Consider the following 60185-nt stretch of genomic DNA (forward strand, 5'->3'; position numbering starts at 1 on the left):
CCCCCCCCCCCCGTCTCTTGACTGCCCTATCCAAAACGTCCCTGCCCCTTCTCCAACCCGCTGGCCCCCTTGTTGTTGGCCTTCGACTAATGTCTCTGTGAACTTGCTCAGGAATGGCCTGAGCCATTCGTCCCCACACGCTGGGCAGCAGTGGAGGAGGAGTGGGGGAGGAACTCCAGACTGCCGGAGGCGATCTGCAAATGCAGGGAGGGAGGGAGTGAGCTCTGCTGCAGGGGGGAGGAGGGGCTCTCTCTGGCTGTCGGAGCCCCATGTAAGTGGCACCATCTGGCCAGCTGCCCTGTTAGCCGCGCGCGCTCTACATGGTGGGGGGAGGGGAAGTCCGGACATTTACAAATTCCCCCCGGATGCTATTTTTAGCTCAAAAAGCCGGACATGTCCGGGGGAATCCGGACGAATGGTAACCCTACTCAAGCTAACACATTAAAAATAGCTGTGTGGCAACGGCCACCTGGGTCTGAGCTTGGGTGCCTAACCCGAGCCACAACCTGTGCCGCGACAGCCCTGCTGCTATTTTTAGTGTGCTAGTATGAGTCTGTCTGCCCCCCCGATACCAGCTGCAGTGTAGACATACCCCATATGTAGCCCAGGTGCTTGAAGATCAGTGCTGGGTGCAGTATAAGCATCTTAATAGATTGTTTTTGTCTGTGTGTGGGTCTTCTCATCCAAAACTGGAAACTCTCTGAAATCACCAGGGGGAATCAGGCAGGTGTAATGCCTCACACTACTTTAAACTGATTAGATTTCAAGTTTCCTTGTAAAATGTCCACTAGCTACAATTCTTGTCCTACACACACCCTTTTGTTATGTTATTCCTCCTCACGCTATTGATTTGCATTTGGAATTTTAACTCCAGCTTAAATGATAACTTCTGTCTGGGAATTCCCTTTGTTGCTAATGTAATGACTTTGGCAATTATATCCACAAGAGGAAATGCATTAACTTGGGTTTTTGGGAGAAGGGTATATTTCTCTCGCTGCTGCAGCACTAGTGATTCTAGAGCAGTATAATTGTCCACCAGAACTCCTGAGAAACTTCCAAAATCCATAACATTGTTTGGACCATTCAAGTTCATTGGCAAGTGTGTTGCCTGATCTATTGATTGTAGGTGAACTACATTACCGATTTAGTTTCCACAATTAGCACTCTGGAATTTGGTAGGTTCTTGTCCCAAGGTTAGGCCAAGTAATTATCAGAATTACTGTTCAGCTGGGAGCTCCAATGTGCACAGACAGCAATGACAACACTCACACTTAGGAAAAACCTTCTGTATTTGTAATAATTTTATTAATACAATCAGCAAAATCACAAATGCTCCAACTAAGCAAGGTAGGTAGATATAATACAGAATGAGTGGAGCATCCCTATACTTATACCATCCCTTGCAGAACAACCTGAAGTGTTAGGTATCGTCTTTCCCCCTCACTGTCATCACCATCATCAATGGTCATCACCCTGGCATCTCCCCAGGCACACAGGCCAGGGTACAGCCAGGTTACATGGCATTCTTGTGGTCAGACATCTGTTGATGTCTCTAGCTTAAAATATCTCAAGCTGATATAAACTAGCATCTTGTGGTTACCTGTCAGCAGTTTAGTCTTTACCACATTCTGTCTTGTGATATCTTATGATCTATGATTGGTCTTTGTTAGCTACTTATGCTTAAAGTTTTTTGGGTCTTATGCCCTAATTAGTTTAGCTAAGCTATTGACCTACAAGCATCAAGACCTGTAAGACCACTGCATTACTGCCTTAACTTTATACCTTTGCCTCACTTAGCAAATACCTATAAGATGTAAGTGTTACAAAGGTACAAGATTTGCCAGATATCATCAACTGTGCTGGGGACCTCCAAACCATTCTGATTGTAATTCAGTCATGGAGACCTTCCAAAATGTGCAGCTCCACTTCTTAAACATGATAAAAGACACTAGATCTGTCCCTGAACTTTTCCATAAATGTCATCTGAAGTTTTTAAGCCAAATTATTTTTGACAAATGGTGTTACAAACAAAAGTATTTTCCAGAGATAGTTTTCACCCCTGACTTTTAAACTGTCATATCTCAGAAATGACTTCCATTTTTTTTCAAAATATGGCCAAAAAGATTCTCCCTTAGCCACACATAAAACACACTCTGTTGGAAGCCGAAAAGATCACTTTTTGAACATTGCAGGGGTGGTTATCATTAAATATACCATAGAGAGCTGGTTAGAAGTTTTAACTGGGAAGATGCTACACTCTCTCTGTGATACATAGATAAAAAAATACTGTATCTCCTAACTTACAGAGCCTCAAGGTACTTTACAGTAGGGGTTCTCAAACTGGGGTTGGGACCTCTCACGGGGTCACAAGGTTCTTACATGGGGGGTTGCGAGCTGTCCGCCTCGACCCCAAACCCCACTTTGCCTCCAGCATTTATAATGGTGTTAAATATATTTAAAAAGTGGTTTTAATTTATAAGGAGGGGTTGCACGCAGGGGCTTGCTATGTGAAAGGGGTCACCAGTACAAAAGTTTGAGAACCACTGATTTACAGGATAGTCATGTGCTACTGAAGTAGACTCTGATGTAGAATGCAAAGCACTATTTACTGACATTATCCTACACACATGCAGTGTTGCCAAGTAAATACAGTGCTTCATTCAACTGTAGTTACATGAGAAATTTTAGGCCCCTAAAATGTAACTATTGTAATGGAAAGACAAACTGTATTATGCTGTTCTGTTAGGTGTGCTATGCGTAAAATATCTTATTTAAACGAACCAAAGCCATAGCTGGCAGAGCATTAAAGGATCCTATGATGAACACATTTGGTGTATAGTTTGCTCAGAAGTAAACTCTGTAGCCAGTCCATATCTGGTACAAGACCATGACAGCTACTTGATTTGAAGTTGATCAAGGAGACCAGGGCTATCACCCTCCTTCTGACAACTAAAAAACAAAAAACAACCCTGCTGTCACTAATGACTCTGGTCTACATCTCATCTGAAAGATGGACCTCTAACAGCACACAGTTCCTGAAACCTTGTGTCACGGAGTATTGGGGAACTCAGGGCCCTGCACCCCCGGCTTCCTGCGATTCACCATGACTCTCAGCCAGCCAGTAAAGCAGAAGGTTTATTTGGATGACAGGAATACAGTCCAAGACAGGTCTTGCAGGCACAGACAACAGGGCCCCCCTCAGTTAGGTCCATCTTGGGGTCCCCGGCCATGCCAGCCCACCCCCCTTGGGGGGTCAGAGCCATCTCTGCCTCCCAGCCATCTCTCCAGCCTCCTTCCAGCCTGCTTCCAGCACTCTGCCTTTAGCCACCCCTCCCACAGCCTTTTCAGTTTCCCGGGCTCAGGAGTCACCTGGCCTTCAAACCCTTCCTGGGTTCTCATGTTACACACTCAGGAATGCGCCCCGGGCAGATCCCATCCTCCAATGCAGACTATCCCAGCACACTCCCCTGTCAGCATTCACAGACCACAGTGAGGACAGGCCCAGTTCGTCACATCTCTCCCCCCTTCGAGACCGAACTGAGCAGGGTCACTTTAGCCAGTGACCCGGGGAAGTTCGAACCTACCCCCGTTCCCATGGATGCCCCCGCATCCCTCCCATTCCTTGGTGAGAATTACACCAGGCCCCTCCAGTTTCACACCCCCCCTTAGGTTGGGGGTGCTTGATGGCACTCGCAGTTCGCATGTGGGAAGGTTTATGCGGCCTGTGCCCTTTTCCCACCCCCATACCTCTGGGGTTCCAACTGGGCTGTGGTCTTCTCCCAGCGCTCCAGTCTGGAGGTCTGTGCTTTGGGCTCTCTTGGTTTAGAGCCGCCCTTTTTACCTTGGCCACCCTCCGAAAAGGCTCCTCTATGCTGGGCAAGGGTCCTAAAGCTGTTTTCCCCTTGCCCCAGGCCTTCCTCCCCCTCTGACAGGGGTCACAGGATCCGCAGTACTGTCGGACAGTAACAAAGACCCCAGGCCAGTAAAAGCTCCGTAGCAGCCTCTGCTGGGTACGCCAGGTTCCCTGGTGCCCTGCGAGGGGAATGTCATGGGCCCGGCACAGTAGCTGGCGGCGATACTTCTGGGGTACCACCAGCTGCCTCCTGATCCCCCCTGACTCCATTTTCCCTGGGGGAGCCCATTCTCGGTACAGGAACCCCTTCTCCCACAGGAACCTTTTCCGGCCACCTCGTCCCATGGTCTGTACCGCATTGAGGTCGGCCAGGTCCCTTATCTTCCGCAAGGAGGGATCTCTCTGTAACTCGGCCTGGAACTCAGCAGCTGGGACGGGGATGGCCACCTGCTCTTTCTCGCCCGCTGGGTCCGAAGCTGCAGCCTCCCTGAGCCGCGTCCCTGGGCGTTCCCTCCCCACCAGGTTAGGGTCCTGCGCCTCAGGCAAGGCACCCCCCCCAAGGCCAGGGCGCAGTGCCCTTCGCCGGCTCTGACCGCGGGTCACCACTAAGGCGGTCTGGGGGCTGCTTGGCCAGTCCTCTAGGTCCCCCCCCATCAACACCTCAGTGGGCAAATGGTGGTGCACTCCCATGTCCTTGGGGCCCTCCTTGGCCCCCCATTTCAGGTGTACCCTCGCTACGGGAACCTTGAATGGGGTCCCGCCCACCCCGGTCAGGGTCAGGAAGGTGTTGGGCACCACCCGATCTGGGGCCACCACCTCGGGCCGGGCCAGTGTCACCTCTGCGCCCGTGTCCCAGTAACCATAAACTTTCTTCCCATCCACCTCCAGGGGAACAAGGCACTCGCTCCGCAGGGACAGCCCCGCGCCAACCCTGTAAACGGAGAACTTTGAATCCGGAGCATCTGGCCCCCCAGAGAAGCTAGCCTGGGGCTCTCCTCCCTCCTTAGCAGGTGGTACTCTGCCAGCCCCCCTTCCCTGGGAATGCTGCCTCTCGCCGGGCTGGGTCTCTACCCAGTCAACCCTCTGTGGGTTCGGCCTGCTCAGTCTGTCCCTGAGCCTGGGGCACTGGGCCCGTATGTGGCCCTTTTGGCCACAGTGGTAGCAGCCCATGTCCCATGGGTCCCCTTGAGTGGGTCGGATGGTCCTGATGCCGGATGTTCCCCTCTGATGGGGTTTTTCTGTATTTTCCCACGGGGAGGTCCCATGGTGACTCTCTCTCTGCGTTGTGGTGGGATTGCTCCTTTGGGACTCCTCCCTTTTATCTCCTGACCGGCTCTTTACGAACTCATCGGCCAGCTGCCCGGCGTGTCGCGGGTTCTCTGGCTTTCTGTCCACCAACCACAGCCTCAGGTCGGATGGGCACCGCTCATACAGTTGCTCCAGTACCAGCAGTTTAATCAGGTCCTCCTTCGTCTGGGCCCCACCAGCCCACTTGCTGGCGTATCTTTCCATGCGGACGGCTAGTTGCAGATATGAGATCTCAGGGGTTTTATCCTGACTCCGGAACCTTTCCCGGTACATCTCAGGAGTCAGCCCAAACTCACGTAGCAGGGCCTTTTTGAATAGTTCGTAGTCCCCTTTCTCTGCCTCTCCCAGTTGGCGGTACAATGCCACGGCTTTGGGGTCCAGTAAGGGGGTAAGGACCCGGAGTCTGTCCGCGGGATCAACCCGGTGCAGCTCGCAGGCCGTCTCAAAGGCCTCCAGGAAGTCATCCATGTCCTCCCCCTCCTTGTATGGGGCCATGATGCACTTATCAAAGCTCCGTGCCGTCCCGGGTCCCCCCTCACTCACCGCAGCCGGGGGTTCGCTGCCCTTCAATCTCGCCAGTTCCAGGTCATGCTGACGCTGTCTCTGTCTCTCTTCATGCTGTCTCTGTCTCTCATTCTCCTCCCGTTCATGCTGACGCTGTCTCTCTTCACGCTGATGCTGTCTCTCTTTCTCCTCCCGTTCATGCTGTCTCTGTCGTTCACGATCCTCCAGCTCTCTCAGTTTTAGCTCTTTCTCCCATTCCAGCCAATTCCGCTCCACGGATGCCGAACGTCGCCGGGAGGAGGATCCTCTGCTGGCCGGCGGGCTTCGCTGGGGGGATCCCCTGCTGGCCGGGGGGGTCACGGCGCCTTCGGTATTTGCTGGGCTCCTCCCCACCCTTCCCCTAGGCATAGGAAGGAGGGGTCTCGGGAAGCCCTCAGCAGCCGGCTGACCACTCCCAGCTGGGACAGACACTGGTGCCTGCGCTGCATTTGCCAGGCTGCTTCCCTGAGACACAGGGATCAGTTCATTCGCGCGATCTTCCGCCTCCAGCTGGGCAATGAGCTGTTCTTTGGTGAGCCTCCCAATGCGCAGCCGCCTCTGCTTGCACAGCTCCACCAGGTCGCTCTTAAGCCGCTTGGCATACATCTTCCTGCTGGCCACTCACCGGCCTGTGTGCTCACAGCTCCCCACAGTTCCCAGGGGGCCCCCTAGTGTGCCAGCCCTTCTCGAGGTCACCACCTCTCTGCCAGGGTCGAGCTGCAGACTCCTCCGCCCCTGGGACCACTCGCTGAGATCCCCCCGGGGGACCCTGTTACTGCAAAAGTCCTTCTCGCTGGTCACACACTCCCAGGGGTAATAACCGTCTCTCTCTCACTCTTCAGCACGCCTGGTCCCCGTCAATCCCCCTTCGTTTTACTGCTCCCCAGTCACTTACTGCAGGAAGCGCCGTCCACGGGGTGCAGTAGATCCCACCGCTGCCACCAGTTGTCACGGAGTATTGGGGAACTCAGGGCCCTGCACCCCCGGCTTCCTGCGATTCACCATGATTCTCAGCCAGCCAGTAAAGCAGAAGGTTTATTTGGATGACAGGAATACAGTCCAAGACAGGTCTTGCAGGCACAGACAACAGGGCCCCCCTCAGTTAGGTCCATCTTGGGGTCCCCGGCCATGCCAGCCCACCCCCCTTGGGGGGTCAGAGCCATCTCTGCCTCCCAGCCATCTCTCCAGCCTCCTTCCAGCCTGCTTCCAGCACTCTGCCTTTAGCCACCCCTCCCACAGCCTTTTCAGTTTCCCGGGCTCAGGAGTCACCTGGCCTTCAAACCCTTCCTGGGTTCTCATGTTACACACTCAGGAATGCGCCCCGGGCAGATCCCATCCTCCAATGCAGATTATCCCAGCACACTCCCCTGTCAGCATTCACAGACCACAGTGAGGACGGCCCAGTTCGTCACACCTTGCTAGGGCTTTTATAGGGAAGAGTACAGTACGAATCCTTGGAGAATGCTATTGTCATACGGGATGGCCTCATTAAGCAGCTTGGAGGGAACAAAGTTTATGCTACCAAATGTCAATTGTGGCTGTTAATGACTATGAATAGACTTATGGGGGGGACACCAGGAGTGCCATTTAACCAAGCAATGAGTCTCATCAACTGCTTATAGCCATTGAAATGCATGGCACTAAATCTGCTCTTGCTAACCATTCTAGCTAAGTAAGTGGCTGGCGAAATGGATTCTGCTTTGCCCCTCTATTCAGTTTGGGTAAACCTGCAAACTTATTTTGTCTTTCAGCCACGTGGCGACCTCCCTCCCTTTACCTGCTGAGAGAGATCATATCCGGCCCCGGATTGATCTGATTGCCTTTATGATTAACATGCAAAGCAAACACAGGTAAATGCAGAAGGGATTGGAACAGCGGAGGGAGAGCTTGAGGAAGGAGTTAGTTGTCAGTTTAACCTGGGGTAAACTGATCCAGCAGCTGCATCATTGTGATGGTTAGAAGCGCATGGAGCCATTGGCTTTCAAACACTGCTGTGGAACAGATCAATAATTCCTCCAGTAGTTATCCTGCCTATGGCAATGAATGAATAATGTGAGACCTACTTTCCTTTAACACACCTAATTGTGCAGTGCTGTGCCATACCAAGGAGGGTGGAATTTCTTTCTGATCACGCTAGTAATCTGCTTATGTAGAGTCAGGTGCATGAAATCTGAAAATTTACCATCTGTAAAATGGAAACAACATACAAGTTGGTGGTGGGTGTTACGGTGTTCTGATAGCTGGCCTACCCTAGGCAGTCTTAATTAACAGTCAGATCTGAGTCAATGGTGTGTGCAGGTACTCTTTATGATGGAATTGCTAAACCAGGTCCCTCTGGGATTTGGAGCTCCATCAGTCAGCAGGACTAATATGATCTTTGATCTTTGTCTATCTTATCCCTTACCTCTCTCAGCTGTACCATTGCACCTCAGTGTTGATACAAAGAGAAATCCAATCCTGTTTGTATTTTTATAATGAGGATAAAACCTCATTGCTGGGAAAGGTAAGAGTGTTGCCAAAGCCGCTTCATTTGTGACCTTTGATTCTGGACTCGAACAGATCTTCAAAAGTAACAGGTCACACTGGACAGCCATCCAGATGAAAGTCATTATAAAATACAAGGACTGGGATTTTCAAAGAAGACTAAAGGAGTTAGATGCCCAGTGGGATTTGGATGCCTAACTTCCTTGGGCTCCTTAAAGATCTCCACCAAGATATTCATTCATTTGAACAGTATCCTCTTACTCTTGAGTTTTGTTCTCCTTTCTGTCTATTTCATGGCTTCTCTAGCACTCATCATTAGTATCTAAGCACAAAGAGGAGAGACTTTGAAAGGCATAAATGGCAACTACACCCAAGTCCTTCTGACTTTCAGTAGGAGGTGGATGTCCATCTGCTATTCGTGCCTTTTGAAAGTCTCTCCTTTCGTGCTGCCCTGGCTTTCTGGTGTGCTGGTGACGGTACTAGCACTAGCCTAACCTCTGGTTTAACTGGATTATATGATGTGTTTTTTTCTTTTCTTTTCCATCAGTCTTAGGAATGTTGAAGCTTCACTATCACACATGGATGCCAACTTCTTCCTTGGGAAAGTGTGCTTCCTCATCACAGGTGGTATGTATGCTGAGTATCCACCTTTTTCTTTCTCCTCCTCCTTCCAGTGTTTCATCACTTCTTCTACTCCTTAAAATACCTGGAATGGCTTCTTCACCTTAAACAAAACAAGCCAACAGCTTGTCACAGAAGCTTTTCTTTAAATGTTGCTGAATCTCCTCTCTTCTCCCCAGCTCAGAACATGTTTCTGACCTACTTGGTCCTTTCCTTCATTTCCTCCAATCAGGTGTCTCTTCTGCCCTTGCCCCCATGGATACGAATTGCAAGATTGATTTGTATAGAACTGCAGTGTGTCTTCCCATGGACTTTTCTCAATGCCATTCTGTTTGACCTGCTCATTACTGCCTGAATGAGCTTTGCTATTATGAGGACTATGCTGTATGCTAGATTTGGATCATTTGTGGAGCTAAACATTCCTCAGTTCTCTTCTCCACTGAGGATGGGCTGTGAAATATTGCAAAATTCTCCCTAATGCCTTCCTGTTTTCTCTCTGAAGTTGGTAGGATGAATCACTGCAGCGTAGAGATGAATGCTGTCCGGAAACTGGGAAACCTCTACTGCAGCCCTGTCCTATTCTGTGAGCTGGATGTAAGGATGCTTAATTTTTGGGAGGGGTTAATCAACTGTTGCTGATTGAAAGGCTGGGGGAAGAGAGCTTGCATAATGGAAATGGCTTGCTGCTCCCTTGCACATAGTTGGTCATCCTGAATCTAGTGAATACCTCCCCTACCTTCCCTCATCAACCCTGTGGCTCTGCTGCCCCCTTTCACTCCTCCTTCCCCGTCCCCAATCTCATACCAGTGGGTGTGGGTCCACAGTACTTCTTCAAAGGGGCTTTCAATCTTTGTGACTCTGCCCCCTCCTTCCCACTGGTCCTAGACAAGTAGGTGAGCAGGTTTGGGAACCTCCATGTCTAGTTGATCTGGGTCCCACTTAACTTTGGTTCCTGCCTGTGCCTCAGCACCAACTAGATTTTCATTTCCGTCCCTTTATTTTTAAATAACTTGTGGGTTGGGTTTTTTTTTTTTTTTCTCCCTCTGCTTCCAGTCTGAAGGAATCAGAGTTGCCACAGCTCAGCGGCTGCTCCGGATGTTGCAGATCTGCGCTGGTCACATGCCAGGGGTTTCTGCCCTCTTCTTCAGTTCTTTGATGAAAAGCTCCATTGATGAGTAACCTTGATGTAAATCCATTGCCATTCTTCCTGTCCACACTCTGATGCTGTTTCAAACTGCAGAAATAGACGGAAATGGGAATTTTATTGAGACGCTTTTTCTGTTGATTTGTAATGAGGCCAGCTCATCCCATGCTGCTCCTTGCTTTTGTTACCTTTATAGGAAAGGCTTAGTTCCTGTTTGGTGGGTAGTGGCTGGAGCCGTACTAGTGAATCTCCTTTCACTCCTAGGTCCCAGTTTGAATTAACCCCATTTGTTAGTGACCAAGAGCTGTGTAGCCTTCTGATTGCTGTATGGGAAGTGGGAGATGGCCATGTCCTTAGGTCAGTGTGTATCATAGCAGGTAGGTGTACTTCAGAGGTACAGCAGTCATGGAGAAGAAGTATCAGAAGTCTGCAAGGCTGCTGCCTGTTCTCTGCCTAGTACCAATGGACTATTTCACCAGGGAGAACATAGGAAAGCATTAGGAAGAGTTTTTTGCAGTATTCAAATTGAAATAGGGCACGTCTCTCAAATGCAAAACATTCACTTACCCATAAAGCCCCTTAAAGGAAGGAAGCCAGTTTAGTAGCTGCCATACATACAGCAGTTGGCAGTAATGAACAAGCAGTTGGGGGATATGCAAAGAAAGATTGACCTAGCCTTTCTAATCCCCAAATATCTAAGCAGAGAGGGAGGAGGGGCTTAAAGGAGACAGCCCAGCAATTTGGCATTTTTTCTTTCTTTGAAAAGAATGGTCATCTTTTGTTATATAGCCCCAGCAAATTGCCTGGCAGGTAACACTCCCCCCCTCCCCCCCCACACACACACCTGACTAATGAGTCTGATGGTCACATTCAATGTTGTGCCATTGCAAGTCAAAAAGTCTCCACAGGACAGAGAATATCAGAGCATCAGAGGAGGTGGGGGACTGTTGCTAGTCCAGGTGTGTGTATGGGGGCATGGATTTGCTCAGTGCAGTGGTGAAAGTGTGTCTATTACACAGAAAAGTGCAGAAGTCACTCTTCAATGAGTTTTATTATTAGTTCTAAAAATAAAGCTCCACAGAATGGTTCCTCTCTAACAAAGTTTGATTTCAAGGGGCCTAACATTCAGAACTTCTGAGTGCCTCTGAAAGTCAGGCCCTTAATCTGCATTCCTCTAGCTTCCCTGCATCTTGTGCCATCTCTGCTCTTTCTTCATGGGTGGAAAGGTGTAATGTGGCTAACCTGGCTATAAACATGCTGCATAACGTGTTTTTACATTTGCCTATAAACATTTTACATGTGCCTATAAACCCCAAAGTCAGACTATACTTGTCAAGACATAAATAGCAGTAGTTGTATTGGGAATATACCATGAATCTGATACTGTGTGCTGGAATATTAAGTTAATAAAATGTATAATATCTAAAAACTAGTCTCTGGTAACGTTCACTTACATAGTGTGGGTGCGCTGGGAAAACAGTAGGTATTTTTCATCAGTGGTGTAGCTACACTGGTGCTATCAACAGTGTAAACTGAGTGCAGGAGTTCTTACCACCGTGTTTAGCTTCTGTTGTATTAACTTAAGATGAATCCGAAGAAGTGAGGTTTTTACTCACGAAAGCTTATGCCCAAATAAATCTGTTAGTCTTTAAGGTGCCGCCAGACTCCTTGTTGTTTTTGTAGATACAGACTAACACGGCTACCCCCTGATACTTAAGATGGGTTGCAATTACCACTTCAATCCACAAGGTGGTGCTAAGACCTCGTCACTGGAATAAACCCCCTAATAGACATCTCAACAGCCTTCCTGAACATGTGGTCTAGACTCTTCCATACTGAATAGGAAATAAATCTTTTTCTAGAATAAAAAAAACCCTTAAAAAAAAGTCCCTTAAGTTAAACCAGGATGAGGGGTGATCCCTCACACTGAACTAATGAATACAGAGCCCCAGTCCCAAGTGCAATGCAGGTTCAATCAGCTCTGGGTGTTGCAGTCATCACAGAAAGGACTTAGGGAGGCGCAGAGCCTGAGCTAACACCCAGAGGGCACACAAATCCCATCTACAATCCTTTTTAACACCGTGACAGTGGGGAGGGAGATGGAGAGGTCTCCAGCAGCCAGCTCGCACAAAAGAGCTATAATGTTAAGCTGTGTTTCTGTGTCCAAAAGCAATAGCTGCAACTCACGGGAGGAAAAAGTGGAGTGGATTTTCATGCCCATATAGCAAGAATTCAAAGCCCACAGCAGCTCAATCAATGTGAATTATTTTCAGCTAGCTTTGTGGATCATGATCTCAGTAGCCAAGGCCTTGTCCCTATTGGCATTATTGTGGTGCCAAAAAGGAAATGAGGTTCTATTTCCTCCTGTATATTTTGAGTATGCTGTCTCAGCCCTGCTTTCCCTTTAGGGCTCGTGAAATAAACCAGCACACAGTTTGGAGGAGCCAGTAGTTTCAATGTGATCTTGAAGCACAGGTGCAAACTCATGTGGGTGGGTAATTGAAATGGAAGAAGTCCAGTTTATGTTCTTTTGTTCCCTTCACTAGCCAATGCAGGATGGTTCCTTATACTATATTCTCCTGACAGTTGTCCAGTCTACTTTTAAGTGACTCAGACAGTAGAAATCAGATGAGTCGTTTAAGAACATAAGACTGGCTGTACTGGGTCAGACCAGTGGTCCATCTACCTCAGCATCCTGTCTCTGACCATGGCCAGTGCCCAATGCTTCAGAAGGAATGAATAGAATAGAGCAATTTCAAGTGATCCAGCCCCTTTGTCCAGTCTCCACTTTTGGCAGTTGGAGGCTTAGGGACACCTGAAGCATGATGTTATGTCCTGACCATCCTGGCGAAGAGCTATTGATGGACCTATCTTCCATGAACTTACCTAATTCTTTTCTGAACCAAGTTATACTTTTGGCCATCACAACATCCCATTACAGCACATTCCACAGGTTGACTGCATTGTGTAAAGTACTTACTTTTATTTGTTTTAAACCTGCTGCCTATTAATTTCATTGGGTGGCCCCTGGTTCTTCTTATTTGAAGGGATAAATAACTTTTTCTACACCATTCATGATTTTTTTAGATTTCTATCATATTCCCCCTTAGTAATTTTTTTTAAAGATGAACAGTCCCAGTCTTTAATCTGTCCTTGTATAGAAGCTGTTCCATATCCCTATTCATTTTTATTGTCCCTTTCTGTACCTTTTCCAATTCTAAAATACCTTTTTTTGTGATGAGGTGATCAGAACTGCTATTCAAAGTGTGGGCGTACCATGAATTTATATAGTGGCATTATATTTTCTGTTTTGCTTATCCCTTTCCTAATGGTTCCCAACATTGTTAGCTTTTTTGACTGCTGCCGCTGCTCATTGAGCAAATGTTTTCAGAGAACTATCCATGATGACTACAAGATCTTTCTTGAGTGCTGGCATCTTATTTAGACCCCATCATTTTATATGTCTAGTTGGGATTATTTTTTCCCAACAAGCATGACTTTGCACATATCACTTATTTAATAGCCATCACTTTCTTGGGAATTAAGGTTAAGATTCCGTCACTGGTATTTTTAGTAAAAGTCAGGGATAGGTCATGGGCAATAAACAAAAATTTCCAGAAGTCCATGACCTGTCCCTGACTTTTACTAAAAATATGTGGCGGGGGGGGGAGGGGGGGAACTAACAGTGGGAGTGTAGCTGGGTGGGGCTGTTGGGGGGGCCCCTGCTCTGGCTGTTGCGGAAGTCATGGAGGTCCCAGAAAGTCACAGAATCCGTGACCTCTGTGAGAGGATCGTACCCTTAATGATAGTCTACAATTTTTACTCTGGGATGAAAGTCCTCACTGTGCTCTTCACGATCACCCACTTGTACAACTGTTACCAATTCTTACCTTTTTACCCTCAGGCTCCAAACTGTGTACCCCAACATGGTTTTAGTACAGTATATCCTCCCTCACCACAGCCCTTGAAGAGAGAAAATGCTGAAACCCATTTGTCCTACTCTCCTCTGAGACTTTTTACAAGTGGTTGAATCTCTACTGCTTCAAGATGAAATCTAGTTCCTTCAAGAGCAGCTGTTCTTTTCCCCCCTTTCCCATGGCAAATATTTCTCTGATGGTTAGAAAGGATGTCCTCCTTTTACCTATAGCCCTGATCAACTGATCTTTCTGTAATATAACTGGCAGGATAACTGAAGCATGCCTGAGAGTGCGACGCTGTCTCTCAGGTCCATTACATTTTACAAATAGAAGTTCTTGGGACTCATCTAAAGTGACAACCACAACTATGTAAAGACCTCTGGGAACTGCTGGCTGTTTATTTAGACAGGAGACAGCAAGGTCTGTCATGGAGCAGGGCTAGACAGCCAAAAATATCTTGATCTAGACTCAAAGCACAGCTTTAATACTTACTAGAGCTGGGTTATGGAGGTGGCATTCACATCTAGGTGAGGTTTATGGAAGAGTTGGAGGCTGAATTAGGACTACATTTAGGCTCCACCATGTTGAACTCTCATGAGAGATTTGGCCAAAATTGTAGAAATCTAGTGAAAATCAATTGTTTGTGCAATGTTCCACTATCCTACCCTTTGTCTCTCTGTGCCTCCTTCCCCTGCTTCCCTCAGATGCTGTGAGGATGAATCTACTAATGTCTAAGGTTTGATCTACACTCAGAAGTTCTGCTAGTATACCTTGGTTGGTTGGAATATGATTTTTTTTAAACCAACTTAGTTATGCCATCAAAACCCTCCTAGTATAGACACAGTTATATCAATATACAAGTGCTTGTACTGGTGGTTATGCCAGTCAAACTAGTATTGGCGCCACTAGTATAAGCAGTTCTAAACCAGACCCAGAAAACAGGCCATTCCTGGGTTTGGAATTGACTTGGAACCAGAATCATAGAGATGGGTTCAGATCTGGGGACTTAAATGTGGACCCTTTGCAATTTGGTGTGGGGTTGGGGAACAGTCTGTGAGTTCAGATTCCTGTTTAAGGATATCTCCAATATTTATCTTTTGAAGCCTACTAAGGGTAGTTAGCAAATAATCTAACTGTCCAAGTAGTGTAGCTAGAGGGTGCTCACTAGGTAAAATCAGTGCAGGGGCTACACTAGATGATGGATGTTGTTGTGACGCTTGTGAGTGAAGCTTTGGTAGCTGCTCTCCTGAGTGTTGCAATCAGTGGTGATGCTAGTGAGATGGTAGGCGGGGCACTTTCTGTGGACTCGTTGCTGACCTGATGGCACTGTATGGTGTTAGAGGCCACTGAATAGCTGCAGGTCTACACTGCCAGAAGAGACACAAACCAAAGGTCCCAATGCTGATTAGAGAAAAGGAAAATACTTGTTTTCCTTTTGTCTGGTTTCATTTTTGATTTTGTACGAACGGGGGGCTTAGTCCCAGCCAAATTCCAGCTGTGCTATTTACGGTCTGTTGGCCTAATTCCCCCTGCAGTTTCCACTGCGTGCCCTATTCACTTCCTAGCCTAAGCTGTTGAACAGCTGCCATTCTACAGCCTGCAACTAGCTGCCCGTTGGGGGGAGGGATGAGTCGTGGGCAAGAGAAAGCAATGGCTGGTGTGGCACAGCACTGGACGGCGGGAGGGCTGGGGTCTTTTTCTGACTCGGCTGTTGACTTCCTGCATGGCCTAGGGCATGTCTCTGAAAGTCTCCGTGCCTCACTCTCCCCATCTGTAAAACAGGGGTCACATCTCTGTGAATTACCGGAGTGTTCAGAGAATGAATGAACATTTGTAAAGGGCTTTGAGCCCCTCAGATGAAGCGTGGGATAGAAGTGCAAAGTAGAGTTGGCTGGAAAAATTCAGAGAAAACGCTTTTTGTCGGGATTTACTGATGCAATGAAATTGAAACCTCTTCCTGCGCGTACGTCTATGCTTATGGCTGCATGCAGAGTACAGACACTGCAGGCCCAGCTAGTATGTGCATGCAGTAGATTTTGCTTATTAGCAACCCCTCTGTTGCAAACCAATAACTTCTATTATCCAGCGGTTGCTAACAAGAAGGCAAGTTTGCAAAGCAGCAGTCATGGTAGGAACCATTGGGATGTGCCTTCCCTGGCTGCAGCCCTGCAAACCTGCCTGCTGGTGGAGCTTGTCTCCCAAAAAATCTTGCTAAGAAGCAGCATACCATTGCCAATCTCTGAATCCCATTCACATTAAAGTCAGTGGGATGGGACTGGGTCCCAGCAACAAGTTGCTATTAACCAACAGTTAATATCTGGGTTGCTATTAAGTAGAATCTGCTGTAAATAGCAGGGTAGAGAGGCATGGCTTCGGTGAGTAGAGCGCCCTACACCAGCGATTCTCAAGCTGGGGCCCACAGAGACTGCACTGCGAAATATTACCAAAATGTATTTTAAAAAAATGTCACTGCACATCTGCATTGAAACCTCTGGACCCCTCGGCCCCCTGGCAGACTCCGAGCCCTGGTAGCTGTGAGCGATGCCCCTGCCTGGGCTGTCAGCTCGGCGCTGGGTCCAGGCTGCGGAGGCTTCAGAGAGGGGGAGAGTCGGTAAGTTCTTGGACTGCACGTCACTTCCCCCTGGGGCACAGGCTCCTGCACCCTCCCCAGCCCCCCACCAGGGAGCTCCCAGCTCCACTCACAGCTCGGGAAAGAAGCATCCCCAGCAGCAAAGGGAGCCTCATCATGGGAGCCAGGCAGGCACAGAAGGTCCCTCTGGTCCAAGCTGGTCCCCATGTTCCTCCGGGTGCTCACATGCTCCTCTCAGGGCTTGGCTACCACAGCACCTCCCTGCCTTGCTGGGCAGCCATGTCCGGGCTCCGCACTGTCGAGTGCTGAGTGGGGACTGGGCAGCCTCCTGCGCCCCGCAGGCTTTGTGCATCCCACTCCTCCCGGACATGTTTATATGATGTACACATACTTTTGTCAATCTGTTTCTCGGGGGGTGGAGGGGGGGTGTCCATGATTAACATTGCATTTGAAAAGGGGTCTGTCAACAACAAAAAGTTTGCAAATCTCTGCCTTACACGACTGAACCCCCAGGGTATACCTCCCACATGGCTCTCTCCATGCCCAAGCAGTGCCTTCCATTTCTACACTGCCGTTTTCAGCAGTGTAGTTTCCCGCTGCCGGAACCTTTCCCTGCTGCACTGAAAGGCTCTGGCAGCTCCCTGCTACTTTTCCCCTGCCGAAGCCTTTCACCCCTGCACATAGCTATGCACCACGGTGACAAGTGTGCCCGCAGCCTGCCTTGCACTGCGGCATGTTGCTGCACGTGTAGTGCCTGTGCTGTACATGCAGACGTAGCCTGAGACAGAGCGATCTCACAGAAGTTCTGACAGACCCTAGGCAGGTGTCTGATCAAAACCTGCCTGGTTTTCTGCCAGCTCGCCTGGCAGACTGATAGAGCCCTTGTGTGACAGCCCCATCATGCAGACAGCCTCGGAGCCAGGGCTTCACTCCCCTGGCAGAGAATTTTGAAATTTCTGGGTTTTATCCTGAAATGGAATGAAACCAACTTTCAGGACTCCTTCTCTGCCCAGCTCTCGGGCAAACCTCTATACGTATTTCTCTTTGTTAAATATTTATATTGCTCTAGTACCTAGATCAGGGGTTCTCAAACTGAGGGTTGGGACCCCTCAGCGGGTCACGAGGTTATTACATGGAGGGTCGCGAGCTGTCAACCTCCACCCCAAACCCTGCTTTGCCTCCAGCATTTATAATGGTGTTAAATAAATAAAAAAGTGTTTTTAATGTATAAAGGGGGGGGGGTCGCACTCAGAGGCTTGCTGTGTGAAAGGGGTCACCAGTAAACAAGTCTGAGAACCCCTGGCCTAGATGCTAACCAGGATTGGTGCAGGTTTTATGTGAGGCTCTGCTCCCAGACCCACATGTAGGGTCACGGGTAAGGGGGCTGGCTTTCAGCACCCCCACTATTAAAAGTGTTCCGGCACCTCTGGGAATAGAATCCAGGCTTCCTGACTCCCAGTGCAGTACCGTCTACTATGACATATTGCTTCCCCTATTACAGGCCCTGAAATTCACTGGAGTCCTTCTGGAGGAAGGAGGAGCTGTAGGTACTATTCTGTTCTCCAGTACTGTCTAACTAGAGGGCTTAAGGCGGGGGCTCCTTCCTGTACAGAACATCACTCATTGTAATGGTATGATAGTAATTGACAGCTGTGAAAGCCACTGCCCTCCCCTTGTGTCCTTCACGCATCCTTTCACGGTTCAACGAAGGCAGCAGTGTGTGAAAGAGAGAGAGACCTTATTTTACATACCCACAGGCTGCTGTTCCCCCTGAGCACAGGTGCAGCTGTGTTCCCCTGCTGAAAGAGCTCTCGGGGGGCTCCAGACAGCACAGGAAGAGGAGCTGAAGGGGAGGTAGTGAGAGGACATACACAGAGACGATGACCAAAGCAAACTCTCCTATTAAAGTCCATCTCCTTTCCTAACATGCAGTGGCAGCAGGGCTGTCTGTGCTCTACATATTTTTATCGCCGGGGCAGTTTTACATAGAGATGGACGTCACCCTCCACACTTCTGAACCCAAACGTCTTGTCTTTGTAGTGAGTGGGGCTGGAATCCGGTTCTAAAGCCAAACTTCCTTCACATTTGGGTTGTTTGGGTTTGGTCCATTTATATAGAAAGAAGTGCAAGTGGCAAATCATAAGCCTGGATCCAGGTACCTGGTGCTCACCCATCTCTGATCTCCTGGATCTATAAAGCACTAGTGTCCCTGCCTGGACCTTTCCTGCAAAAACAGCGATGCAAATGGACAATCATGAACATTTAAAATACATAAACTGGAGGCACTGTCCCTATTTTTTCTGTCAACATTGATAATTTCTTCACTCTGCCCCTCCCTAGAAGCTCTCCTGCTCCGGTGTGTTTCAAGTGAGTTAAAATGTCTGTGTTTATTTTTCTCCTCCAATCTCCTTATTTATAGCTGTCAAAAGTTGGCAGGCAAAGCCCAAACCAGAACGGTGTTCAACTCAGCCTTCATCCTGTATGAACAGCCCATAGCTCTTACAGCAGATAGCACTTCTCATCTTCAAAGCATTGTGCAGACAGCAACTAATTAATTTTCACAACACCCCTGGGAAAGAGGTGACTAATTATCATGAGTTGTTATGCAGCGTGGCATAGAATCAAAAGAATGAGAGATAAAAGACTGGTACACTGCAGTGTGTCCCATCTTGTTCACCATACAGGCACACCTCAGGGTGATGCAGTTGTTCTCTACACTCTGCTCTCCAGGGCTTGGTCCAATCTAGTTTTAAACCACTCTAGTAATTGGCAGAAGCTGGGTTACCTTAGGAGACGATTCCACGGCCCATTCTTTCTCATCATGCAGGGAATTTTTCTGCCATATTTACCCTTTGCTCATTTTCATCCAGTTGTTCCCTAGTTATACCTGGTGCAGCCACCTTAAACAATTCTTCTCTCTATCCAGTCTCTCCACCCACCAGTTCTCAGCAGTGCCAGTGCCCCTTTCTCAGCAGTGCCCCTTCATCAACTTGCTGCTGTGCTGAGGGCAAACAAGACTGCGGTGTATGTGTGGGGCTGGGGTTAGGGGGTAGGATGGAGCAGTGAGGGGGCATAGAGGGAATACTTACATATACGATAGTTTCTGGAATGTGCTGGTTTCTGCCCCTGCCTGCCCTTTTTAGGCTCCACAAAGCAAATTCATCCTCCCACCCATTTTCCTCCCCACAGGCCCACTCTTTGCTCCAGGGAGACTTCAGTGTGGCTGTGAGGTCACCGCAAGCTACATGGGGGGACGTTCCATTGGAGTGGCATGACTTTGAGGGACCTGAAACACACTGAACCATTCTGGGTCTGATCACGAAGCCACTGCACATGAGCTGTTCCGAGGAGAATTAACAGGAGTTGTTTGTGTGCAGCTGCTGCATAATGATCTGGTTCAGCCACAAGTTACAGGGCTTAATAATATTCACCTACATAGCAGGGAAGAATAATTCCCTCCACTGCAGGAATCACTGGGTGAAATCCTCTGGCCTGTGTTATGCTCGAGGTCAGACTCCATCAGAGGTTCTCAAACTTCATTGCACCATGACCCCCTTCTAATAACAAAAAATACTAGATGACGCCAGGGGGAGAGAAGCGAAGCCTGAGCTCACCCAAGTCCCACCACCCTGGGCAGGGGGGCCAAAGTTGAAGCCCAAGGGCTTCAGTCCCAGGTAGAGGGCATGTAACCTGAGCCCCGCTGCCCAGGTCTGAAGCGGTGGGGCTTTGGCTTCATCTCCGGGCCCCAGCAAGTCTAAGCCAGCCCTGGCAACCCCATTAAAATGGGGTCGTGACCCACTTTGAGGTCCCAACCTACAGTTTAAGAACTGCTGGACTAGATGAAGATCAGGTTCCCTCCTGGCCTTGAAATCCATGAATCTGTAATTGAGCCTCCTGTCTGTGTTTTGTATTGAATTATCCTGTAGTCAACCTGCGCATGCTTTCATGCTGTACATGCATTGGGGCAGGGACCTGTTATTTGCCAGGCTTTATTCATCCACCATGAGGGGCTGATACACAGTGATGGCGCTATGATACGACTGGTACATTTACCATCTCTTCCGTGCTGAGTCCCCCTTACTAGTTAGGACATTCAGTGCAGAACTGTTATTCTCTCATCTGAAATCTGCATGGGTTTCTTTTGAGTGGTTGCTGATTCAATCAGGTATGGAGGAAGTCATTTAAGCCAGCTGTAGTGTTCATTGCACCCAATGAGAGAACTGAAATGTGGCCAGTGTTAATTTACCATGAGGATGTGAGTAACAAATAAGGCTGATTTTAATACTAATTAGGCTTAAATTGAGCGAATATTGATTGAAGTGGAATTGCCAAAGAATCAAAATAGGACAAATGCAAAAGAGTGGAGGAAACCCCAGCCTGATTCACAAAGGAAACGATGCAGAGAGAGCAAGGGGGAAGGGGGCTGAATTGCCCTGCTACTAGAGAGCAAAGGGTTCAAATCATCCTAATTAGATGGTGCCTTAAAAGCAGTGTTTTCCCAGAAATTGACATTTGTTTGAATTTACGGGGGGGAGAGGAGTAAAGGCCGAGGGGTGAGATCGTGAGGGCAAATATGGGCTGTACGTTTTCGTCGGCAAAACGATTCGGTGCTAACTCTCTGCCCCACATTTCAAACATCATAAAACACCAATAGACATCAGCATTTCAATTTCTGATGATTTATTGGTGTTTATAAATCATTTGAAATTATTAGGTCAGCCAACATGGCCGAAAAGAATGTATTGACATTGTCATAACAAGCACAGCTGTGTGAGGAAGCTAGTCTTTGTTCTCACTTTTCAAACCTATTTTGCTTTTTCAGGTACAAGTATTTTATCATATATATGCTTTTAAAGTGTATATTAATGTTTCAATTTCAATTCAAATTTCCAACCGACAACTAAATGACAATTTTTTCCAACTAGAAAATTTTCCAGACCACTAGATCTAGTTGGAAAATGACTAAAGGGGGGGGGGGAGTAGGGAAATCTCTGCTTTAAATTATTATTAGACTAAATGAGCAATTAATCAGTCACCGTCAAAAAAGTGCCTAGAATTCTTTCCAGAGGCCTGAGAATCATGGTTATCTGGTCCTGTCCATGTCCTTGAGACTGTCCGTCCCAAACCAGGGGAGGGGGAGGGGCCCCTTACAGAAACCTTGAGAGGAGGTAAGAAGGTGTTAGACAAGCATGCAAACCAGCACAGAGCATGTGCAGTGGGGAACAATCCTCACCCAAACCATCAGGGGAATGAGAGGAATGGTGAAGCGGCCAAACCGAAAGATGTGCTGGAAAGTGGCCAGATGTTTGCACCCTCATCACAGAATCTCTGACCTACCCCACCACCCCTGCGGCTAGGCAATGCATTGGGCTAAATGATGACAACCACAGATTGCTGTATGTTAAAAATGTGAGGCTAAATTCTGCTCTCACACCTGTCAACTTCCTTGACTTTGTTGGGGCTCAGGCTTTACCTGAGAGCAGAATTTGGGCTTTTGTTTTAATAGCCTACATTCCATATGAAAACCAAAATTCTCTTGAGCTGCTGGAAAGAGCCAAGGACTTCCTCTGTTGTAGACTGCAAAGAGGGACTGGCCTCCCTGCTCTGTATCGAACGGAAGGTGGGATTAGGGAGGTAAGACCTTCTTGCCCCTACCTGCCTGACAGAGAGGCACACCCAGGTACAGCATCAAAAGAGTGTACTTTCACTTGGCATCCCTTCTTTTTCCTTGCTTAGTCCTTGTTCTGTCTTGAGCCATTACAATCCCTAAGGCTCAGAAATTGATGGTGCGATGCTGATTGACACCCACTGAGGATCTGGCCCTTGTGTGCTGTAGGAAGGGGGTATCTTTTTGAAAGCATCTCTGGGTAATTGAATGGAGTTCACCCAGTAGGGCAGAACATTTCTTGTGGAAAGGAGGAATTTGTATGGTTCATGGCCACCTGCAGGACCTCCCACACATCATACCCTTTCCATCCCCCTGTCTCTCTTCTCTTTCTCCTCACTGTCTCACACTCCTCCATCTCTCTTCCCCCCCCCTAATTTCTCTACCTTATTGCTTTCCTGACAACTGAATAAGCTCTCCATGCTAACCACTAAGGCCATGTATCATGATGCTGGACAAAAGAGAACTGACAGACATTTGAAATAGTGGCCAAACACAGGGCCAGCTTCAGATCTCAGTTATACCCAGTATAAATCCTAAGTGACTCTAGTGAAGCCAACCGAATTATTCCAGACTCACACCAGTGTGATTGTAATCAGAATCTGCCCCTCACATGTTTCAGAGCATTCGTTTTAGGGGAATGTTACAAAGTCTGCTCCTAGCTCCTACTGTATAACCCCACCAAAGTTAATAACAGTCGAGGGTGCTCAGCACTTTACAAGGGAAGACCCTCGCTAAGCTTGGCCCAAGGCTAAGCTTGACTTGGCCACAGGGGCCAAGATGAGACCATGTGTCGACCCAAGAGTTGTGCTGGATTTCTGTCTGTTCATGATCCAGGCCATCCTATGCCACTAGGAGCCAAATAAGCCTTTGCATGTATCATTAAGCAGAGAGATGATACAACCAACTAAATCAAATTGACCCAATGTTCCCGGTCTCACTGTATCCCATCAAAAGAAGAGAGAAAGGTTAAACTTTCAGCGGAAGTCTTCCAAAATGCAGTGACTAGTTCCTTGCCCACAGAGAGACAGCGGCAGTGCCAATTTCAGCCAATACTAGAGGTGATCACTCATATTTAAGGATGTTCATTTGTTTATTTATCAATCAACAAACATGGGTGCTGAAGTGAGCTGATACACGAACGTGCACTTTGAAATATCACAGTCGCTGCTGAAGCTCCTGGGGTTGACTTGGGCTGTAATCTGATCCCTGGCAGCCTGTAGTCGAATTCAAATGCAAAATATTTTATTGGCACAAGCTTGATGGGTGTTGCCAAGTGGTAGGAAATAAAAAGGTCAGAACCCTCCGGGTCTGTGTCGGTGGGAGATAAAATACTATGAGCGTTTGTCCAGCTAGGTCTATAGGGAGGGGGGTGTCCCTCTGTGTTTGTCATAACTGTCCATTCCTGATTTGCTGTCAGGTTGCAGTGTACCATGATGTGCCGCGCTAACAAAGAGAGTGAATCAGTTAACATAACAACCCCAGCGACTCATTGCTGGCTGATTCTGGAAGACATTTAGTATGTCAGCATTCGCAGGTTCATCTTACCGTTAGTCCTATTTAGTTGCTACTCTAACTTTACAGTGTCACGGAAGCATTGATTTGTCATTCTATCACCAACACAGGCCCCCGTCAGCAAGATGGCTAACTTTAAGCATGTGAGGAGTTCCCAAGTCTCCGATGGGACTGCTCCCATGGTTGAAGAGAAGCGTGTGCTGAAGTGCTTTGCTGAATGGTGGCCATACTGTGCTTGTGCTGCAGATACGCTAATGGAGGGGGATGGGGGGAGATGTAATGCACAGAACTGAGTGAATAACTGCAGCAAATAATTTATTTGGCCAATGTAGCCTCTTTTTCTGTTTGGGAATTGTCCGCAAGCACCTTACTGTTCTCTCCAGTTTACTCATTATTCAAAAATATTCACCAAAGCATTCCTGTGAATAATCCTCGGTCTGCAGATCTTCCGGGAACAGTTTGTTACAAGTGATTAATATGCAAAATTCAAACGGGGTTGGTTAGTTTTGATTTGACTCCTGGGTGACGTAGAGTTGTTTCTGTTCCCTGATTTGGGGCCTTCTCCAAAGTCCACTGAGTCAATGGAAAGACTCCTATTGACTACCACAGCCTTTGAGTCAGACTATTGATGAGCATAACTCTGAGGCCTGGCGCTCATTACAAAAGTTGCACAGATGTAACTAAATTGTTTTAAAAGTGATCTCATTCCACTGGGGCAAATCCTTAATGTGAACGCACCCAAATGGATTTAAGCCTCACTTAAATCTATTCTTTAAACGAGGGGTTGAACCCTACTAGAAGTGCACTTAAGTGAGGTTTAAACTGGTTAAATAATAGTTTTAAATGAAGTTTAATCCAGTTTAAGTGCATCTACATTAGGAACTTGCCCCACTTGACCTCAGTCACTTTTAAATCAATTTAGTTACACCAGTGCAACTTTTCTAATCTGGACAAACCCATAGAATCAGGTTTCCTGTGCAAATAGTCATGTAGACAAGCTCAGCATTAACTTTTAATGGATATTCTCTGACATATAGAGGCCCAAGCCTGGAAACGTGCAGATGAGTCACTTTACTCACCCATTGGTATAACTGGAACTACTTGTGTGAGTCAAGTTACTTGTATGTGTAAGTGTTTGCAGGATCACGTCCTTCATTCACTGTTCCCGTGGTTATTTCCACCGGTAGAGTCCTTCGCTAAGATATTTGTGGGGACCAGACACAATGGGGTGCAAACTCAGCCGATGCAGATTCTATTTTTGATGCATTCAAGTGAATGTTAGTGGAAGATATTTTGAGGGATTTTCCCAGCTCCAGAACTAAGCCGTACTTTTAATTGCTGTTTTTATACTTTTGCTGTTTTATTTCTTTAATAAAAACTACTTGGTTAACTAGATTCCTAAGCTCCTGGGGCTTCCATCTCTTCATAAACAAGATGAGAAATGTGAATTTCCTTAGCCAGTGAGTCAACTTTGTGCTATTTAATTATTCATGTGAGTTATTATCGATATCTGCCTGTCATGTAGCACTTTTAGACGCAAACCTTTCACAGCCATTAACCACTTGCTGAGCCAGGTTTAACTCATGCTGATCCAAATGGATTAATTGTTTGTTGAGAGTAAAAAGACAGAGACTGATGCATGAGACAAAGGGGAAAGGTCTGTACTGTGGACCCCTGGTTCACCCGGGTAAGTCGTTAGTCATATGAGTAAAGTTCCTTGGAAGACAATGGGGCTTTTTGATGAGTGAGTGAACTGCAGTGGGAACCAGAGCTCACTATCTGCCCCACAGAAGAGATGCAGACAATAGGGCTTGGGGCAGGGTGGTATGAGAAATCAGAGAGAGACTGAAAGTGACAGAACAGGACTTCAAAAGATGAGCCAGAGAAAGAAATGGGGTAGAGTGACAGAAAAGGGTAGAATTATTGCTCATTAACAACATGCATTCAGGCAGCAGCAGCTTTCAACACAGTATGATGTCAGTGCACTCTGCAAACATTAATGCATCAAGCTTCACATTCTGTGCTGTTGGCTAAGGATTAGTGTCTCCATTTTTTGTTTGTTTTTTGTTAAGGGGCCCAAATGGGAGCTGTTGGGTGCTGAGCTGTACTGAAAATCCAGCCCTAGCTGTTAAAATATGGACTTAACTGCCTTTATTTAGACCCCCCCCTTTTGAATATTTGGCCATGAGTGAGTTGCCCAAGGTCACGTACTTAGTTCATGGGTGAAATAAGAATAGGACCTAAGAATCCTGCCTTATACCCTTAGTAAAGGGGCAACAAGACAGAAAAGAGAAGAAAGAGCGAAAGGTGGAAAGAAGGAAAAGAGGGAGGGGTAAGAGGGGCAGAGGGAGATAGTGTGGGGCAGGGGCGGGAGGGGAGGGAGAGGAGAGATGGAAATGGGAGACTAGGGTCATTTTGATGACTGGAGTAGAGAAAACACAAAAGAACTGGGTGGGGGAAAGTAAAGAAGGCCAATGGGAAATAAAGAGAGTGAATGTCCCTCTTGGACAAAGACAATAGCAGGTGAAATTAATGCGAGCAAAGAAGCTGGGAAACCATTTGCCTGGTGACACATATTTCCAGAGAAAGATTTTTTGAGGAGCATTGTAGATGATCATTATATGGGTGTAAGCAGCCTACTGATCTGACTCATCAACCACCCCAAGTCAGTGGGTGCCACAGGAGCCCGATAACGAAGGATGTCTGCAGAGGTGGAATCGCATTGGGCATGAGCATTGTCATGATTCCTGCATCCAGCACACTCAGCAGAGAGCTGGAAACAGGACTGAAATGAGTGTATGTGTCTATATGGAGACACTGAGACTGTACCAGAGAGGACTCCTATTTAGTGAAAGCTTTTCGGACTCAATGTTTTGCAAACAGCATTTTACAGCAGCTGGATTACTGCTGTTGGCTACAGAGATGTTTATTAAAGAGGCCTAGCAGAGGTTAATCACCTGTCAGTTGAAGCCATCATATCAATGGGATATGTGCCCTGGCTCTTTGAAATGCTGTGGCACACTCTCAGCTGAAGTTTCAGGCCTGGACATCTTGTCTCTATGTGTAATGAGGGCATAACACACAGAGTGCCACAAGGTCTTTATTTCCTAGTCCCGGTCACCTGCTCTGGATCAATTACAAAAAAAAAAAATGGAATACCCTTGTCAGACGCAGAAGTGCGTCTCACTCGTGGGGCTACTAACATACATTAGTGAAGCAGAGAGCATTCGGGGTGGGGGTGGGGGGTCTTTTTCACTCAGCTCTCTGCTGCAATGCTAAAGCACGTTCCATAGGAGCTGGATTTGACAGGGGCTTCGGCTTTGGAAAGGATTTTTACCGACCTAATAGGATCAACTCTTGCAATTTTGTCACGAGTCACATGATGTTTGGTGTTTTTGCTAAAGCTGCAGTTCCTGAAGTTAAGCGATTACAAAATAATCCCAGTTTTCACTGAAAGACAAAAGTACATTTCTAGCCCTCATGATTGTGGCTAAAAGCTTGAAAACATGATTCAAGTGAAATTGGAAAACTCAAAAGCCAGAAGGCAAAGAAAAAGAACCCATTATATATTATTGTTAAGATCTCACAATTTTGGGGGGTGTCATTCATGATTTTTGAATGCTCAAGATTGACAATACTTGGGGATGGGTTGAAAAATGCCTGTTTTTTTTTAACATCTCAACACCATAAGCATGTGTACAGCATGATTTATTTTCAAACCACCCGTATGTATTTTGTAAGAGTTCTCTTTCCATTCATCCAACCTGTTCCTTTGTGAGTGCTGCCTCATGGAGAGAGTATTCCCACAATGCTTTCTGCTGTTTGAAAGGTACTTGCGCTCAGCTTTCTTGTTTGCAGGATGGTCCTGCAGTCCAGCAGGAATACATGTGAAGCGGTGAGAAGTGACAGGAGGGGAAAGATGAGAAGATTTTCACAACCAAGCAATCTGCTGTAGGACAGGAGGAATCAGGCAAGAATCACAGACAGATATCCTGGGTCCCTGCGAGGAGTTTCATCTGGTTCCTTTCCAATTGAACCAAACCAAAGTGTGTATTTGGAGAAGAAATGTTCTCTTTCCTATTAATTATGTTGCTTTATTTAGAGTGATGTGAGGGAATAAGTGGATGAAACTGATCAAAGGGAAAGCTAGAGTGGATTTCATGAAATATTTAAGATCTATTCAACTACAAGAGTCCCCCAAAGAAAGTGGAGTAATCCCATCCTTGGGGTAATTTAAAACAGGACTGGACAAAACAGTGCAGAATATACTGTAGGGAAGAAGCATGGGAGGGTTGGGGGTAGGAGAGAAGATGGGACATCACTGGGTTCTTTCATCTCCAGGGTCTAGGATTCACCAAATGATAACTGGAATAACAGCTCTTGCTGTGAAACAACCGTCCATCCTGCAGTTGCTTTGGTTGCAGAAGAAGGGAAGAGCTGTTGATGCAACAAAAGAGTTAATGTGTTAAGTGCATGAAAGTACACTTAAGTCAGTAGGAGTCTTTCCATTAATTTTACTGGGCTTTGGACCAGACATGGGTTCCTCTATGACCTAGGTCACAAGTGACATGAGTTTTGAGGGTCTCCGTCTCATTCTAGCCAGCAGTTGTTTACATCACAAATCCAGTTTGGCATGATTGGCTATTGCTGCTCAAGAGAAGTCAGGAACTGGAAGAGCAGAGGGTGCTGCAGGTTAGGATTCAGGTGCATTGGCAGAGCTGTGTAGAGAAGACCAAGACAGGAATAGTAGGGGAAGCTGCAAGTTCAAAATAATAGACATGGAGGTGCTCTGATTCCATGGAGAAAAGTGCAGTAGAAATGCATAGGCAGATTAGCTGCAAAAAGGAAGCAAAATAAATAATTTGTTTAACATGAGCAAATACAGCACACGTGATGTTGAGTATTATTCCACCATGTTCAGACATATCTGCAGCTCAGAACTATTGGGGGGGGGGGGTGTTTGTTAAGCACAGGCCCATGTGGAGAGTTCTAGTTTTACAGATACTTGTGCTGAGAAGTGGAGTCATAAACCCAGGAAACACAGCTCCGATCCCCAAATGGGCTCTCTCGCACCGTAATGAGGTGAAAACAAGCCCTGGGTAAGAAACCGAATCCTTTCAAAGTGAGATAAAGAAGGGTGAATAGCAGAAACTGAGAAGGCCACAAAGCAGGGCATAGCTGAGGCCTCCAAACCAAAACCAAATTGGTGGTGAGAGAGATGAGATGTAGTGAGTGAAAAGGGAAGTGAAAAGACAAGAGGGATGGGACTAGCGGGCAGTGACTGAGAAAGAGTTTGAGTTGTGGTTTTCACTTGCTTGGATTCCTTCTACAAGCAATGCTCCTCCCTGGAGGAGAGACTGGATGATCAACTAGTGGTTGGCTGTGGTGTGGCAGGAGGTAGGTTATTGGACTAGAAGGATAACTAGTCAGCGCTGGTGTGGTGGCTCCTATGGGCTATGGAGCTGTTAGATGGGCAGGTTGGGGGAGGGAGATGGGCTGAGGAGGGTGTTGCGTGGGCAGGCTTGGCTGATGCCTTCAGCACATTTCCTCTCCTCCTCCCCCTGATATAGGGCCGCCCTGGGGGAAGTGCAGAGAGCTGGAGCCCCCGAGGGACAGACACAGCTTGACAGACTGTATCTCCCTCTGACACAGGCCCCAGGGCTCTGTGAATTCACACTTGGGCGGCATTCGTCTAAGTCTCCGGGCAATAAAGGAATTTTGAATCTGACTCGGACATGGCGCGGGGAAGCTTAGACAGACACCAAGACGCTACCTGCTCCCTTCCCCTGTGCTTCGACCCCTTGATCAAGGGATGTGTGAGGTGCACAGACCTGCCTGGACACTCCGAGGAGGACACAAGTAAGAGAAGAGCCTCTGGGTTCCCTGGATGGGGATCAGGCACCCATTGGGGATCGGCCCCCTCTTGAAGGGAAAGATTCCAGGGACTGCAGGAATGAGAGAGAGAGAAGGTGGAGATGGGTTCAGGAAGGCAGGGGAACTTCATCCTAAGAGGTGTGGGGAAAAGAAAAACGGAGGAATGGGACAGTCACCGACAGCCAGGGAAGGGGAGGAGGGAGAGCCAGAAAGGTGAATATGACCCCAACAGCTAGGGAGAGAGAGAGATCTCAACCCACCCCAGAGATGGAAAAGACAGGCAATATGAAAGGTGCCCCATCCGTACTATGGGCCCCATCCTTTAGGAGAGAGAAGGTAGGGGACTTGGACTATTACTTCCCTGTGTAAGGGGAGCAGAATGGGCAGATGTTGGGAATTACAATTGGTGAGGGAGTTTGCCCCACATTTGATGAAAATATTGGGATTATCCATTGTGTTTTAACTCCCCAGCCCCTGAGCCCAAAGCTGAGACCATCCAAGGTACCATGGGCAGGATTGCTGTCCTCAAGTCTGCACAGTAGGTCCCCTCGGGCTGACCACTGCCTGTCTTGCTTTAATTCCCTCCACAGCATGCCACACCAGCGTAGCTCCCACTTCAACCCAAGCACCAGCGCCTGGCCCAGGTTTGATCTTTGGGATCCCTGCTTTAGTGGGGCTAGTTCTGGTCCTGGCTGCACTCTGTGGATTGCTGACCTGTAAAGTGAGGAGGAGGCGGCAGAGGAAGAGGAGGATCCCTGATGAAAAGCCCAAGGGTAGGTGTCTTTATTTCATAGATTTTAAGGGCAGAAAGGATCGTTGGATCAGCTAGTCTGACCTCCAGTATAACACAGGCCAGAGAATTTCACCCAGTGATTCCTTCATCAAGCCCCGCCCCATGGAGCTGAACCTGAACACATCTTTTGGATAGACATTCCGACTAAGTGATGGAGAATTTACCACTTCCCTTGATAATCTGTTCCAATTACCCATCACTTAAAATGTTGTGCCTCATTTCCAGTTTGGACTCTGCTGACTTCAATTTCTAGCTACTCGCTCTTGTTATGCCTTTGCCTGCTAGATTAAAGAGCCCTCTAGCATCAGATACCTTCTTCCTCTGTAAACACTTTCGGCCGTGATTAAATCACTCCTTAACCTTCTCTTCCGTAAACTAAATAGATTGAGTTCCTTTAGTCTTTGTAAGGCAAGGAGGCCTCTCTGGGCTCCAAGTGAGATGAGACAGGCCAAAATTCTGTCCCAGCTCTTCTCCAGAGGCCCCACTAGCTTCTGCAGAAGCTCTCAAGAAAAAAAAAATTAAGAGTGAAATTTTCCAAGTGGCCTCATCTCAGCTCCATTTGTGCACTTGAAGCTTTATGGACACAAACACTTCCCACCCTTCCACCCCCCACCACCCTCTTATTTTGAGCATATTCATCTGTACGCACAGGTGATAGATGCTCGCAGAGGTTGGTACATATGAGTACAATGCACAAAATGCATTTGCTTGCAGGCTAAAGAGCACAGCCATTTGGGGGAAAGTTTCTTCAGTAATGCAGTAGGGCTCTATTGGAATTATTCTAAACCCTGCATCACTGAACAGAGAATGAAATCCTTTCTAGAAGCTTTTTTTAACCTGCTTTATAGAATTTTGCTGCAGAGCTATAATGCTCTATTAGATTTTATACATTGGTTCATAAAAACTATAGAGAAGTTACCATTTCCTATTCAATTCTGTGGATTTTTCCCCCAAGCTAGAAATATACACCCAATTGTTCATGCTTGCAAAGTTGTGCTTTTAACCCTAAAATAATAATTAAATGGCAAAACAGTTCATTAACACAGATGGTGGCCTGGTGATAGCTCATGCCATTCCAGAACATAGAGTTCAGCAAAACTCAAACTTCTGGAAACCACAAAATATAGAGTTCAGGTAAATACCCACACCACCTTAATTCTGCCCCCTGGGAGCTGGCAATACCCACTGGGAATTATCTGCATGCAGAGGCAGGTTTACAGTAAAACACAGGGTGCCCTGGCACGGGCCTCCCAAGGACAGGGGGCCCCAGGGCCAGGCAGCTGCGGGGCCAGAGGCTTGGTCCTACTGGCTCCTGGGGCTCCTGCTGCAGGCTCCCACCCACCGACAGCCAAGCTCCCTCCTCCCCCGCCTCCTTCCCCGAGCGTGCCGCGTTCCCGCCCCTCCCCGCGCTTCCCCCGCCGCCAGACAGTTGTTTGCTGGTGCTCAGGTCACTCTGGGAGGGAGGGGGAGGAGTGGGGCCACAGCATGCTCCAGGGAGGAAGCGGAGAAGAGGCGGGGGCGGGGCCTTGGGGAAGGGGGTGGAATTGGGTCAGGGCGGAGGGAAGCGCGGGGCCCCTGCAATCCTCCTACACGTACTCCCTGAGCCCCCTGCTGTGAGCCACTCAGGGCAGGAGGCTGGGAGCACCCCCATGACCCCAGCCCACACCCCCAGCCCTGACTCATGCACCCCCTCTCACCCCCCCACCCCCCTGCTCTCCCTGACTCCTGCCCCCCCCCCCCACATCTCCTCCTTACCCTGAGCACCAAACGGGAGCTCCTGCAGCCCCCCATACACATTCCCACCTGCACCCCTCACACCAAATAGGAGCTGCCCCAGGTAAGCTCTCCACATCCCAACCTCCTGCCCCAACCCTGAGCCTCCTCCTGCATCCTAACTCCTGGCCAGACCCTGCACCCTAACTCCCTCCCGGAGCCTGCACCTCCACCACTGACTCCTGCACCCCCTAACGCCCCCCAGCCACCTGCCCTCCCTGACTCCTGCATCCCCCTTACACACTTGCAGCCCTGACTTCTGCACACACACCCCACATCCCCACCTGCACCCCTCGCACCAAACGGGAGCTGTCCCAGGTAAGCACTCCACATCCCAACCCCCTGTCCCAGCCATGAGCCCCCTCCCGCATCCTAACTCCTAGCCAGACCCTGCACCTCAACCCCCAACCTACTCCTGCACCCTAACTTCCTCCCAGACCCTGCACCCCCAGCCCTGAGCCCCCTCCTGCACCATAAGTCCTGGCCAGACCCCGCACCCCAACGCTTTTTTACATATTTTTTTTTTTATAAAGTGCTCTTATTCAAAGCAGTTTACAATAGTTAGCTAACGGGACAAACAATATTTAGAAAGACCATTAAGGGGTCCGCCGAGACCCTCAGCGATTTTCAAGTGGTCTGTGGAAAAATAAGTTAGACTACAAAAACAATCAAAGTACCTCACTTTATTTTCATTTACTTCCTATTACTTATAGGAGGAGGATGAAGAAAAAAAGAATGAAAAACAGAGGCAGGGGGGGAGGGGCAGGAGATCAGAGAGAATATTCTTTTTCTTGTCTGGGTCCCAAGGAGGGGCCTCAGAAATGAAGCTGAGCACAGGGCCCCACTAACTCTAAATCCGCCACTGTCTGCATGCGCTCCAGCTGCATTCACTGTGGTAGTCAGAGCCATATTCAATGGTAGAGGAATATGTTGGAGCAGCTTGGAGGAGCTGTGATTGTGATATGAGGAGGTCTGGGTCTGAGTCCCCCCAGTGTGCGATCAAAGGAAGAGGTGCACGTGTGTACTTTGAGGGTCCTGTCAGGATCATTTCAGCACAGAATTGCATCAGTCATGTCAGTAGCAGGACACCGGGCTCTTCTTGCCATGGGTATCATGGGTAGTGAGGTGGGATGTGAGAGCTGTTGGTGGATTTAATGATTGGTAGGGGAAAGTATAGGTTTGGTGGTTTCCTGTGTGCAGGTGTGAAGGGGTTGTAGAAGGGTATGGAGTGGTTATTATGTTTTTCAAGTATAGTATTAGGTCAGGGGAGTAAGCTCCGTGTTGGAACATAGGGCAAGTGCAGGTAGCACCTATCCAGTACAGTAAAAAGACACAGCACAAATGTGTGTGTTATGGTTGTATTGGGGCACCACTCAAAGAGGGCGAAGATATGGGTGTTTACCTGAACTCTAGTTCCTGATTTTCTCAAGTCTGAGTTTTGTTGAACTCAGCATGCTGGAAGGGCATGAGCTATCACTGGGCAACCTGCACTCTGGGACAATGTATTTTCCCCCTTTAATTTCCTAAATTTTTAAACAGAAAGAGAAATGTTTGTTGGTAGGAGTTAGTGGCCATTTAGACAGGTGTAGTTCTCACCTAGGTTTGCAGTTGATATGCTACTGTGGCAAGGTAATAATTAAAAGACCTAGCTTTTATATTGTGCAATTCATCAGTAGCTCTCAGAGAACTTTACATCATTATCCCCATTCTACAGATGGGAAACTGATTTGCCAGGATCATCCAGCAGGCCAGCGGCAGAACTAGGAACAGTCTAAATACAGTGGTGTTTCCACTAGGCCAGTGGTTCTCAACCTTTTTGGGCTCAGGACTCATTTGTAAATGTTTATGTCCTGTCGCGGCCCAGTAAATAGTCTGGGGGTGGAAGCCCTGGGGTGGTCTTGGTTGGGTCCTGGCCCCCTGGTGGGTGGTAGCTCCTGTGCTGTGGCTGGCTGGACTTGGCTCTCCACTCCCAGCATTGCAACCTCCAGGGTTGCAGCACTGCTCAGGTTTGACCCCACCCCTCTGACTGGACCAAATTGGTGAGTGGAGTTCTGACCCGGCTCATGGGGTTGCAGTGCATCTCACTCAAATTTGGCCTATTGAGGCTCCCGTCATCATGACAGCTGGGCCAAACCTGAGTGGCCCTGGGACCCGTTAGGTTGTAGTGCCTGGAGCAGGGAGGTGAGCCCAGCCAGCCCTGTGGAACAGGAGCCACAGGGGCTGCCATGAGACCGACCCTTTGAAACATTCCCAGTTTTGGAAAATCCTGCACTAGGCCACCTGGTTGCTATGCAGTTCCTCAGTGCTTCTTCCCCCTCGCACATTCTGTTCCAGTGGAATGGGGATAGCCTTTGCAATGTGTAGTTGCTAACCGCTGGTGAGAGAAATCTCATCCACGGTCTATGTCCCAAAACCTTGACAGTTTTACTATATGTTTGTTACAGTAACTAAGTGTGGGAGAGAAGACTGGTGTGCGTCTCCTTTTCCACCCCCAAATCTAGGATTGCCAGGCATCCGGTTTTTGACCGGAACACCCAGTCGAAAAGGGACCTTGGCGGTTCCGATCAGCACCGCTGACCAGGCCATTAAAAGTGCGGTCAGTGGTGCAGCGGGGCTAAGGCAGGCTTCTTGCCTGCCCTGGTTCTGCGCGGCTCCCGGAAATGACTGGCATGTCCCTGCGGCCCCTAAGCACAGGGGCGATCAGGGAAGATCCACACGCTGCCCCTGCCCCAAGCACCAGCTCTGCAGTTCCCATTGGCCGGGAATTGTGTCCGATGGGAGCTGCGGGGGTGATGCCTGCGGGTATGAGCAGTGTTGCACTGCGCAGAGCTGCTTGGCCGCGCCTGTGCCTAGGGGCTGGACATGACGGCTGCTTTGGGGAGCAGTGCAGAGCCAGGGCAGACAGGGAGCCTGCCTTACCCCTGCTACGCCGCTGACTGGGAGCTGCCTGAGGTAAGCACCACCTGGCTGGAGCCCGCACCCCGAACCTCCTGCTCCAGGTTGGAACCCCCTCCTGCACCCTAACTCCCTCCCAGACCCTGCTCCCCCCTCCTCTCGCCCTCCCCCCCACATAGGGGTGATGTATATCTTAGCTAATTGTGTTCCGGATTTCAGATGTTTAAATCTGTTACCCTTCATCTCTCCCACCCCAGCTCGTGTGGAGGGACAGGTAGAGGGGCCCAGACACCCCACCAGGATCAGGGTCCCCAGATCCCAGGACCCACAGCAGGCAGGGAGCGGAGCAGGGCTCCCTCCGATCCCAGCACACATACAGAAGGGAAGCCCCCTTTCTCCAACTTCCTCCACTACTCCCGATTGCTCCTGTCTTCTCCCCTCCCCCATCACACATTCCCATTTATCCTCCTCCCCATAATATCTCACTGCAGACCCAAACCCCTCTGCCACTATCACCACCTACTCTTCCACCGCTCCCCTCCCAGGGAGTATTTGCATTTATAATTTATTTGCTTTTCAAATATAGCTTCATCATCTCCTGAATATTCTGCTGTACTCAGATTACATTTCTCCAAAAACATAACAAAACTTGAGAGGCAGCTTTTCCCCAAATGTTTACAGTTCAGTCTCAGATTTCTGCCCAGGGTAGGTTTCAAACTTCAAAGTTGCAAGCTCAGAGAGTTGTCAAGTAGTCCATTCATCTTACTGAGATGTTCTCAGATGAAAGAGAATACTCAATGGGAATGAATACAGCCTGAAACAATAACTCGGAGACACGTGAACTGCTCCATGGCAGTAGGTGTTCCCTTCCCCCCAGGCCAGGACTTTCTGATGTGCATCAAGCAGTGTGGTTTTGGTACATGCTCCGAGTATGCCTGTTCTAAGCTCCCCACATCCTAATTCACATGGGGGAGGAGGTAGGAAGAGGGGCTCAGACCCTCCAGCAGAGCCCCCCCCCAGCACCTGGCACACAACATGGGGAGTTAGATCGCCATAGATGGGCAGCCCCCACCCCTCCCGATCCTGGCACACAGCTCAGCTACCACGGGGGAGGAGGGGCAGGGAGCACCAGATCCCAGTTCACATGGGGGTAGGGAGAGGGGCTGAAACTCCCTCCCCTCTCAGATCATGGCGCACACACAAAGTAAGAAAGAATGTGGGGCTGACAGGAGCCCCTGCCCCTATGCTCCCCCAATCCCTATGCTGCTTACCCCCATGTCCTCTTCCCAGTGTCCCGCCCCCAAGCCTTTACCTCCCCTATCACTCATCCCCTTTCCCTCAATGCAGCCTCCAAACCCTCTCACCCCATTCACCTTGCTTCTCCACCCCCGAACATGCCCCTCCCTTGCCAGCAAGCATTCACATTCCCCCGAAATAAAAGAAAACCCGGACAGATTTTAGCAATTTGCCTCCCAACCTTTCCCAGATTTCTGCCCAAGGTAGGACAAATCTGACATGGGCTGGGTGGAGTGTCTGAAGAGCTCTTTGTTAGCTTGAAAGCTCATCTCCCTCATCAACAGAAGTTGGTCCAATCAAAATATTTCCTCACCCACCTTGTCTCTCTAATGGGCTGGGAGGGTCACCTTCAAAGATTTTCTGCTTATCCCTTTGACTATCCAGGGAAAGTTTGAAGGTTATCAAACCTGAGAACCCAACTCCTCTGTCTGCGCATGCTCAGTGTAATCTATTATGATCAAGAACAAACACGGGAAGCTTGGGACAAGTCTAACGGGAAAAGCAAAATCTTTTTCAAACAACATTTTAATTTGATTTCTCTCAAAGGGCTAATGGGTGCCCCACATGCTCCGTTGGGGTAACCCAAGCACAGGAGACCCTGGTGGGATGATGGGAGTCCTGGTTGGAGCTCTAGCCATCAGAAAAAAGTTGCCAGAATCTCTCAACTTTAAGAAAAGCTGTTTTTCTGGGGCTGCTTCTTGGGAACCTCTTGCTCAAATGGCTGTGAATTTGGATCACTAACAGAGCATTGTGCCCCCAGGAGTCACGCCAGATTTCAAGGCAATCTCATAACCATGTAGATTTTAGAGCACTTAGAAGAGTCGAGCTTTAAGCAGAAAGCTGGTCTTAACCTCAAGTATAACAGAGCTGTTGGGCTTCCCTCCCTTCCCTACCAGCCACAAAAGGGCCATGCTCCCTAATCAAAAGTCAGGCAGGGCCACTATTGGGTTGGGTGTGGCCATATCTCTTTTCCCTTGGGAGCTTGTGCCTCTGTGCTGACTCAACCCCACACTCTCTTCTCAGAAACTGTCATGCATAATTTCATGTCTCTCTGAGCACGTCAGAGGCTTCCGGGGAGGGGGTAAGATGTGCTGTTTTCCTGTTCTCTTCACCCTTCTGATTCTAAGTTTCTGTGCAGCATGGTGGGGGGAAAGAGGGGAAAATTCTCCCTGAATGTCACAGATAAGCCATCCCTGCATACTGACGCTGGCTGCATGACTGTGCTCCTCTCAGTATCAGTGGCAGCTAGGGTGAGAGATCATCAGGGGCCTTTCAGCTCCCAGGCAGAACACGTAGTTAATTAATTAGAGTGAAGTTTGCTGCAATAAGACACAAGCATTAAAATACTAAGAATGCTACAGGTGAAAGAATCTATCCATGAACGAGTTCGGAAGTGACAAGATAAGCAAGTATGAGGCGTGGAGTAGTCTTATAGTTTAAACCAGGGATCGGCAACCTTTGGCACACGGCGGGTTTGTTTACCTGACGCGTCCACAGGTTCAGCCGATCGCGGCTCTGACCGGCCGCGGTTCGCCGTCCCAGGTCAATGGGGGCTGCGGGAAGCCGAATCTGCGGACACGCCAGGTAAACAAACTGGCCTGGCCCGCCAGGGTGCTTACTCTGGCGGGCTGCGTGCCAAAGGTTGCCAAGCCCTAGTTTAAACATTCTCCGTACATCAGAAATTCCCTTAGCCCTGTTCCCAAAGCCTGACTGCCACAAACACAACGCTTCAGTATGCAATCTAGAAAGAAAGCTTCAAAAGACTTAAAATAGCAACAGGTACATATGTTTAAGTGTGTAACGAGGGGGCCAGAGACGTGAGAGGCTGAAAAGGGTCATTTTAAAATTAATTATAACTTCAGTATCATTTCATGAAATGACTTGAAATGTGAGGGAGTTGGGGGGACACCCCCACCATCCTAACAGCAATCAGAAAAAGTGCTGCTGAAAATCTTTTTATTTTCCTAAACTAACAAGGGGTGGAGATTGGGCTTGTAATGGAACTGAAACAGGGTCAGCTGCACTCCCTCATGGGCAGAGGCCACTCTGCAGCACCCTGCCGCTGTTCCCCCTGCTTCAGCGACCTCTTAAACACCACACACCTAGTTCAAAGGTAACTTAAAATATTCCCCTCCTGGTCCTTACACAGTCGGGCCTTCCAACCCCCAAGCTCAGTGTGTGTCTCTCTCCCTCCTTCCTAGAGCTGGGCCCCAGTTCAGAGTCTCTTCCAGTAGGAGTTGAGCCCTCTAGGTCCCAGCCCCTATTCATTGTCTCTCTCCTTTTAGTTAGGGAGGACCCAGCCCTTTTTCCCAGAGCTGGGTCCCAGTTCAGTCACTATACCCAGGCTTTCTATGACTGTAGCTCAGCCTTGTGTCAGGATCTTCTTCCTGCCTCAGCAGGCTACTCCCAGCCCTCCTAGCTGGGCCAACTCCCCCAGTGTTCGGGTCTTCCTTACAGCAACCTTGCTTGAATTTCCTCAGTCTCGTCCATGGCTTTCTTCCTGCTGCTCATGGGTAGAATCATCTGATTCAACCCAGTTGTGTCTCTGAAGTAATCAGGATTGGCTAGCCCCAGGCTTCCCTGCCAAAGGGGTGAGCCACCCTGTCACAGGAACCCTGGCTGCTGTGGTGCAAATAGAAATAATTTCTTGCTGGTACTGCACTCATGGGAGGGACGGGGGGTGGGCATGTGACTTCCCCACATGACCCTCCATGTGACTCCTCTCTGCCCTGTCCACAGCCCGGGGCCCCCAAGCTCTCCCCGTCCCCTCTGATATCCCCCTTTGTATATACAAACATCAACATGCTTAACTACTCACTTTCCCCCACATATGTAGTATTCAGTTTGTTTATATGGAATATGGGAGTTGGGTGAGGAGCTATTTCAGCATATGTATGACTTATTAAAAGACAATTTTTAAGTAGAACTGTATCCTAAACTGCTTTATGGTATTGTACGCATAGATTGCATTTCAATGGGGGATTCAACTTCCTTTATGAGAACAGAACAGACTCCTGAAACTCTTACCACAAAAGTGGTCCATACCCATGCAAATAGTCCCATTGTCTTCAGTGGGATTGAACAAATGATTAAGGGTTTTCAGGATTAGGTTCCAAGTTTGTCAATTGTTCTGGATGAAACTGACAATGCCTGAGCTGTCAAATCAGAAGGAGCTTCATTTGAATAAAGGTCGGCAGATGTGTGATAAGTCTTAGCTCCATTGCGAAGATGAGGAACATATTTTCAGCAAAGTTATTGGCAGATTCCTGAGGCAGCTGGTTTAAGGCCATCAGTGTCCGACATTATAATCTTCACTTATAGTTCTCTCATCTACAAAGCTAGAAAATGAGGCATGTGTTTTCTTTGTTTGCTGCTCCAGTTCCAGTTAACAAAATGTATGTTAGACTAGTTTGGCTGCAAAGAAGAAAAATTCTATGTGCACTGGGGACAACACCTGATTCCCATCAGGCTGCAGAACTGGGCTGACATCAGAATCCAAACATCCTCTGGTCAGTGCAAGCAGAGGCAGTCCTCTAATGATTTGGACTTGATGTGATGCAGTATGAATGTCATGGATAATTCAGACCAAGGGGGAGAAACAGAATCAAAAACATTGTTTAAATACCTTCTGTCCACCCCCCCACCCACACACACACCTCCCCTCTTGAGGACTCCTGACCAATGTAACAGCCCAATAAATATGCTAACAAACTTAAACAAAGCCTTTAAGTTTGTTAGCATATGTATTGTGCTGTTAAAGCCATATAAAGAATTAATGCCCTCCCTAGCCATGTTCTGCTCCTTTAAGGAGCAGAGCGCAGCCACCCCCCTGCAGAGGGAAAGGGGCTAGCTCCAAGTCTTTCCGGTACCCCATACCTGCTAAAAATTTCTTGCCAGTACTGCATACACCCTACTTGCACTCCTGCGCTGAGACCTTAACTACAGAGGCAGCTGCCTCTCCATCACCTGTAGATGGGAGGGGATTGTGCATGAGAGGGGCTTGCCAGCTAGAGAAGTGGACACTGAAGGGTGGTGGCATCTGCATGGGAGGCATTGGCAGCTCTCTTACGGTATGTCTACACTGCAATTAAAAACCCATGGGTGGCCCGTGCCAACTGACTCAGGCTCAGGCTAAGAGGCTGTTTAATTGTAGCTTAGCAGGAGCTCTGGGACTCTCCCACCTCATTGGGTCCTAGAGCCCAGGCCTCTGCCTGAGCTCGAATGTCTAAACCACAACTGAATAGTCTCTGAGCCCCAGTCAGCTGGCATGGGGCAGCCATGAGTTTTTAATCACAGTGTAGACATACCCATGAGGGCTTGTCTGCACTGGAGAGATCAGTCAGTGGTAAAGCAATTGATTGTCCCACCACCATGTTAGTATGAGTGTCCACACTTAGGCTACCTTAAACTGGTTTAGGTGAGGTGGTTTGAGAGATGACGGCTCCCTTAGTGTGTTGACTGATGGTCCCCTTTTACACCCCACTAGCCATGTCTCCTTCATCCAAAACCCCCATAATAGGAGGGGATCACACATAGCTCGCATAGGCCAAGCTCATTTCACCCACCATCCCTCCATTCCTTCCACAAGCTCCCAGTGGGCCACCTTCCCATCCCTCTCTATTTCAGGAACTCCCTGCAACTGCCCTTAATCTCCCCCCTGCTAGGGGCTCTTTGTGCCCCCATGCTAGCATCCTCCAGTCTCCCCCCATCCACCAGGGGTTCTGTGTGCCCCCATGACCCCTTTTCCCTCCCCCCAAAAGTCCCCCATTCTCTCTTCCATGCCAGGGGTTCTGTTCCCCCCACTTTCCCCTCCCCTCACAGCAAGGTCCCATGCCAGGGGCTCTGTGTGTCTTCCCTCTCCTCTCCCTCCACAAAGCACCTGTCTTCCCTCCCCCGCCCATTGGAAGGGAGGGTTGGACAGCCCTCTCTCCCTCAGCTGGAGCAGGTTTTGAGGAGGCAGGACTTTAGGAAGGAGGAAGGAAGGGATGAAGAAAGCCTCCTTCTCTCTCCTCTCCGTCTGGCTGCCCCTGCTGGCTGCCTGTTCACCCCGCAGGGAGAGCAATTATTTCTCTTCTGTATTCAGGGTGTCAAGATGTTATATGCTGATGGGAGGGTGAGCAGGGGTATTGTCATGCTGCAAGATGGTAGTGGGTGCTACCCCCAGGTGATAGACGCTCCAAGTGTTCCCCATTGTCCCTCTGTAGATGTTCTGATCATCCCCAGAATCAACAGAGGTCTAGCCATTGAGTCCAGGAACATTCCCCGAAATGCTGGCCTGGATCAGAGGTGGTGTTCAAAAGTTATTGTGTTACAGATAAACAAACCAAGAAATGCTGTTGAGTGTAAGGCCTTGCAATCTCAGCCAACTACCCTTCCCCAGAAATGTCCTCCACCCACTTTACCCCATTCTCCTCCCACCCCCAAAAGACACCCTCCCTGCTCTGCAGAGCCTCACCCAGCAACCCAGAAAATGCAATCTCTGTCCCCGCATAGTGCCCCATGGTGTCCCTCCGATGCGCTCCCCCCACCCTGCAGTGATGCCCCAGAGGTTTGCAGCCAGCAGAAGAAGCAGAGCTAGTAACTAGGGCCAGGGCTTTCTCTACACTAGAGAAGGCAGCATTGCAGTCGATTGTTCCACTGCTCACAGAGCGCCAGCTGTGCCAGTGTGATGCATGCGTACAATTCAGGCTAGCCCAGGTCTTACCCCCACAACATCTGGGGGTAAGTTACCTCAAGTTCTGCCTCCTTAGCAATCATCTGACTCTCTTTTGAGCATGGATGCGAGGTGTTCTTCTGCAGGTTGGGAGGGAAACTGTCAGTGTAACCTGGCTAATGCAGACATGGTCTCTGGAAGGTGGGATGGGGAAGAAAGGCAGAACTCCTCCTTGTCACACCTTTCCCACTTGTCACTGGGAGCACAAGAATAGTTTGGCAGCTGGGATGAAGGTTGAGGGCCTTGTCCTGAGGTGGGGAGGGGATCTGACAGCTGAATGGTTGTTGGAGCTGCCCACTGACAATAGAGGGAGTGCCCACTGGTGACATTCACTGGCCCTTTACCCCCCCCCTTCACTGTAGCACCCCACCTCCATCTTGCATGTGCTCCTGCAGGAGGATGTCATGGAGGGTAGCTCAGCCCTGAACTATACAGCCCACCGTGGCTTGTGCATTATTAATCAGGTTTTTTCCCCTTGTAGAAAGCCTGGACAGTGTCATTTCCTGTGAAAGCCAGGCCTGTAAGGGACCAAAACTGCCAGAAGAAGATGATCTCGTACTGGCCACATGCCCACACGTGAATGGCGCCATGAAGCATGCTGGGCCAACAGGAAGAGGAGATTTCTCAAAGAGGAAGCCAGTCTTCCAAGGTGGGGCAGGAAGTGATGTCATTAAGCTCTCTGTTCTCTCCGCCGGCAACGAAGAACGTGACCATGGCTTTCCCCTACCAGCAACAGAGCTGGGGGCCACTGTCTTGGTGACCACAAAGACCATTCAGAATAACTGCACCACTGAGGAGAGACCATGACAGCAGGCAAAATAGGGCTGGCTCTAGCTGGTTGCCCCCTGAAAGTGACAAAAATCCCTTCATTTGGGTGGATAAGCTGTTGCATGGAAATGACTTGAATCAGAACGAGACTTTTGCCTTAAATGAGGTCAGCCTCCTATGCCTTTTATGTAACCCTTCTGCCAGGCCGAGTTGATAGCAGCAAGGGCCGGGTTCAGTACATAGGGGTCCCCTCCCAACAGCGTAACACAAAACCAGCTCGAGCCCCCACCCAGTGACCTGGGAAAATCTTACACACGCCCCTGGGTGCCTCGAAGAGACAATACTTCCCCTCTCGCAAGCACTGTCTCAGTGTAGCAGAAAATGTTTAATAACCTGAGGCAAGCGACATAGCATTGAATTGGGAAAACACCACAACTAGAGTTCATAGACCAAATCATGAGCGAAGACCCACCCCAGCAAATTGGGCCATGTCCTTTCCCGTTGGTTCTTGAAACCAGCAACCCAAAAATCACCCAAAGTCCCAAAAGTCCAACACCCCCAAAGTCTCTTGGGTCCAGCAACCCAAGAATCACCAAAGTCCCAAAAGTCCAACACCCCCCAAAGTCTCTGTCCCTGGTCAGTGCAGCCCCAGAGTTCAAAGGGGGGCATGCAGGGTGTTAAGGGGCACCTTACGTGATCCGAGGCCGACCGGCCGCCTCTCCATGGGGTTCCACCGCAGCCTTCTCCACAAGCCGCTCCACTCCACCAGCCGTCCCGTGAGCCGCTCCTGCCGTCCCACGAACTGCTCTGCTCTATCAGCTGCTCCGCTCCCCAAACTGTGAACCGCTCCAGCCGTCCCCAGAAACAGCTCTGCTCCGCTCGCCGTTCCTTGGGTCGCTCCAACCGTCCCCGCAAGGCTCCGCTCTGCTAGCTGCTTCTCCAGCCATCCCTGCAAACTGCTCCGCCAACCGCTTAGCAATATGGCTTCAGGCTCCCCCACTAGTTAACACAGCACTGAGTGATCTCAGCTCTTAGTAACTTTAGCTCTTTTGTGATTTTAGCTAGTAGTAGGGGAGCCCCAGTGCTGGTGCACTATTGGCCCAAAGTAAATATGCTCAGCAGCCTGTAACTAGACTCCTAATGGAATCAAAGTTAGCTTTGACATTCAACAGTGGAGAGAGGAAGAGGTGCAATTGGTGTTTCAGGCTCACAAAAGGTGCCCGCACCACCAAGTACAAATACCTGCCCCCAGCCTCTCTCAATTCACTAGGTTTTGTAACCCATACCCCTTGTCAAGTGAGTGCTACTTAGTTAATGGTGAGTCCGTCTGTCATACAACAGTTCCACTGGCCTTGATTCACAGAATCAGGGTAACAAAACTTTATTCTTCCTGCCCCAATAACAGAGAAACTGGGGATCCCACACCAGCCAAAGTAACCACTTTCAGTTGCTGTTGTCTCATGCCAGGCAGGTGGGTGTCGCCTATGCAAACAAGATCAGCCCCTGAAGTTCTTTTCCACACTTGCCATAATTTACCCCAGATGTCAGGGTAGAGGTCATCCTGACTCTGCTTACATTTATATTTCCCCTTTCACATGGTGGTTGAAGTCAGGAAGTCCCAGTTACTCCCCTAACCAGTGGTGGTTACTTGAGTCAATTGTATTGTCCCTGGTCCGTGAGCTCTGTAGCTAGAGAAGCTAGAAGAGAGATGGCACGTGAGGAAAAGTGATTGTTCAGAGCCAACATACCAATTGCATGATTGCTGCACCGCTAGGCACTGGCGAACTAGCGTCCACATTTTAAGGGGATAGGGTGTGTTGTGTGGGGGCAGAGAGGGAGTCCTAGGAAGAGTGGGTCTGTCACATATCCCTCCCCCTGTTCAACGCCAAGGGGTTGGGCAGCTTGGGATGCCAGACAGTGCACACGTGACAAGCCATCGGCGTTGCCATGATGGCTCCCTGCTCTGTGTTGCACACGGAACTGGAAAGATTGGAGGGGTAAGAACCATCTGGTCATCCTTGTGTCCTTCTCCTTATTCCGCTGCATCCATTGAAGAGGGGCATGGTCGGTAATGAGGACAAATCTGCGCCCGAGCAGGTAGTAGCGCAATGTTTCCATGGCCCATTTTACAGCGAGGCATTCTCTCTCCACCACTGCATATTTTTGTTCCCTTGGAAGGAGTTTCCGACTGAGGTATAGAATGGGTGTTCCTCCTCCCCGACCATCTGTGATAGAACGGCCTCCAACCCTACTTCCGATGCATCCATCTGCAGGATAAACTCCTTGGTGAAATCAGGGGCTATCAGTACGGGGTTACTGCAGAGGGCAGTCCGTAGGTCTGTGAATGCTTCCTCTGCTGCGTCAGACCATCTCACCAGATCAAGTCCACGGGCTTTCACTAGGCCTGTCAGGGGGCTTGGCCTTGTGGCAAAGTGGAGGATAAATCGTCGGTAATACCCCACCACACCTAGGAACACCCGGACTTATTTCTTGCGACTTGGTCGGGGCCAATGTTGGATGCCCTCTAACTTGTTCACTTGGGGTTTTACCAGACCTTTTCCCACAACGTAGCCAAGATATTTGGCCTCTGTAAACCCTACAGTGCACTTGGCAGGGTTTGCTGTAAGGCCAGCTCACCTGAAGGTATCGAGGTCTGCCTCCACTTTCTCCAGGTGGGTTTCCCAGTCTGGAATATGAATGACCACATCGTCCAAGTAGGCAACAGCATAACTGTTACGTGGGCATAATAGCTTGTCCACGAGGCGCTGGAAGGTAGCTGGGGCCCCATGTAGTCCAAAAGGGAGGAAAGTATATTGAAAAAGACCCTCTGGTGTAGAGAACGCAGTCTTTTCCTTTGCATCTTCTGCAAGGGGAATCTGCCAGTACCCCTTTGTCAAGTCTAGGGTAGTCAAGTACCGGGTATTACCCAGACGGTCCACTAGCTCATCTATGCGAGGTATGGGGTACGCGTCGAACTGGGATACTTCGTTTAGTTGCCGGAAGTCGTTGCAAAATCTTGTGGTGCCATCAGGTTTGGGCACCAACACGATTGGGCTGGACCACTGTGGGATTCTTCGATGATCCCCAACTCCAGCATTTTTTTTACTTTTGCTTTTATTTCCTCCCTTTTTGCCACTGGCACCCAGTAGGGCCTCAAATTGTTACTCTGGCCCCAGGGTGCATGACAATGTGGTGATATGTCTCGGTTGTTCGACCCGGTTTTGTCGAGAACACATCTTGGTTCCGGAAGATCATCTCAGACACCTCATTCTTCTGGTCTGGTGTTAAATTGGGAAACACTCTCACTTGTTTGGAAGGCTTGTTTCCAGTCTTTTTGGACCGTTGTGCATGCCTCTTGTGCATGCCAGGGTTTCAGAAGGTTAATGTGATAAATCTGTTCTTGTTTTCTGCATCCTGGCTGCCGCACCTTGTAGGTTACTTCCCCCATGGGTTCAGCCGCCTCATAGGGCCCCTGCCATTGGGCCAGAAGCTTGCTTTCTGCCGTGGGTACCAACACCATGACCCGATCCCCTGGTTGGAACTGTCGCACTTTTGCCTGGCGATTGTAATGGGTTTGCTGGGCCTCCTGTGCCTTCTCCAAATGTTCCCGTACAATAGGGGTAACCCAGGCTATCCGGTCTCGCATCTGCATTACATGCTCTATTATATTTCTCCCCTCATTGGGTTCCTCTTCCCAGATCTCTTTGGCGATATCTAGTATGCCATGGGGGTGACGCCCGTATAATAACTCGAAGGGGGAAAACCCAGTTGAGGCCTGTGGTACCTCCTGGATAGCGAACATAAGGTAGGGTAGTAGGGTGTCCCAATCCTTCCCGTCCCGACTTACCACCTTCCTTATCATAGCCTTGAGGGTTTGGTTAAACCTTTCTACCAACCCATGAGTCTGCGGATGGTAGACCGAAGTTCTCAGGGTATGTATATGGAGCAGCATACAGAGGTCCTTCATTAGCTTAGACATAAATGGGGTTCCTTGGTCAGTTAATATCTCCTTTGGTAGCCCCATTCAGGCAGAGATCCCTACCAGCTCTTTGGCTATAGTTTTAGAGGCCGTGTTCCGCAGAGGGACGGCTTCTGGGTAGTGAGTAGCATAGTCCAAAACAACAAGTATATATTGGTGGCCCCAAGCCGTCTTCTCCAGGGGTTCCTCTAGGTCCATGGCTATTCGCTCAAAGGGGACCTCTATGATGGGAAGGGGTACTAAAGGTGCCCTCAAATGGGGATGGGGACTGTGCAGCTGACACTCCGGGCAGGAGGCACAGTACCTCCGCACTTCTTCGTGTACTCCGGGCCAGAAGAACGGTCATAGGACTCGTGCCAGGGTCTTCTCTACCCCCAAATGCCCCCCAAAAAGATGACTATGAGCAAGACTTAATACAGCATTCTAGTGTTTTTGAGGTACTAGGATCTGCTGTACCTTCTGCCCCTATACTGGTGCAACCCGGTATAAGAGATCCTTCTTCATTATGAAGTAGGGTCCTGGTCCCTGGGTTTTTCCTTCCACGGGGACCCCATCTATTTCAGTCACCTCCTTCCTGATGTTGTCATACATGGTTTACCAGTTCCCGCAACATAGCTCGGTCTTGAGCAGTCTGGTCCATCAGCAGGCGATTAGTCTCTTGCTGCAGCCGCACTGCCTCCTGTTGGGCGGCTGCCTGGACACGGGTAGCCTCCTGCTGGGCCGCCATAGCATGTATCAGTGCCTGCACTACATCATCCACTGTGGTGAAAAAAAATAAACCCTCTCCCTTTTTTTTTTTTTTTTTTTAAATCACCCTCCTTCTTCCGTCGCGCTGTGCACCCCAAGATCCCCTCCTGATACCAGTGTGACAAAGTTCCTCCTCTATCTTGGTGGGTCCTGCGCTTATTGGTGGATTTTCTTGCCTCAGAGATTCACCATGTGGGTTGGGGAACAGCCCAGAGACCTTCCCCTCTGGAAGAACCCACAGTCCAGGTCAATTGGGAGGTTTGGGGGGAACCCGGGCCTGCCCTCTACTCCGAGTTCCAGCCCAGGGCCCTGTGGACTGCAGCTGTCTATAGTGCCTCCCGTAACAGCTGCATGATAGCTACAACTCCCTGGGCTACTTCCCCATGGCCTCCTCCAAACACCTTCCTTAGTCTCACCACAGGACCTTCCTCCTGGTATCTAATAACGCTTGTGCTCCTCAGTCCTCCAGCGGCACACCCTCTCACTCTCAGCTCCTTTCGCCTCTTGCTCCCAGCTCCTCACACTCGCACCACAAATTGAAGTGAGCTCCTTTTTAAAGCCCAGGTGCCCTGATTAGCCTGCCTTAATTGATTCTAGCAGCTTCTTCTTAATTGACTCCAGGTATCCTAATTAGCCTGCCTGCCTTAACTGGTTCTAGCAGGTTCCTGATTACTCTAGTGTAGCCCTTGCTCTGGTCACTCAGGGAACAGAAAACTACTCATCCAGTGACTAATATATTTGCCCTCTACCAGACTCCTGTACCCCACTGGTCTGGGTCTGTCACAGGGGACACTCTGTTCTGAAATAAAAGTGACTTTAATCCAGAATAGTTGCTAGAGAGAATTGAAGAAGCTGTTACAGGGAACAAAAGCCCGAATTCCTTGCTGCAACAGGTGTCTCAGACTTTCTCACAGCAGTCCTGACAGGGTAAGAGAGCAAAGCGCTTTAACTAAAATACATCTTCACCTGGCTGGTGGTGTAAAGGTTAGTGCTTAACATGGCTATGCAGGTGACCTGGATTCAAGTCCCAGTCTCTCATTCCCTTATGGCTGGGAGTGCTGCAGAAACTGGGCTAAGTGCTCAGCATCTTCTTCATGGGAAGCCCACATTCGATTGCCTGTCTATGGTGGTGCGTAGGGTAGGTGTAGCTACAGGCCACAGTGCAAGGCAGGCTGCAGCCACAATAGTCACTGTGGTGTGTAGATACAAACCACAGTGAAAGGCTCTGGCAGTGGAGAGCTGCCGGAGCCTTTCCCCACTGCCAGAGCTTTGCAGTATGGCAGAGGAAGGCTCTGGCAGTGGGGAGGCAATGGAACACTATATAGCAGCACAGATGTGGTGAGAGGCACTGCTTGGGCATGTAGGGAGATGTGTAGGGTACATTCCCTAGTGTTCAGATGTGTGGGGTGCTGCACTCTACTCACGTAAGCCGTGCCTCACTGTCAACACCGCTGCTTAAACCCATACTAGCAGGGCATACAGTGTCTCTACAGGCCGCCCTAAGTGTAGACGTACCGTCAGCATGTCGTTGTCTCAGGCCTGGTCTACACTACGAGTTTAGGTCGACTTTAGCAGCGTTAAATCGAATTAAGCCTGGACACGTCCACACAACAAAGCCCTTTTTTTTGACTTAAAGGGCCCTTTAAACCGGTTTCTTTACTCCACCTCCAATGAAGGGATTAGCGCTAAAATTGGCCTTTGCGGGTCAGATTTGGGGTAGTGTGGACAGAATTCGATGTTACTGGCCTCCGGGAGCTATCCCACAGTGCTTCATTGTGACCGCTCTGGACAGCACTCTCAACTCAGATGCACTGACCAGGTAGACAGGAAAAGCCCTGCAAACTTTTGAATTTCATTTCCTGTTTGCCCAGCGTGGAGAGCACAGGTGATCACGCAGAGCTCATCAGCACAGGTAACCATGATGGAGTCCCAGGATCGCAAAAGAGCTCCAGCATGGACAGAACGGGAGATACGGGACCTACTCGCCAGGGGAGATGAATCAGTGCTAGCTGAACTCCGTAGCAGTAAACGAAATGGCAAAATATTAGAAAAGGTCTCAAAGGTCATGAAGGACAGAGGCCATAACAGGGGCATACAGCAGTGCCGCATGAAAATTAAGGAGCTAAGGCAAGCCTACCACAAAGCCAGAGAGGCAAACAGAAGGTCCGGGGCAGAGCCGCAAACATGCCGCTTCTATGCAGAGCTGCATGCGATGCTAGGGGGTGCAGCCACCACTACCCCAACCGTGTGCTTTGACTCCGTCAATGGAGAAGCACGCAACAGGGAAGCGGGTTCAGGGTACGAAGAAGATGATGATGAAGACAATGAAGATAGCTCACATCAAGGAAGCGGAGAAACCAGTTTCCCCAACAGCCAGGATATGTTTATCACCCTGGACCTGGAACCAGTAACCCCCGAACTCACCCAAGGCGTGCTCCCAGACCCTGAGGGCACACAGGGGACCTATGGTGAGTGTACCTTTGTAAATATTACACATGGTTTAAAAGCAAGCGTGTTTAATGATTAATGATTAATTTGCCCTGGCAATCGCGGCCAGTACAGCTACTGGAAAAGTCTGTTAACGTGTATGGGGATGGAGCGGAAATTCTCCAGGGACATCTCCAGAAAGCTCTCCTTCATGTACTCCCAAAGCCTTTGCAAAAGGTTTCTGAGGAGGGCTGCCTTATCCCGTCCGCCATGGTAGGACACTTTACCATGCCAGGCCAGTAGCACGTAGTCTGGAATCATTGCATAACAAAGCATGGCAGTGTATGGTCCCGATGTTTGCTGGCATGCAGACAACATCCATTCCTTATCTCTCTTTGTTATCCTCAGGAGAGTGATATCATTCACGGTTACCTGGTTGAAATGGGGTGATTTTATTAAGGGGACATTCAGAGGTGCCCATTCCTGCTCGGCTGAACAGAAATGTTTCCCGCTGTTAGCCACGCGGTGGGGGGGAGGGGTGAAGTGATCATCCCAGAGAATTGGGTGTGTGTGGGGGGGGGGGTAGTTGGGTTTGTGCTGCATGTTAACCCGGAAACCCCAGCCCCTCCTTTTACATTGCAAACCCATTTTAAATGGCCAACCCAACGGGTCCTTGGTATGGGAAATGAGGGCGCTGCTGTTTGAAATCATTCCCACGTGTTATGAAGGTTAAAAAAGCCAAAAGACTGTGGCTTACCATGGCTGCCTGCAAGCCGAATTCTGTTGCCTGGCACTGCATGAATGATCTCTCACACCAAACCGGCAGGCTCACAACATAAGAGGAAAAATGCGACCTTGTAACGAAAGCACATGTGATGTGTAATGTGAACAGCAAAATTTAACGTGAAAGAGTGTACCCATTGTTCTCTAAAATGTGTCTTTTTTAACCACCTCTCCCTTCTCCTCCACCAGCTGCAAATGTTTCTCCTTCGCAGAGGCTAGCGAAGATTAGAAGGAGAAAACAGCGGACTCGGGATGATATGTTCTCGGAGCTCCAGATGTCCTCCCACACTGAAAGAGCACAGCAGAATGTGGGGAGGCAGTCAATGTCAGAGTGCAAAAAAGCACAATATGAATGAGAGGAGAGGTGGTGGGCTAAATCGCAGGCTGAACAGAGCAAGTGGCGGGCTGAAGATGATAGGTAGCATCAGCTTGCAGACAGAAGGCAAGAGTCGATGCTCCGGCTGCTGGAGTATCAAACTGATATGCTCCAGCATATGGTTGAGCTGCAGGAAAGGCAGCAGGAGCAGAGACCGCCGCTACAGCCCCTGTGTAACCAACAGCCCTCCTCCCCAAGTCCCATTGCCTCCTCACCCAGATGCCCAAGAACACAGTGGGGGGCCTCTGGCCACCCAGTCACTCCACCCCAGATGATTGCCTGAGCATCAGAAGGCTGGCCTTCAATAAAGTGTTAAAGTTTTAAAGTGCAGTGTGTCCTTTTCCTTCCCTCCTCCCTCACCCATCCCGGGCTACCTTGGCAATTATCCCCCTAGTTGTGTGAGGAATTAATAAAGAATGCATGAATGAGAAGTAACAATGACTTTATTGCCTCTGCAAGCGGTGCTCGAAGGGGGGAGGGGAGGGTGGGGTGGTTGGTTTACAGGGAAGTAGAATGAACCGGGGGGGGGGGGGGGGGAGGGTTCATCGAGGAGAAACAAACAGACGTTTCACACCGTAGCCTGGCTAGTCACAAAACTCATTTTCAAAGCTTCTCTGATGCGCACCGTGCCCTGCTGTACTCTTCTAACCGCCCTGGTATTTGGCTGCGTGCAATCAGCGGCCAGGCGATTTGCCTCAACCTCCCACCCCGCCATAAATGTCTCCTCCTTACTCTCACAGATATTGTGGAGCACACAGCAAGCAGCAATAACAATGGGGATATTGGTTTCACTGAGGTCTATCTGAGTCAGTAAGCTGCGCCAGCACGCTTTTAAACGTCCAAATGCACATTCTACCACCATTCTGCACTTGCTCAGCCTATAGTTGAACAGGTCCTGACTGCCTGTGTACGGCTTCATGAGCCATGGCATTAAGGGGTAGGCTGGGTCCCCAAGGATAATGATAGGCATTTCAACATCCCCAACTGTTATTTTCTGGTCCGGGAAGAAAGTCCCTTCCTCCAGCTTTCGAAACAGACCAGAGTGCCTGAAGACGCGAGCATCATGTACCTTTCCCGGCCATCCCACGTTGATGTTGGTTAAACGTCCCTTGAGATCCACCAGGACTTGCAGCAGCATTGAAAAGTAACCCTTGCGGTTTATGTACTTGGTGTCTTGGTGCTCTGGTGACAAGATAGGGATATGGGTTCCGTCTATCGCCCCACCACAGTTTGGGAATCCCATTGCAGCAAAGCCATCCACTATGACCTGCACATTTCCCAGAGTCACTACCCTTGATATCACCAGGTCTTTGATTGCCTTGGCAACTTGGATCACAGCAGCCCCCACAGTAGATTTGCCCACTCCAAATTGATTCCCGACTGACCAGTAGCTGTCTGGCGTTGCAAGCTTCAACAGGGATATCGCCACTCGCTTCTCAACTGTGAGGGCTGCTCTCATCCTGGTATTCTGGCGCTTCAGGGCAGGGGAAAGCAAGTCACAAAGTTCCATGAAAGTGCCCTTACGCATGCGAAAGTTTCGCAGCCACTGGGAATCGTCCCACACCTGCAACACGATGCGGTCCCACCAGTCTGTGCTTGTTTCCCGGGCCCAGAATCGGCGTACCATGCCATGAACCTGCCCCCGTAACACCATGATTTGCACATTGCTGGAGCCTGTACTTTGTGAGAGGTTTATGTCCATGTCAATTTCCTCATCACTCTCGTCGCCGCGCTGCAATCGCCTCCTCGGCTGGTCCTGGTTTTGCTTTGGCATGTCCTGGCTCTGAATATACTCCAGGACAATGCGCGTGGTGTTCATAGTGCTCAGAATTGCCGCGGTGATCTGAGTGGGCTCCATGATCCCAGTGCTATGGCGTCTGGTCTGAAAAAAGGCGCAAAACTAGTGTCTGACGGAGGGAGGGAGGGGCGAGTGATGACATGGCGTACAGGTACAGGGAATTAAAATCAACAAAGGTGGCTGTGCATCAGGGAGAAACACAAACAACTGTCACACAGAATGGCCCCCCCAAAGATTGAACTCAAAATCCTGGGTTTAGCAGGCTGTTGATTTCATGGAGGGAGGGGGAAGCAAATGAATACAGAACAAATCTGGTCCATCTATTTTTTACATCTTAAGCTGGCAGCAGACGGTGCAGCATGACTGATAGCCATCGGCATCTTCTGGGTGCTTGGCAGAAAATGATGTACTATGACGGATAGCCATCATCGTCAAGACGGTTCAATAGGACTGCCGGGTCTCCAGGAGACAAAATGAAGAATCAGATGCCCAGAGTGGAAAGTTTGGTTCAGTATTTCTTAGAGGAATCTGCTGAAGAACTTTCCCAGGTGCCTCTGATTGAACTCACTGAGGAATATGACGATGACGGATATCAATCGTAATACACCATCCACTGCCAAAAGGCAAGGAGCTGCTGCTGTGTAGCAATGCAGCTCTACGTCTGCCAGCACCCAGATAGCCGATGACGGCTACCAGTCATACTGCACCATCTATTGCCAAAAGGCAATTAGCTGCTGCTGTGTAGCAATGCAGTACCACGTCTGCCGGCACCCAGATGACATATGGTGACGGTGAGCTGAGCTGAACTGAGCGGGCTCCATGCTTGCCGTGGTATGTTGTTTGCACAGGTAACCCAGGTAAAAAGGTGCGAATCAATTGTCTGCTGTTGCTCTGACCGAGGGGGAGGGGTCTGATGACATGTACCCAGAACTCCCTGCCACACTGTTTTTGCATCATCAGGCATTGGGATCTCAACCCAGAATTCCAATGGGCGGCGGAGACTGTGGGAACTGTGGGATAGCTACCCACAGTGCAATGCTCCGGAAGTCGACGCTAGCCTCGGTACTGTGGACACGGTCTGCCGACTTAATGCACTTAGAGCATTTTATGTGGGGACACACACAATCGACTGTATAAAACCGATATCTATAAAGCCAACTTCTATAAATTCAACCTAATTTCGTAGTGTAGACATACCCTCAGTCTGGAAAGGCTGTAGGGGCATTGGCACCCAGGCAATCCTTGTGTCACTTAACCATGGTTCTGTAGCCCTTGCAAGGGCAGCAGTGACTACCTCTGAAGGGAAAACCCCCTCATCATGAAACAGGAGTGCTTAATCTTTGTGTCCCAAGACCTCCAGTTGCTGCCATTCACAACAGTTCCTCCTCAGATGCTATCCCAAAATCCTTTGCACCACTTTCTATAATGTTTTCAAGGGAAGCACTGTTGAAATTAACCAAATGGTTTATGGGGCATTCCTGGCATTAGGTCCTGAGTGACAGAGCAAATCTGCTTCACTGGAAAACTGGAGAGTGAAAGGAGGCAGGATTGCAAACATATCTTCTCCCTCCCATTTCCTCTCTGCCTGTGACTGCCAGGTTGAGAATTGCTGATGTAGACACGGGACCATCTCTAAAAGGAAAGAAGTTAAAAAAAATCCTAAGACATAGAGATGGAAAAGGCCTAGTCATAGATTCCAAGAGCAGAAGGAACATTTGTGATCATCTAGTCTGACTTCCTGTATAACACTGGCCTTAGAACTTCCCCAAAATAATTCCTAGAGCAGTTCTTTTAGAAAAACATCCGCTCTTGATTTAAAAATTGTCAGTGATGGAGAATCCACAACCCTTGGTAAATTGTTCCAATGATTAATTACTCTGACTGTTAAAAAATTATGCCTATTTCTAGTGTGAATTTGTCTAGCTTCAACATCCAGCCATTGGATTGTGCTATACCTTTCTCTGCCAGATGGAAGAGCCCATTATTAAATATTTGTTCCTCATGTGGGTAATTATAGACTGCAATCAAGTCATCCCCTAACCTTCTCTTTGGTAAACTAAATAGATTGAGTTCCTTGAGTCTATCACTATAAGGCAAGTTTTCTAATCCTCTAATCATTCTCGTGCCTCTTCTCTGAACCCTCTCCAATTTATCAACATCCTTCTTGACTTGTGGAAACCGGAACTGGACACAGTATTCCAGCAGCAGTCGCACCCAGTGCCAAATACAAAGGTAAAATAACCTCTCTACACCTACTTGAGATTCCCCTGTTTATGCATCCCAGGATCTCATTAGCTCTTTTGGCCACAGCCTCACACTGGAAGCTCATGTTCAGCTGTCATCCACTATGACCTCCAAATCTTTTCCAGATTTTCAAAATCTTTTGTCACTGCTTCCCATAACAAAGTCCCCCATCATGTAAGCATGGCCTACATTCTTTGATCCTACATGTATACATTTACATTTAGCTGGATTAAAATGAGTATTGTTTGCTTGCACCCAGTTTGCCAAGTGATCCAGATCACCCTGAATCAGTAATGTGTCCTCTGTAAAGTGGATGAGCCCATCTTGCGCCAGGGCAAGATTCTTCCCCACATTACATTTCTCAGTGGCTTGTCCAGTCTAGCTTGAAAGGCTGCAAATGATAAGGTATCCACCATCTTATCTAAAACCAGAGTGAAACATCCCTCTTGAAAGATGCCACTAAGCTATGAATATCAGAGGTTCATGCAGGCACCATTTCAATCCATACTGGATTTTTCTGAGGCAAGTAGTAACCTACCTTTTTTTAATAGGTTTCCCCCCCTGCTACTCTGAGCCAGTGATGGGTGAGAACAGATCAGTATTAATTCCCGCCTCATGGGTGGGGTTAGGGGAATTTATCTCATTGCTGAAATACTCTTTGTAGATGCTTCTTGTTCCTTATTTTCAGTGCATGGGACTGACGGGGTCTGCCTATTGCCTGTGCATGGGGAGAATGGGGAGAGGACACAAAGAAAATAAGTTGAAATGTTAACGAATAAAGTGAAATTGCTATCAATCCAGGAGGCTGCTCTTCTGTCTTTCTGGGGTGTACGTGGTTATTCAATCCTCACATTCACATTTTTACTATAGTGCCCAGTTGATAGCCCTAGTGTGCAAGTCCTCTCGCCACAGAGCAGGTAGAGCCAGGCCAACAGCAGTGGAAGCTTCCTCTATGCCAGGGGTCGGCAACCTTTCAGAAGTGGTGTGCCGAGTTTTCATTTAGTCACTCTAATTTAAGGTTTCGTGTGCCACTAATACATTTTAACGTTTTTAGAAGGTCTCTTTCTATAAGTCTATAATATATAACTAAACTATTGTTGTATGTAAAGTAAATAAGGTTTTTAAAATGTTTAAGAAGCTTCATTTAAAATTAATTTAAAATGCAGAGCCTCCCCCGCCCCCCCGGACCGGTGGCCAGGACCCAGGCAGTGAGTGCCACTGAAAATCAGCTCGCGTGCCACCTTTGGCACACGTGCCATAGGTTGCCTACTCCTGCTCTACACATTGTCCTCAGTAGAAGCATTCTGTACATACTGCTCCCTCATGAGAAGAGACCACCTCTAAGAGTGGGGGGAGTGCAGTCTCCCAGGCACATTTAGTCCTTGAGATCTCTGCTGAGGCTGCCACCATGTATAAGGCCAAATGCATGCCAGTTAGGATGTGGACACCTGCCTATAAGAAGCTAGACCAAGCCTACATAGTGTCAGAGACCAGGGCGATGGGTGGTCTGACCTAGTCATTAGAGCCAGAGCTGGAGCCCAGCCTAGCATCAGAGCTGGAAGCAGGAGTCAGAAGTCAGGCAAAGCAGCAGGGCTGGAGCAAACGAGTAGGACTGGAGCAAGGCTGGGAACAAGGTGGGTAGGCACAGGAGAGATCACGGCTGCAGGTGTAAGCATAGAGCAGCCAGCAACCTGCCACTGCTGTGGAGCTTAAACACAGACCTGTTGGCGCCTTGCAGCCAATTGAGTGAGCCGGCCACTCAGGTGATGTTGCCATAGCCAGGCTCATTACCTGGCCTGAGGGCTGAGCCAGCTAGCCCCAGGCTCAGCTGAGGGAACTCAAGCCCTAGTTCCTGACACATGGACTGTTGCGTGGCAATGACTTTCAGCCACTAGCACCCTCCTCTTTATTGCCTCCCATGCTGCTTTTGGCTCCTACTGAAGCGTGAGAGGTTAAAGAGACTCCTCCGGAAAATGATCTTTTAGTCCCTCAACACCAACACCTTTTGATTTCACCTCTTCATAGACTGATTTGTTCACCAGGTAAGACATGCAACCGTGTTGGAGTGCGGGGGAGCAAGGAGTGTGACCAAAGAGGAAAAGGTTTTGAAAAGAACATAAGACACGCCCCTTCCCACTACCCAGTTCCAAGAGGTTCACATGAGCACTGTGTAACTAGAACTGTGCATTGAACAGTGGCCAAAATCTAGTAGAGAACACAACTCACACTGGTGCCAAGGCCAGAAATCTGGTGCTGTATCCAAGAAGCTAGTGCAGGGGCAGGCAACCTATGCCACGTGTGCCAAAGGCGGCACGCAAGCTGATTTTCAGTGGCACTCACACTGCCCGGGTCTTGGCCACCGGTCCGGGGGGCTCTGCATTTTAATTTAATTTTAAATGAAGCTTCTTAAACATTTTAAAAACCTTATTTACTTTACATACAACAATAGTTTAGTTATATATTATAGACTTATAGAAAGAGACCTTCTAAAAACATTAAAATGTATTCCTGGCACACAAAACCTTAAATTAGAGTGACTAAATGAAAACTCAGCACACCACTTCTGAAAGGTTGCCTACCCTGAGCTAGTGAAATCTGTTTAGGGCTTGGAAAGACAGCTGCTGGGTAAGTAGAGCTCCAGCCACCCATCTCAGGCAATCTTGGTTAGGTCATTAGAAAAACGAGTCTGATGGATTCAGCATTGTCAAAGCTTTGTGAATGCTTGTCACAAAACTACCAGCATGAGCAAGGCCCAGGACTAGAACCACAGGACGTGCTTCAGGCCAGCACTGAGATGCACTGACAAGAGCTATTTGGGAGCACTGGACAACAATAGCAGGGGTGGGGCAGGGCAAGCATGAGGGGTATGGTCAGAACTGAGTGGGGGTCCCAGGACAGGAATATGGGGGGTGCTGCAGTGAAGTGTACTGCTAGAGCTGTACTTGGGGGGAAGGGGAGGGAAAGCTTGCATGTGGCTTGTCTATACTCTGGCACATTATATGAGCTGGGTTATTATTCTCTGGCCTTGGCTACACTTGCGAGTTACAGCGCTGGGGGCGGCTTTACAGCGCTGTAATTCACTCCCCGTCCATACTGGCAAGGCATTTGCAGCGCTGTATCTCCGTGGTTGCAGCGCTGCACGTACTCCACCTCTCCCAGAGGAATAGCGAGTATTGCGCTGCTGCTGCAGCGCTGCAGCGCCAGTGTGGTCATCCAGTGCGCTGTGAATGGCCTCCAGAAGTATTCGGCAGTATCCCACAATGCCTGTTCTAGCCACTCTGGTTATCAGTTCAAACTCTACTGCCCTGGTCTCAGGTAACCAACCATGTGACCCACCCTTTACATTCCCCGGGAATTTTAAAAATCCCCTTCCTGTTTGCTCAGTCCGGCGTGGTGTGTAGTGCTATCAGCGAATCTTCCCAGGTGACCATGCCTCCACGCGCCAAGCGAGCCCCAGCATGGAGCAATGGCGAGTTGCTGGACCTCATCAGTGTTTGGGGGGAGGAAGCTGTCCAGTCCCAGCTGCGCTCCAGCCGTAGGAATTATGATACCTTCGGGAAGGTATCAAAGGACATGATGGAAAGAGGCCATGACCGGGACTCCCTGCAGTGCAGGATTAAAGTGAAGGAGCTGCGGAGTGCCTACCGCAAAGCTCGCGATGCAAACAGCCGCTCGGGTGCTCCCCCCACGACCTGCCGATTCTACAAAGAGCTGGATGCGATACTTGGGGTTAACCCCACCTCCACTCCGAGCACCACCATGGACACTTCAGAGCCGGTGTGGGGGGGAGGAAGAGGAGGAGGAGGAGGAAAATGGGAGTGATGGTGGTGGGCCGGATGGAGACACCCCGGAATCCCTGGAGCCATGCAGCCAGGAGCTCTTCTTGAGCCAGGAGGAAGGTAGCCAGTCACAGCGGCAGGTACTTGGTGGAGGACAAACAGAAGAGCAGGTTCCCGGTAAGCGGATTTTTTTTTCGGGAAGGAATTTTTTCGGTGCGGGCTCTTTGGGATAGGAGGGTTAGGCATGGATGTCTAGATGCGGAATAATGCATGATGTGGTTTTTCACATTGCGGTAATCGGCCTCGGTAATCTCCTCAAATGTCTCATCCAGAACGTGTGCAATGCGCTTGTGCAGGTTTATCGGGAGAGCCACCGTGGTCCTTGTCCCAGCCAGGCTAACGTGTCTGTGCCACTGTGCTATGAGGGGCGGGGGGACCATTGCTGCACACAGGCAAGTCATTACTCTGTCTGGTATAAACAATGCTGCCTCTGTTAAATGTTGCATTTTGCCTATACAGCAGCATCAACCTTGAGACCTCAGCCGTCCTTCTTATCGCCTGCTCAGAGACTGCAAAGACTCAGGAAGAGACCGCGAAAAAGCAAAGAAGACATGCTGCAAGAAGTGATGCGGCAATCTATTAAAGAGAATGAGAAAGCACAGAACTGGAGGGAGAGAGAAAGCAGGATCTGCCAGGAAAACGCAGCGCATCGGCGGCAAAGCAGGGAGCACCGGCAGCAAAGCACGGATTGGCTCATAAGCATCCTGGAGCGCCAAGCAGATGCTATCCAGGAGCTGGTAGCCATGCAGAAAGAGGAGCAGTACCGCAAATGCCACCCCCCCACACAGCCTTGTCCCAAATCTCTTTCCATTGTGCCCCACTGTCACCTCCAACCCACTTTCCCCAACTTCCGTGTTCTTCACACCACCCGCTGCCTCCAACACCAGTATCTTCACCACCCAGCCCTGAAAACCACGACCCTTACCCTCTGCACTCAACCCCCATCACCATGCAGTATAGCTATCCTGAAGTGCAGCACTCACTGCACAGCGCACCAGACAGGACATACGTGAATCTGTGATTGTACTGTTCCCCACTCCACCCCCTTGTTTCTTTTCAATAAATGGATTCTTTGGCTTTGAAAACATTCTTTATTATTGCATAAAGTAAAAGACTCCTTAGCCCAGGAAATAAACAGGTACTGCAAGTCTGCTTGTCTGCTTAGCAAACACTGATTCCTAAAGATTGGAACTACTGCACATCACTCCCGTGCAGGCAGGGCCGGCTCCAGGGTTTTGGC

At 49.0% G+C, this 60185-nt stretch overlaps 2 protein-coding genes across 4 annotated transcripts in view; both read left to right on the top strand.

The window, feature by feature from the left end:
• Positions 1-11441, top strand: part of CENPM (centromere protein M) — a 14163-nt gene extending 2722 nt beyond the window's left edge. For 2 of the 3 annotated variants that reach the window (XM_034775105.1, XM_034775116.1), the window contains 4 exons: positions 7456-7554; positions 8736-8815; positions 9312-9403; positions 9863-11441. In XM_034775105.1, coding sequence (XP_034630996.1) covers positions 7456-7554; positions 8736-8815; positions 9312-9403; positions 9863-9988 — 397 coding nt within the window. In that variant the 3' untranslated portion in view covers positions 9989-11441. The remainder of the gene's footprint in view (positions 1-7455; positions 7555-8735; positions 8816-9311; positions 9404-9862) is intronic. The other variant, XM_034775127.1, reaches the window with a different exon arrangement.
• Positions 11442-29216: 17775 nt separating this feature from the next.
• Positions 29217-43232, top strand: TNFRSF13C (TNF receptor superfamily member 13C). The gene is made up of 3 exons (XM_034757456.1): positions 29217-29499; positions 30105-30287; positions 42466-43232. The coding sequence occupies exons 1-3, from the start codon at positions 29376-29378 to the stop codon at positions 42789-42791; spliced, it is 633 nt and encodes a 210-aa protein (XP_034613347.1). The 5' UTR covers positions 29217-29375; the 3' UTR covers positions 42792-43232.
• The last annotated feature ends 16953 nt before the right edge of the window (positions 43233-60185 follow it).

The sequence above is a fragment of the Trachemys scripta genome, chromosome 1 (assembly GCF_013100865.1).
Source record: "Trachemys scripta elegans isolate TJP31775 chromosome 1, CAS_Tse_1.0, whole genome shotgun sequence".
Classification (NCBI taxonomy): Eukaryota; Metazoa; Chordata; order Testudines; family Emydidae; genus Trachemys; species Trachemys scripta.

Excerpts from the sequence above, each read along its gene's own strand:
- TNFRSF13C (XM_034757456.1), top strand. The coding sequence starts at position 29,376 with ATGGCGCGGGGAAGCTTAGACAGACACCAAGACGCTACCTGCTCCCTT. Across the intron at positions 29,500-30,104 it reads ACACTCCGAGGAGGACACAA|CATGCCACACCAGCGTAGCT; the intron begins GTAAGAGAAGAG and ends TTCCCTCCACAG. Across the intron at positions 30,288-42,465 it reads CCCTGATGAAAAGCCCAAGG|AAAGCCTGGACAGTGTCATT; the intron begins GTAGGTGTCTTT and ends TTCCCCTTGTAG.